The sequence below is a fragment of the Clarias gariepinus genome, chromosome 1, assembly GCF_024256425.1.
Source record: "Clarias gariepinus isolate MV-2021 ecotype Netherlands chromosome 1, CGAR_prim_01v2, whole genome shotgun sequence".
Classification (NCBI taxonomy): Eukaryota; Metazoa; Chordata; class Actinopteri; order Siluriformes; family Clariidae; genus Clarias; species Clarias gariepinus.
The window spans coordinates 8,191,596-8,256,069 of NC_071100.1; the positions used below are offsets into that span (position 1 = coordinate 8,191,596).

Here is a 64,474-nt window from a genome sequence, read left to right on the forward strand (position 1 = left end):
CTACACTCGCAGAGCTCATCACGTGCAAATCGTGCCGGCAAGCACTGTACATTCAAATGTACTTCAAAATATGTTCTTTAAAACATTCCTTTTCAACCAGCAAAATGATGAGAAAAACAAATAATTTTCACATTTGGCTCAACTAAGTTTAACAACAGCTCCAGTTTTACAGCACACACATTTTTCTCCAGATACAACAAAGTAAATAGCAATTCAAACAGTAAATAACTAGCAAAAGTGTTAAATGGTGTGTTTCACATGCCAACTACCTTAGTACATATCAACAACCCCATAAACATACAAAAATGCAGTGCCCCAAAGCAAAACAATATGTACTGTATATTAGCCCTTTCTTTTCTGGCGCTCAAGGCCTTTAAGGAACTCAAATGCCAATTCACCTCTGCCCCTATCCTCACCTTCCCTGACCCATGCCTCCAGGTCGTGGTCGAAGTGGACGCAACAGGTGAATTGCTCTAAAACGTCTTGGTGGATGGTTGCGCAGACCTTGGACCTGATGAAACATAGTGGACCAAAACAAGCAGATGTCAGGACTCCCTAAACCACCACTGACTGAGCAAACTTTACACTGGACCTCAAGCAACTTGGATTCTTTGGCACGACTCTCTTTTTCCAGACTCTGGGACCTGAATTTCCTAAAATGCAAAATTTACTTTTATCTGAAAAGAGGACTTTGGCCAACTGAGCAACAGTCCAGTCCTTTTAGTTCTTAGGCCAGGTAGGATGACTCTGGGCAATGTCTCTGTTTCAAAAGTGACTTGACACAAAAAAATGTATATGTGTCCTGGATACGTATGTGGGTGGTGGGTCTTGAAGCACTGAATCCAGCTGCAGCCCACTCCCTGTGAATCTCCCCCAAATTCCTAAATGAGCTTCATTTTACAATCATCTCAGGACTGTGGTTATTTCTGGTGCTACCACATTTTTTCCTTCCATTCAACTTTACATTACTGTGCTTGAATACAGCGCTTTGTAAACAGCCAGCTTCTTTAGCAATGACCTTTTGTGTCTTACCCTCCATGTGCAGGGTACCAATGATCAGGACAACTGTCAAGTCAGTCTTCCCCATGATTGTGTGGCCTACTGAACCAGACTGAGAGACTGTTTAAAGACAATATTCTGATTTTCTGATATACTGAATTTTGGGATTGAATTAACTGTGAGCTATAAACATCAAAATTAAAAGAAATAAACACTTGAAATTTTTCAATTTGTGTGTAATGAATCGATGTTTCACTTTTTGAACTGAATTACTGAAATAAATCAAAATTTTTGATCATTTTTTAATTTACTGAGATGCACCTGTAGAAGCATGTCTTAACCCATTAAAGCAACAATTTTTACAGGTCATATGCTTCTATAGGTGTATCTCAATAAATTTGAAAATAAGCAAAAAGCAAAATATCTGTAGTATCCATAAAAATGTCAAATTCATGTTAATTTTAACTGTTTTGCATTTTAAAATAATACACTTTTCTTTACTACTTTTTACTACACTTTTATAAATCTACATTGGCCAAGTTTCATTTAAATGACAATAACGATCATTGAAAGATTTTAATTTACATGGCATAGAAAATAAGCAGCATTAAGTATTATGAAAAATGCTATATGGTCTTAAAATGCTGTGCAAAAGTCCTAGGCACCATATTATATGCTGTACCAATTTTGTTATATATGTTTATCATGTCTGCATAATTATGTACAAAATAATTCAATATTTCCATATATAATTTAAAAATGTATAAATAAATACTATTAAAGGAGAATATATGCATGGCTATAAAGAAAAATATATAGTACAAGACAGACCTGTTTTCAGATGAAAAAAAAAAAACTCAATGTACGCATTTGCATAAAAAATAGAAAGAAGCGAGTGTAACAAAGTTACCAGGATAATTCATATTCTCTCTCTAATTCATATTCTACTGATCAAGCTCAGTAAAACCTAACAAGTATTTCACTTATAGTACTGTGCAAATGTCTTGGGGACATACAAAAATATGGCATAAGCAAAAGATGATTTTGAAAACATTTATGCATAAAAGAAACTTTTATAAAGAGTAATAAAATAAACAGTCAATATTTGGAGTGAATACCTATTGATTAAATTCAGAAGTTTTAGACACAGATTTGTACAGTTTTATAAGAAAACATAAGAAAACAAACAGCTGTTAGGTTTTACTGAACATGCTGGAGAATAAGAGTTATTCTGGTAACTTTGTCACACTCACTCCTTTCTATTTTTATGCATGTGGTGCCTAAGACTTTTCCACTGTACTGTATATAAAATTTCACTTTTTCACTTAAGTGAAACATTTTTAGCACCAATATCTAGTTTTGGCCATCACAAGAATTTTATTTTATTTGATATCAGAACTAATAGAATGACTTTTAATTAGCCTATTTCATAACGTGACTAATGCATTAAAATTGCCAATCACTTAATATTAAACAGGTAGCAAACAATTTGGCAGCAATACAGCGTGTTGTTGTGTTAAACTGAAGACAGTGCCGTCCGCGGAGCCGTGTGGTTCATATAAATTTTTTCTTTAGGCAAAACTTCAGCCCTTTTCATATTTTTCCTGAGGTCGCTATTTATTTATTTATTATTATTTTTTTAAGGTTTTGCCTTCCAAGACAACAGATTATAAAGCTTCTTAATGTAAGGGATAACCCCTAGAGGGCGCCAATGTGCCCAAAGACTATTTGGGTTTTGTAGTTTGTTTGTTCGGTTTAAGTGGGAACTGCATGTCCCAGGTTGCAACTCGGTCAGGTGACGTAGGCATTCACCTGAACCGAGGAAGGTAATTAGGTTTATTATAAATAGCCTGACTGAAGCTCAGTCAGGCGTCTAGCTTTTGTTCATATTATTATGGTTTATGTTGGTTGTGTTTTTTGTTAAGCTTCAGACATGCTCTAAAGAAAGAGCGTTACTATTGTGTCAAATAAAAAACATTATTAAACCGCCAGCTCGTCTCTGCAGTTATGCCGAAACACACACGGCGACTGAGGAACCGTGACAGAAAGCTAGACCATCAAAGTGGCATAGCGGAGGTCTCTCCCCTAGATGTTTTTGGGGAGAAGCTATTACCATCTTGCCCATGCTGGCGGAATGGCTGGACGGCAGCGAGGGGGAAGGAGAGAGAGAGCTGTGGCAGAGCTGGGAAGGCTGCAGGCTCGCCAAACCAGCGGACTTGCTGGAATACAGCGAGGAGCAAAGAGAGATAAAGGCGTGGAAGAGCTGGGAAGGCTGCAGGCTCGCCATTCGGCGGACGCCCTTTAAAGGTGAGCAGCGGGGAGATACAAGCTCCCAAGCACCGATGAAGAGGCACAGACCGAAGAGGTCTGGCATGACGGTGGCGAGGGACAAACGGGAGATGTCTACACGTTTTTGGCACAGCAAAACGAGGAGCGCATTTGTGACCTGCGGGAGCAGGTGGTGCAGCTCCAAAAGCTGCTTGTCCAGGTTCGGGAGAGCCACGCTGTAGTCCCGGATGTTCTCCCTCTCTCTGATCTGGACGACGCACTCCCGCTGCACTACGCGGAGGACTACGCGCCGCTGCTTCACGGGAACGAGGACGCGTTTCCTCCACCTCCACCGCCTCTGCCCGACATGGAGGACTACGCGCCGCTGCTGCATGGCAACGAGGACGCGTTTGCTCCACCTCCACCGCCTCCGCCCATTGTGGAGGACTACGCGCCGCTGCTGCATGGCGACGAGGACGCGTTTCCTCCACCACCGCCGCCTCTGCCGGACATGGAGGACTATGCGCCGCTGCGGCACGGCAACGAAGACGCATTTGCTCCACCGCCTCCGCCTGACGTGGAGGACGACGCGCTCCCTCCGCCTCAGCTCGAAAGCAAGGGTGGCGAGTCGTGGAGCGACTGGGAGAGCATTGTCCTTCCTCCACCTCAAAGCTTCGCGGACGTCGCTCCAGCTCCACCGCCGCCCAGCTTAGACCAGTCCAGAGTGGGACCACTGTGGTAGGAGTCCGGGACCAAAGACTATTTGGGTTTTGTAGTTTGTTTGTTCGGTTTAAGTGGGAACTGCATGTCCCAGGTTGCACCTCGGTCAGGTGATGTAGGCATTCACCTGAACTGAGGAAGGTAATTAGGTTTATTATAAAGCTTTTGTTCATATTATTATGGTTTATGTCGGTTGTGTTTTTTGTTAAGCTTCAGACATGCTCTAAAGAAAGAGCGTTATTGTGTTTGTGTCTCACGTCAAATAAAAAAACGTTATTAAATCGCCAGCTCGCCTCTGCAGTTATGCCGAAACACAAACGCCGACTAAGGAACCGTGACACTTAACCTGCTCAGACCTACGCTTGCCAGGCCAACGCTTCGTACTTACACTCCACGTCCCGATGTCCAGCTGCTTGCTGCTTTTTGTTCAAAATATGTTTCACTGATCATTAGCCATTATCCATAACTGGATGGGCTTTTGACACATTTTATTTTATAAAATTTTATTTAGTTTTTTTTTATATTTTATAGAGTTTCAAACCCCGTATCCATTCATTTTTCTGAGTGATTGTAATGCGTAATACCCCTATCTCACCTACGCGTGCAGTGGCTGTAATTAGGATTCATCATGATTCGCCGCGGGTTTTTGCGCTGTGATTACTTTTCCATCTTTCCGCGTGAAAGATTATACGTTTAATTTTTTTGCCGGTCCTCGCGAAAGCTTACAGACCTCGCAGAACTTCGTGGAACATTCACGGACGGGCAATCGCGGCAGCTTACGGTGCTTAATATCGCGTCTCACCATGAGTCAAACCGCATAGGTGAGATTGGGGTATTAGGCACCGTGAGCCGCCTCGAGTGCCCGTCCGACGTTCCGCAAAGATCTGCAAGGTCCGCGAGCTTCCGCATGTTAAACATGTTTAGTTTTTTTTGCGTGGTAAAATCGAAACATAACCACGGCACCAAAACTCGTGCTGAATCATGATGAACCGTACTTACGTATTACTGTAGGGGTATTAAACCTCTACTCCTTCATCTCATCGTATTCATTCCATTGCGTGCTATACAACCCCAAACAACTGACATGCTTCACATTGTTTCTGAAGCTGGTAAACAGTGTTGTCAGATGTTTGTCAATCAACTATTATTGTAATGTATACCTGATTTGTTTCACCGCCACTACAGGTTACATGAAAATATAAGCGTGTCATGCACACTCAATCGGCGACCAGCACTAGGTCCCGGAAGTTAAGCGGTCGCAAACCAGGAAGTATAAGAGGAGTAATCAAACCACGATTCAACGCTCAGTCATTGAGTTTCGCCCTTGTTGGTTTTGGCTGTCCGTCCAGCGATTTGTGAGTACTCACCTTCTTGGGTTTTGCTTTCTGATATTAAGTGTGTGTTTATAGGACGTGGGTTAAATTTGTGTTTTTCCCTTGCTTCCCTTTTGTGAGAGTCCTTAAACTAAATCGCGTGGTTATCCTGCCTACTCGCTTTCTTCCGCGTTTGGGTTCACCATCCACGCTACATTGGGCTAATTGCTAAAGCTAAGTCATGTGGTCTCCAAGGTTAGTTCATCCTGACAGAATGACTGAGCCAAACGCAGTAAATCCATTGGATTATGCGCATCTCTGTGACGTGGTTGACCAGCATGCCAAGCTAACAATAAGCTAACCGGGGAGCTCGCTACTCTATGCCAGACCGTCCAAGACGTCGCGGCTTCGCGCCGCGAGGTTGCGGAGCTCAGGCAGGAGAACGCAAATCTCTGGGCGGCTGTTGCTGGCGCGGCGAGCCAGCCACCCGCCGCAGCGGTCGCCGCGCCGCATCATCCCCCCCCCCTTTCTTCTGATGGTTTTCTCTCATTACCAGAGAAATGGAATGGCACGGTCGGGAAGTGTAGTGTGTTTCTAAAAGCGCTCAATCTGGTGTTTGAGTTTAATTCCACCAAATACTCCACCGATCGGCTACGCATTGCTCTACTCTTCTTGTTGCTATCTGGGCAGGCAGCAGAGTGGGCCACGGCAGTTCTTAAATCAGACTCGGACACTGCCCATTCGTACAATGAATTCACACGCCAACTCAGACTTACCTTCGAACACCCTGCAGGCGAGGTGGAGACCGACACCAAGCTTTATCACCTGTGGCTGGATGGATTGTCCGTAAGTCGCTACACCGCGGAGTTTAGAACCCTCGCCGTACAAACATCTTGGGGAGATGCCGCGCTCCGGAGGGGCTGGCGTCACGTATAAAAGACGAGCTTGCTGGACGAGAGCTTCCAGTCACGCTGGAGGGATTAATCCAGCTGGCCCTCCGCATCGATCAGCCCCTCCTCTCTTGTCCGAAGCCAGCCCTGAGGACCCTGCCGCCTGCTCCCACCTATCACCGTACTGCACCTCCACCACTGACCACTTTCACCGCTGTTACTACTGGACCTGTCGGATCTCCACCTCCTGCCGTGGTTGACCCGGAGCCGGGGAACCCATGCAATTAGGACGCGCCTCCCTGACCGCAGCAGAATGCGAGCGCCGGTATCGAGAGGGGTTGTGTGCCTACTGTGGGTCCGCGGCACACCACCGGGCGATCTGCCCTGTCCATCCGGAAAACGCGCAGCCCTGGTGAGCCAGAGGAGAGACTCACCGGGCTCCCTCCAAATCTCCACCACTACCGACACCACCACCTCTCGCCTTACTGTGCAGGTAATCCTCCAATTTGGCCACAAACGGGTCAGCTGACACCACCTACGTCACCCAGCATCGCCGTCGACACCCTCTGGGACGATTGTACCACGTAGGTGACAAGGTATGGCTTTCCACAAAAAATCTCCATCTTTACACAGAATCACACAACTATCTCCCAGGTTCATCGGCCCATACAAAAAAAGGAAATCCTGTCACCTACCGGCTCCAGCTGCCTGCGGCACTCCGGATCCATCCAGTTTTCCACACCTCCCAACTGAAACACTTCATCACCTCTTCAATGAATTCACCCACCCCCCCTGCTCCTCCTCCCAGGATCATCAACAGTGGTCCCGCCTACACTGTGTGCTGGATCCTCGACCTTTTCCCTTGCTCCCCTTTTGTGAGAGTCCTTGAACTAAATCACGTGGTTATCCTGCCTACTCGCTTTCTTCCGCGTTTTGGTTCACCATCCATGCTACATTGGGCTAATCGCTAAAGCTAAGTCATCTGGTCTTCAAGGTTAGTTCATCCTGACATAGCGACAGTTTGGTGATTTCACTTATATAATTGTCTATTATGGCATGCTATTGATAAGTTAACCCATTTAGAATTAACAACATCATGCAACAGTGAGGACTTCATGAACTTTTTCAATAATAAAATTGTAAATATTAGGCATAAAATTGAAGTTTTGAAACCGAACAATGTAATTGATACAGATGTTAATCTAGCCATGTCAGATCAGAACCTAGAATACTTTACTCCCCTTGAAGAGAATGAACTAATTTCACTCATCTCATCTGCAAATTCATCAACCTGTATATTAGATCCTGTACCGACACATTTTCTTAAACAGATAGTACCAGCAATAACAGAACCCCTGTTAAGAATAATGAATTCTTCACTCAGCATTGGTTATGTTCCAAAATCTTTTAAATTAGCAGTTATCAAACCAATAATTAAGAAACCTGACCTCGACCCCTGTTAGCTGTCCAGTTACAGACCAATATCAAACCTCTTCTTTATCTCTAGGATTTTTTTTTTCTTTTGAGAAAAAAGAAGGGACAATACATATTAATGAACATTTTCACAAATGTAAATATGTCAGATTATAGCCTAAGGCTAATTTCCATCTGCAGACCCCCTGGCAGGTTGATGTTACACACAAATTAATAAATACACACAGAACCATATATACAGACTATATACAAAGAGACAAAGACAAAAACAGTGATCACATCAAGTTAAAACAAACAATAACAACAAGAATAGACAACAAAGGACAAAATAGAAAACCAAAAAAACATCAACTGTATTACACACACCAATTTGGACATTCTGGAAAAGATAGTAGCGGAGCAGCTATGCTCATATCTACATAGAAATGGCATACATGAACTGTATCAGTCAGGATTTAGGCCTCATCACAGTACAGAGACAGCACTCGTTAAAGCAGTAAATGACATCCTATTGACCTCTGATCAGGGTTGTGTACCTATGCTTGTATTACTTGACCTCAGTGCAGCTTTTGACACCACTGATCACGCTATTCTTCTTCACTTCTTCAATATAAAGCCAACTTGCTTTGTTCAAGTTCATGTTTTGTTTTGTTTAATAAAAAGGACTGTAACTTGCTTCTCACCTCTGCACCTATGTCTCTTTACCCATAACCCAAAAGGCCACAGCTCAACACCACCAACATGGTGACAAGCACACTAAACTTTGAGCTGAATACACCATCAACATATGCAGCTAACCCTGCCCACAATCAAACTACTCTTGATAAATGATCTGAGAACAGCAGATTCACAACTACCTGTAAATACAATCGTCATGCACGTTTAGTTAGAAACAGAATATTCAGATTATTTGACACCATTCTTACCTCATCAATACACCTTAAATTAACACCTTAAAAAACTTTTTTTTTTACTTTTCTTTTTGCCTCACTCCAATTCTCACTTGTTGCTTACATGTTGTACAATATAGTAATCCATCTAATATATTCTATCTATCTATCTATCTATCTATCTATCTATCTATCATTGATACCTTTGACATCTTTTCTTCCAACACTTTACTGAACACACAACTTTGCTTAAATTTCCTTTAATGCTTATATATGAATATAATCAATGTTAAATTTAATTTTGGCCAAGAATAATTTTTATATATGTAAACAGCAAAGAAATAAACACCATATAAATAAACAATACATTTCACATTGATAAAACATTCAGTAGAACATATGATAAACATGAGTACCAGTGAAAGTATTTTCATTCATCATAGTTTCGAGTTGGTTATGACACATTCACACCTCCTGCTTTTCTTCATATCTTACGCAAGTTAATAAAAAAAGAAGAAAAAGCACCTCCGCCACAAGTTCTGCTCTCAGGCCTTCAACTACTTGACAAAATTAGTCCTTTATAAAATAAAATTAAATAAAATTGACTTGTGGTTTGTTTATTGATCAACAAAAATGTTCATAACATTATGCAAAATAAACATGAAGAAACATTGATATAAAAGTCATTGCTTAAACCAATAATTTTTCCCCTCTGAAACACTGTAAAAGTTTTTCATGACCATTGAACATGTTTTATAATTAATATAATATTTCTATAACATATATAATATAAATTTATATGTTTTATTATTTTATATTTCTTAATCCAAATGGTTTCCTGGAACCAATTATAGTAGTACTGTAACAAAAGTAGTTTATACACCATTATTTTTAGTCAGAAAACATTTACTTACAGAGTAACACAGAGTTTGTACTGAGCTCCATCCTGTTCTTCTCATGACTGACTGACTGAGAAGTGGGGTGTTTGGCTGTTTGTACACTTCCTGTGGCCTCTCAGAAAGAGAGACAGAGAGAGAGAGAGAAAAAGAGACAGAAGTTGGGGTGGAGATTTACGCTGCTGTTTTAGTAGACACAGAACTGCCAGCTTATACAAATTTAAGTTCTTTATTAATTTAATTTGAACTGTTTTAAGACTCACACTGCAATATTAACCTTTATTGAGTATTTCCTTACTCTGTCAGTGCCATTACAATGCACTAATATGTCTCCAGGAAGTGCAGTGTAACTAGGTTCAGTCAAGATATTTAGTTAATGCAGTGCAGGTTAGACCAGAATAATTACAGGCAACCAAGGTGAAGTGTGGGCCCCAGGCAAAATGAATAGATGAGGCCCTTTTAAAAGATTATTTCGTTAATATATCTTTGTTACCTAAATATACATTTATACAACATAAAAAAGTAGTTAAAACACATAATATAACAAATAGTTTTTTTTTTTCTTTAAACAAAGTGCATATTCTTTGGCAAAATATTAATTTAAAATCTTAAAGATACAGAACAATCTTCTTATTTACAGTAATAGATTGTCACCTTAAAAATGGTGCTTATGAGCCTAAGCTACAAAAATGCTGTCACTGTGTCCTCCATATTCAAAGATCTTCGTATTTTCCGTTCAATTTAAATTAGTGCCAGTGCTGATAACCTCTCTTGGTTCATTTTTGACCTGATGCATGTTTTTATCAGCTTTAAAGCTGAAAAGCTTCTCTCAGCAGAGGCAACGGTGATATATGTATTGATATAGCAACACTACATCTAACATCCTGAGCTTACCATTTTCACTGTTAGAAGGATGGACTGGGGTGGACAGAAGGATCTCCCTGAGGTGGTGGTGATGACAGGAACTTAAGTAATGCTCCTGAATGCAGAAATACTGTACATGATTAGCATTTTAATTTAATCGTTTTAGTTTAATTTACAGTTTATTAACTATTAGTTCATTGTTAGTTTACAATTAATTATGTTAACTATTTTTAATGTAGAAGAGCTAAATAAAAATGTAAACTAAGTAAATGTTATGATATTTATTTAAATTGTTTTGTGAGCTCTCCACTGGCAGCAAAACACAGTACCAAAACTTGTCAAGTGGGGATGTTCACCTCATTAACATTATCACCTATTGCAGCCTATTAATACCTGCATATGTAACCGGTCACTCCAGTTAGACTTTAATCTGCGTTGTGTGAATCAGACACGGGACACAGATGGCGGTTCACTGGATGCATTTAATCTGACACATAAAGGAACAAACAGCCTTCGAGTGAGAATAGCCCTTGTTCTCTCTTCCATACAGTTCCATCAGGAAAAGGGCAGAATTACAGCATAAATAATTGAACATATGTAAATAAACTTAAAAATTAAATATTAAGAAACATACCTGACACATAAAGGAACAAACAGCCTTCGAGTGAGAATAGCCCTTGTTCTCTATAAAATAAATGTGATGTACATCATGTGCTTGATTTCCACATGTTTAAGCCAAAATTGGTAATATAACCCAAAAAAAATGAAAAATGCCATAAAATAATCATGCAAATATATTTTATAACATTATACACACAAATTGGAGTAAAGATATAGAAATAAAAAGAATAATAAAAATAAAGATTTAATTGGATTACAGGAAGTCAGAAACAACATACCTCTTCCATACAGTTCCATCAGGAAAAGGGAAGAGGAGGGGACAAAACAGGAAATTGTATTGGCTTTAGATGACATCACAGGATTTAAAGGGGAAAGGGCCTACCTCGAACAGGCATCTACATCAGGTATATGAAATGAACAATTTTGTGTAAATTCTAACAATTTAACAGGTTAATTTCTATACCCGTTACACTCACCCCCCCAGAATTTATACAAAATTCACAGAGTATATAAACGCATGAAAAGCAACACACAAACAAAAAAAACAGGTCAGAAGGATCATTTGGTCCACATTCCAGAAAAAAAAACAGACCATCAGCATAGAAAGCTCCCCAACAAAGGGGTGCAAATATGAATGAAGTTGGCCAAACTTCAACACATGTTGCAGACACATACAAAGTGCCCATTACACTTAGAAATATCCAGACCTGATGTAAAGACAGAATTTATAAAGATACATGAGAAAACAAATAACTCAGCATGTCATACAGTGCATGTAAAAAAAGGTATACAATGTAATACAATGCACAGCTCTAAATATCAATAACTGGAGATCTAGGCTCACTACCTAGGAAGGACTCAAGTTGAACCATTGACTCAATTAGTCTACGGACAGGCCTAATTACTCTACCAAGCCTGGTGGTGTACCGATTTCTGGAATCACTGGTAACCACAGGGTCACATGAACAGTTAGAGACAGGTATAACCGGTAAAGGGGCGTCTGCACCGGCATCATGATCGACAACTGACAAATCATCATGTGCCTCAGAAAGAGTTTGAGAAGAATGGGATGAAACCCAAGAAGCAACAGGATCATCATCACAGACAGCCCTATGAGAAATGACGGACAGAGAATCTGCATGTGACGAATCATCTGTAACTGATACTGCAGATTCAGCTAGATCACGTGCAGATTGAGAAGGTGCGGAACAGTGATCAATATCACCACTTTCACGGTCAGAAAAGTCAGACCCATCTGTGGGCAAAGGGAGAAAGTTAACTGGCAACAATAGATTCCGATGCACTACTCTCTCGTGACCAGAGTTGCTGCGGATCTTATAAATGTGCAAAGATGGGTTAGAGGAAACAATGGAATACATGGTGGGCTCCCATTTATCGGCGAGCTTCCGTTTACCCCTACAGCCTTTGTTGGCAATGAGAACTTGATCACCAACTAACAAAGGTAGACCCTTAACCTTCTTGTTGTATTGGTCAGACTGATGCTTTTGTTCTGCAGTAGAGTTCATTTGAGCCAGCCCCATAGCAGACTGCAGGTCTCTGACAAGAGATTGGACATAGTCATTATAATTACAGATGGACTCATCACGAAGAACACTCTGAAACATCAGATCAATAGGCAATCTCGGAACCCTACCAAACATTAGATAAAACGGGGCAAACCCAGTTGTTTCATGGGCAGTGCAGTTATACACGAAAGTCATAGTCTGCACTAACTGTGGCCACTTTTGTTTAGATCTATGAGGAAGCGATCCTAGCATGTTACCCAATGTTCTGTTAAACCTTTCAGTTCCACCGTTCCCCATTGGATGGTATGGAGAAGTTCGCGATTTGTCAACACCGGTAAGAAGCAGCAGCTCCGCTATAAGCTCGCTCTCAAAACTAGCACCCTGGTCTGAATGGATACGTTTTGGGAAGCCATAAACGCAGAAGAAGCCATCCCAAAGTTTCTTTGCAACGGTCTTAGCAGATTGGTTTTGGCAAGGAAAAGCGTGTGCTAGCTTGGTGAAGTGATCTGTGATTACAAGAACGTCAACAGATTTATTGTGCCTATTTTCAGCAGCCCAGAAATCAATACAAACAAGCTCCAAGGGTGCAGTGGTCTTAATGCTCTCCAAAGGTGCTCTTGCTGCCGGTTCTGGAGTTTTACTCAGGACACAACGGGTACATCTCCTGACGTAATCACGCACATCCTGTTCCATTCCGGACCAATAGAACCTCTGGCGGGCTAAAGATAGGGTACGTGGTTGCCCTTGGTGACCAGCCAAATCATGAACACCAGAAAGAGCTCGCTGTTTTAGGGAATCAGGCAAGACAAACTGAAATTTCTTGTGTCTTGTGAGAGGATCTTTGATGGCTCTGTACAGGATACCATTAAGCAAAGAGAGTTTGTCCCACTGCCTCAACAATCTCAAAACATGCAAACCCTCATTTACACGCTCACGTCTGGAAGGTCTGCACTTCCTACTGACATAAAAAGTCACCCTTGAAACAACTGGATCTTCGTGTTGATGACTTTGCAGTTCAGACAATGAAAAGGTATGGATGACATCTTGGCAGTCGGGAACAACAGAGCTCATGTGATCAGCCAGAGATGTTGCTCTGGACACAGCACCCAAATCCCAATCACCGCAAGATGACAAAATGGATGACACATCCTCAGCAGTCATGGAAACATCTGTTTCACAGCTTTTTTCCACAGCATCAAGTGTTTGCGGCTGGCATGTCAGATGGAACGTCTTCTGCACAGAATCATCGTCCATACTGTTTACCTGCTCCAACAATGCAGAATAAGGCTCAGACAAGAGACGCTGGCTTACTGGTTTGGTGAACGGGTCGCGACTTAGTGCATCCGCCACAACATTGGATCTTCCAGGAACGTACTTTATCTTAAAATTGTACGGAGCAAGTTTTGAAACCCAACGCTGCTCACATGCGTCTAATTTAGGTTTTGTCATGATATATGTGAGCGGGTTGTTATCAGTCCACACAGTGAACTCATGGCCTTTAAGCCAGTGGCTGAACTTGTCACATATGGACCATTTGAGAGCCAAGAACTCCAGTCTGTGTGCAGGGTAATTGGCTTGGCTGCGGCTCAAGGACTTGCTGGCAAAGGCTATTGGACGTGCCTTATCCCCACCAGGAGGAACTTGAGAAAGCACCGCACCTAGGCCGTCCAATGACGCGTCAGTACAAAGAATAAAGGGACGCTCAAAGTCAGGGTGAGCAAGTACTACGCTCTCCAAAACGGCTCTTTTCAACCCCTCAAAGGCGACGTCACAGTCGGGGGTCCAGTCTTGGGGAGACAACTCACGGAAAGTTCCAGCTCGCTTTCGACTAAACGACCCTTTTACCAACCGTTTTTGGCCAGCTGTCAGATTAAACAGTGGCTTTGCGATTCGTAAACATCCAGGGATAAAGCTTTGGTAGTAAAGGGCCATGCCCAGAAATGATCTTATTTTCTTTGAAGAAGGCGTGGAGCCATCCTCTTTCATCAGGTCTTTCTTCTGAAAAGCAGAAATGACCGCTACCTTGTCTTCATCTACGGACACACCAGAACCGCTGATCACATGACCAAGAAATTTGATAGACTGCCTGAGAAAGTGACACTTTTTCGGAGCCAATTTCAAATTACTCGTCCGCAACCGTGAAAACACCACTTCCAAGCGTGTTAAGGCCTCCTGTTCAGAACGGGCGAAAATCAGTAAGTCATCAAGATAACAAAGAAGGCTGGAAAAGTTGAGATCACCAAATATGCTAAGCATCATGCGCATAAAGGATGCTGGACTATTACACAGGCCTTGTGGAAGACGATTATATTCATATAGGCCCATGGGTGTTGTGAATGCTGTGTAATGCCGATCAGCCACATGGAGAGGAATGTTGTAAAATCCAGATGTTAAATCCATAGAGCTGAACAGAAGATTGCCGCCAAGAGCAGCTAGGCAATCTGCCTGATGAGGCAAAGGATGAGCATCCTTGACAGTTTTTGCATTAAGCCAGCGAAAATCAGTACAAACCCTCAGAGAGCCATCTTTCTTCCAGGCCATTACCAAGGGAGACGCGTACTCACTGATGGACTTACTAATGATTCCCTTCTCCTCCATGTCAGAAATAACCTCTCTTAACTTGAGATAGTGGGCAGGGGGAATTCTGCGATAGGGCAGACGGAAAGGACGCTCATCGCACAGATGGATCCTGTGGACAAAGTCCTTCACCTCTCCACAGTCAAGCCTGTCTCTTGAGAAAATGTCACAATAGGACACAATAAGACTCGCTAACTCCTCCTTACATGACTTTGAGACCTCACACCCATCAATGTCAATATCCCCCAAACCATACTCATGCAGTAATTGCGTTGGGTCTACAGATGGAAAAGGCTTGGTGAAAGCTGAATCAGGGACATTGAGAGGTCTGCACAGACCTTGTGTGACAGTAACATCCTCCACCGCCAAGCAAGGGGACACGTCAGCCAGCTTTGTATTACGACGAAGAGTGATTGGAGACTGGGTGGGATTAAGTATTTTCACTGGCACCCACCGATCGCCCCACAAAGGAGATACCACACGCCCAACAAGAACATGACGGGGCGCTGAACGTGATGTAGTGGGCTCAACAATGACCGTGCTACCAGGGGAAATATGAGCATTCCCAGGCAATTTTCCCCAGACAAGGTGCTCACACCTGGGAAGTAAAGTGACTGCTTGACGAAGCTTAACTGAGCCAAGTTTTTCAGGTCGAGTTGACCCAGACCAACGAGAAGTACAGCTCAATAGCTCAAGAAACTCTTCACACTCAGCGTTGCCGCTTTGGCTGGAAATTAGCTTCCAGTATTTCTTCTCCTCCTTCATCTTCCGAAGCACATGTTTGATGACATTACTGCCAATAATAAACTCATCCTTCTGCCCAGGTACTACCAAAGTAGGCACAATAAACTTAGACCCGTATACCTCAATTTCCAGATCATACGTGCATTTAGGATGAACAGTAAGACCACCACAGCCAACTAGGACCATGTCACTGGGAATCACAGAGGGTTCTGGGAGAACGCCATCAGCACGTAACTTAGATTCGCCATCTGTACTCAGGGTGCAAGCCATACTGCCAGAATCAAGCAAACCATTAAGTACGGACCTGCCCCCGACAGTCAAAAGAGCATAAAACAGATCACTAGCTCCATCAATTTTCTGAGATCCCACATACAACACTGTTTTGTCAGGTGGCAACAATTTACAACTATTCACAAAAACTTCTTTTGGGTCGAACGCATCTTTAAGGGGAAGTTCGTCACCGCCCACGCTAACCCCCTCCACGCATGGGCTGTTTAGTTTAACTGCGTAAGAGGAGGAAGTGGGTTAGAGTCTGCTGCCCTTGTACAGTTACTCTTAAAGTGTCCAGGTTTGAAACAGTTACGACACAGCCTATGACGCATACAGTGAGTATACGTTGTATGCTCCTTTGACTGACATACTCTACACGCCGGACTAACGTCGGGCTTAAAACCTGAGGCCCTGCTAGGACACGCCGAGTTGGACGTTGACAATGAGGCAGTACATAGCGCTAAAACTTTACCCATCATATCAACCAGCTGTTGCGTATCGGTATTTGAGACAAAAGGGGCGGCGTTGGGGTTTAACAGAACATTAGAACTTGGTGACTGACCTGACGGGAGTTCAGGTTGTTTCGGAAGACTGCATACTGAATCATCACAAACCGTCACTGTATTCTGATGGCAAGCGGACACAGATGGGTAACGTGGGGTTCTAATTGAAGCTCTTTTCGTGTCCCTATGGTGACAATCCAGCCGCTCTTGAACCTCGGCCGCACTCCACTGTTCAGCAGGTTTGAACTGAAAAGACAACGCAAGTCCAGGATCTGGACAGTGAGAGACAAACATCATGACAGCTTCAGCTGCTGGGTCTTCAACGCATTTGTTCCGCCCACGCAAACACTCGTCAGCCACATCAATTGCCTTATTTAGCCTTATCCAATAATCCATTGGACCCTCATCTACCTTGGGAAGTGTGTTATAAAAGTCAGCCATAGGCATGTTAGAATATGTTGACTCGCTGAAATTACGCTTTAAAATATCAAACACTCTGCTAGGGGGCACTGCAGCAGTTGGTCCAGAAAAGCTGCGCAGAGATACTTTGACTACATCCCTTGCTTTTCCTGCTAACCTAGCTAAAATGAACTCACAGACCTCAGCATCGTCAGTGCATTTCCTACTGTTCAAATAAGTGCGCATCATGTCTTCCCATTCATGCACGGTAAATGAATCACTCTTATCACCTCTGAAGAATGGTGGAGGCGTAACATCATGTTGCACAATAACTTTCAGCTTGGAACCATCAACACATCCACTAGAGTGCTGCACATTTGACATGGACTGCATGAGGGCTGGCTGTTGTGTTAAATTGAGACTGGTTGAAATGCTTTCACCAATTTTCTGTGCCAAATCAGAGATAATACCACCTAAAGACTCAGTGATAACACGATCAGTATTTGGACACGTATAAGGAGTGGAACAAGCAGCTGGGCCCACTGAGGCACCAATACCTGAATCAGATGCATGTGTATGGTCAGTTTCAGCATTAAAGAAGAATCTACCCCTACCAACACATCGAGGTGAAATTTCAGATAAGTTCTCAGTATGATTAACTATATTCCCTCTACCCCTACCTACTGAGAACACAGCACTGGGCTGTCGCAGAGGGCTAACGTTATCCTGACTAATAGTGTCCTCAAACATGACTTAAGTAAAGTAGAGATCACAAAAAGAAACGTAATAACTATCTCGAAGGCAATAAGAAAAAGAATTAAAAAATGAAATCACAACCTTACATAGATGAGCGTATATGCACTTGCAGAAACAACCATGTACTAGCACTTTTACAAAGTAATCAGAAGTTCAGTATAATGCTGTACAGGGTAGGAAAAAGAGAAGAAGAAAAAAAGTTCCACACGCGACAATCACTAAAACAGCAGCGTGAGTACAGTACAAAACTTTTTTTTTTTTTTTTTTAATTAATAATGAGCGTGCAGCAGCGCGAAAACTCAGTCACGTTAAATGTGCTGCTAACAGTTCAATGCCTTTCGAAGACAAACAAGATGCCGAATAATCTTTGATAAAAGCCTAAACAGTTTTTCACCATACCTCACCAAGTGCAAGCGTTTGGGTGAAACCATCCAACGGTGAGCAACGGACAAGATGAAATCGGGAGACGAGACCAAAACGCGAGGCGGCTTCTCCAATCGGCGAAACACTCCTCCGGCGTCCCTGAAGCAACGCGCAGCGCATGCGCAGTTTATCCGAAGCAGCACTCCCGGTGAGCGGCGAGCAGCCAATCACGTAAAATCCAAAGGGTCACGGCACCACGTGTAACCGGTCACTCCAGTTAGACTTTATTCTGCGTTGTGTGAATCAGACACGGGACACAGATGGCGGTTCACTGGAAGCATTTAATCTGACACATAAAGGAACAAACAGCCTTCGAGTAAGAATTGCCCTTGTTCTCTCTTCCATACAGTTCCATCAGGAAAAGGGCAGAATTACAGCATAAATAATTGAACATATGTAAATAAACTTAAAAATTAAATATTAAGAAACATACCTGACACATAAAGGAACAAACAGCCTTCGAGTGAGAATAGCCCTTGTTCTCTATAAAATAAATGTGATGTACATCATGTGCTTGATTTCCACATGTTTAAGCCAAAATTGGTAATATAACCCAAAAAAATGAAAAATGCCATAAAATAATCATGCAAATATATTTTATAACATTATACACACAAATTGGAGTAAAGATATAGAAATAAAAAGAATAATAAAAATAAAGATTTAATTGGATTACAGGGAGTCAGAAACAACATACCTCTTCCATACAGTTCCATCAGGAAAAGGGAAGAGGAGGGGACAAAACAGGAAATTGTATTGGCTTTAGATGACATCACAGGATTTAAAGGGGAAAGGGCCTACCTCGAACAGGCATCTACATCAGGTATATGAAATGAACAATTTTGTGTAAATTCTAACAATTTAACAGGTTAATTTCTATACCCGTTACACATAAAATACATGCTGCTGCTACAGTACGTGTAACCCTAGCTAGTAACCCTATTAGAAATTAGACAATCTAGAAAATTATTAAACGAAAATAAGCTGAAACAACAAAAAACAGACTGGTTAGTCATAAAATTTCTTATTAAGTCATCAATGATCTCCATCACTTAACTTACCGCTGTCATGTTTTCTCTTTTCCTCCTCCTCTTGTTTTTTTTTTTTCACTTTTGGCTGCCTAGTAATAAGTGCTGCTGTGCCAGTTTGAAAACCGCGGCTAAGGCATCATGAAGAAAAAGCAAGCACATCCAGCGTAACGCTAGAGGGAGCCCTCTAGGGGATGTGTATATATTGCTCCATGTTACGTGTATGTTTTTGATAATGACATTTTAGATTGTTCAAAATGCAGGGCCCCAGGCAATTGCCTGTCTTGCCCGCCCTATTGCTACGCCTCTGAATACAGGTGATACTCTGCTCCACCTCCCCCCATCAATGTACAATAATAAAGATCACATCAATAAAACATTAAGTAGCTTACACTCTAAAAATGATTCTGTGGCCTTGTAAATTTCACAGCTATAAAAAGGTTATGTTACCCTAAAGGGGTCATACAGGCCTACATGCACTTTTTTAAGCTGTTTGGACTGAACTGTGTGTTAGGAGAGTGCGTACACAACCACTCTACGATGATAAAGAGCCGCCCAGTGGTTTTCTTTTCATTTATTACAATAACACGCCCCTTCTGAAATCAGGCCAATCTCAAATGCCTTGCCGTGTGACGCCACACCAAAAGAGGCCGCTCCTACACTAGTTGATTGACACTGGTGTTTTAGCAAAGACCCGCCCCGTGTGAGAAGAAGCTGTCGGCCATTGTTTTTCGCCACTGGAGCAAAATGCCGCCTAAGCGATTGTGGTGTACAGTTGTTGAGTGTAATAGTGAACACAGCAGTCGTCATTCACTACCGACATCTGAGCCTCTGAGGACGCAGTGGCTGAATTTAGTTTTTAAAGCTAACGTCCCTGTCGATCTACCTAAATGCGTTCATGTTTGCGCTAATCATTTTTCACCAGACTGCTTTATAAACACGGGTCAATATAAAGCAGGTTTTACTAGGAAGCAGCTCCTAAAAAATGGATCTGTACTAACGCTTCGTATTCCTGCTTCATCTTCACCAGGCTCAGTGAGTAATTTCTTTTTCTATGAATCTTTGCAGATCGCCTTTTCTAATAATCACGATGAATGCGTAGTGTAAGTTAACTTGTCTTTATGTGTTATGTCGTCTTCTCTTATGTACATCCGTCTCTATATAATTCCTAATCGCCCGTTTATAATAAACAATGCATTAAGGTGATTGTCTAGTTGCAAACTGTGTACGTAGTCGGAAAACTATATTATGCTTACCTTTGTAACGTTAGATGGTTTATAACGATGTCTGTCGAAGATTAAGAAGTCATGTAAACACATCAGTAAACACATCGTGTCCGTATCTCTCTCAGTAAGCTTCTCCGCTTTATGTTGTTGTTGCTTGCGGCAGCATAACAGCTTGTTAATTCATGCCCATGCAGTGATGAGAGACAAATCGAGTCGATGCATGTCCATTCTTTTAATTTCTGCGTTGTCAGGCGATATTACAAACTTCCGCGTGGGTTCCGTACTTAAATCAAACCAAAAACGACTGAAGAAAACAGGCTCAGGCTCCATATTCCAGCGTTTTCCAGTTTGGACTGCATCACCCACAAAGCACTGTGTTGCGGGCAATGCTTTGTGGGTAATGCAGTCCAAAGCATTGCCCGCACTGGACTACACTCCCGGGGCTATACCCCACGTGTGTTGTAAAGACACTCCCCACAGAACTGAGGGGCGGGCTCAGCAGAGATCATAAGCATTTAAAGGAATAAAATAATAAAATAAGGATAAAATAATTATTTTACTCATTTTCACTTTGCATTAACTTCTGATTTTCATTACATTTACTTAATTTTGTACATCATTGTACTAAATATAGTTATTCAGGTCTACTTATTTTTTTTACTGACTTGTACTCAACTCATGAAGTATATTTTACATGATTTTTATATTTTTTTATATTTACTCAATATTTTTAAGGGTAAAAATGTTTCACCAAAAAAATTGAGTACAGCACAGTTTTATTTTTTAGAGTGTATAAGATAAGCATAAGTAGTAGTGAAGTTATTTTTATTCAGCATAGTTTCAAGTTGCTTATGATACACTTCCTTCTTTCTTTACATATCATGTCATTAACAAAAATAAAAATTAGCAGAAGAAGAAGAACCAAAACCACCACAGCCACAAGCTCTTCTCTCAGGTCTCTAACTAATAAACAAATAAAAATTCCTAAAAATAAAATAAAAAATATAAAATAAAAAAAATAGTATGATACTTTGGTAGCTATTAATACAGGATAAAGTGGTATAAATGTGTAAGTAAGTGAGAATATATTGGTTTGGTAGTTATAAGTGTGTTAGAGTTGTTCTGGTTTATTGTTTATGTTGTGTCATGGCGAGTGCCCGTGATGGGTGTGCATCTAAATCCTTTGTCACTTCTTGCTCACTCCATAGACTCACTATGTAGTACACAGATTGGGCACAGCTGGGGAATCAGCATCTTTAATGTATCTTGAGCTTTCTCTGTGCTATAAAAACAAGACAGGGAGTTTAGCTCGAAGTCCAGTGGTTTAAAGCTAAGTGTCTCGCGGCAGGTGCTAAATGTGTAGGGTGGCATGTGAGAGGGGTGATGTCGTGCACCCCAGGGATTTCCAGACTAGTACTAAATGAAGCCATTTAATCATTTTAAAGACTGCATGATCACTTTCACTCTGCTTAAAGCCAGCCGTCGTGATCCTGAAGCCGTAGAGGAAAAGCTGTGCTCCACATTAAGGCCCGTAATTCCAGCCAGGAAAAGCCTCCCAGCTTCTGGATGTCACGTTGGACCCCCATCTGTGGCTTCACCCAAGGAGAACTGAAAGGAGTCTACTGACCAAGACAGCGAGAGGAGCCACTCTATAAGGAGCATACAGGAGCCGATAACCACACGGGCCTACTCTGCCTGCCAGCCTCGTGCCCACATGGCAACTGGGCACTGCCTCCAGACCCGGAGATGCACACCCTCATGACTTCCCTATCCTTTTATACTTTTTTCCTCCTTAAAACCCTTTCTTTCCCCCATTTTTCCAAATACATTCTTGCATTCTTACAGTTATTTCTATTTGTTAAAATAAAATATATAGTTAAATGGACACATTGGGTTCTAATGAAATCAGGATTTGGAAACCTTCATCTTCAGTCAGGATGAGCCTTTGCTTGTGTGTGTAGTCGCACCACGCTGCAATGTGTAGCAGACAACAGATGTTCTATACTTTTGTCTTACAAAATTGGTTTTGTCTTACCAATCACTTTCTATTACCCACATATACCATGCATGTGCAGAACAGTATGTCAGGGAATGTTGCCTCCTTTAACAAAACATAATTTTGCAGGGCTACAACGAATCAAAACTATGGGTATAATATATTGAGAAAGTATCGATACTGATACTATAAATTTCTTCTACTAGTAGGGAATTCTGTCAGAGTAGTTAAAATGTCAAAAATAACACCACCACAACTCAAGGTTTACTGTGGTCTACTGTACAGTATGTCTTTTTGATGCCAGAGCCTCAGAACGCTTTAACAGAATGACAGCAACAATAAGTAACGCTAGCTAACTACTAAGCATTTTGCAGTGTGATAACATATATTTAGTAAACGACTGTAACATTAATATATCACATATTTAGATACACATACCTGATGTTAACAATTAGCTCCATTGTATCTGTACAATATGTTTCCAAATATATCTTTAAAAGCAGACTAATATCACTATACTAAGTGCTAGCTTACTAAAATATCTTAGATAGCAGACTAGTAAATATTGACCCTGCTCCTATTATTGATTTGATTGATTCTATGTTGTTTTATTTAATTATTTGAGGCTTACTAGTGTTAATGTACCCTTACAAAAAATACCAAAGGTTTTTGAGATCAAAAAAATAATAATAACTTTTATAGTGCAGTTTTGTGAAGTTCAATGCTTTGCAATGTAGTTGGAACCGTAGTTGAATTAAAATTTGATTATTATCCTGCACTGAAGTCCTGCAGTTCTGTACTGTACTGCAGAGCTGTTATCCTAACTAGGTTATTCTATTGTTATTATTATTATTATTATTATTATTATTATTATTATTATTTACTGTTTTAAGTTACATTTTATTTAAATTTCTGAATATTTTTTTATATTAATTTATAGTAAATTGTTATTGTTTGTTCCAGACAAAAACCATAAACATCCTGTGCTAGGGATGCATAGTATGCTGGTTAATTAGTACAGGTTAGATGTTAAACATAATTTTTCTCGTCTTCATTTTCATTTACTTCAATTTTTTTTAGTTTTTTTTAAGTTTGTGACAATGTTTTTAGTCCTTCAGATTTGCCTAGGTGCTTTAAACAATTTGTTTTTGGGAGTGTGTGGTTCTTAGAACATATTTATATTTTTGCTTTGCTTGTCGGTCTTAACCCTTTATGTCTTCAGGTGTCAGCAGAATGATTCCAGTTTAATTATTCAAATGTTTTCTACACAACTCTTAATGAATATTTGTCTCACTGTTTGCTTTGATTTGTTTCAGCACATGTCAAAAACATCTTTTAAGTGAAAGAAGGGAATATTTGAACAAAGTTGAAGCATGATGCAAAATGTGGAGGAGACATTAAACCTCTCCAGGCTTCCGGCTGCAGACCTCAATTTTGTAATGTATCCACATACCTTTGTTGCTAATGTTTTATTTATTTTTTTATTTTTTATTTTTTTTTATTTAAGAACTGTAACAAGCTAAAAGAAAAATAACACTATGGGTGTGTTTAGTCATACACTGATTGACAGCACTGTCTTCTAGCAGCAGCACTGTTAAATCGTAATATTGTTAAGTGTCAAAGTGATTTAATGGTCACTTTAGAATTGTTTTTAGTGTTGCGTTTTGCTTTATTGATTCGTTTTACATAATTTATAAAATTAATTGCAATAATTTTGTTGTAGTGTAGTTATTAGTAGTATTAGACTACATCACACATTCAGATTGAAGAAATACTGTAAGTAATTTTCCATGTACATTTAAATCGTGTATATCTGTATGTTTTATTTGCAGTACAACTACTTTATTAGAGACGTTCCCTTTTAAAGGCTACCCTCGATGCTGCGTGAAAATGCTATGGGAACAAGAGTACCAACGTCACCGCACTGCAAGTGTCTGGACACCAAGGTTGTGTAGCGTGTGCGCACAAGGCCGAGAAGTCTGCAGGGGAATACCTCTTGCTAGTGCAATAGATGAGGCGATCCCCTTGGTTAAATGAGCCCTGATTCCTAGAGGCGAAGTGAGCCCACGCGCCTCATAGGAGAGGGCAATAGCATCTCTCACCCAGTGCAGTGGCGGCCGCCCCCCGGTTGCGGCCCCAAAACATGTAAAAGCTGCTCTGACTTACACCACTGGCTGATGCGGTGGATGTAAATCTGAAGAGCACATACTGGACAGTAAGTGAAGTCTCTCCTGCTCCGAAGCTGTAAAGGCGGAGGACAGAAGGCTTCAAAAATAATAGGGTGCATGTTGTTAATGGAACTTTCGGAAGATAGTTCAGTGAGGATGCAAAATGGCCCTGACTAGCCCAGGGGCAAGTCTAGGCAGGATGGGGAGACTGACAGATCTCCAATCCTCTTAGAGAGGTAAAGGCCATTAGAAAAACCATCTTAAGGGTCAGAAACCTGAGGCGCTGACTCTAGTGGTTCAACAAAAAGAAGGGGAGTGTTTCACAATAACCCCATCATTCAGGACGTGACAGGCTGAAATAGCGGTTACGTAAGTCCTGAGAGTACTAGGGCACAAGCCCGAGGCAACTTTTCCTGCAGAAACTCCAGCACTGAAACAATTCGGCAGTGGACTGGGTCTACCTGCTTCGTCATGCACCAACTTTCAAATACATTCCATTTAAGGGCATAAGCTCATCTAGGGGAGGGAGCCCTAGCACTTAGAATAGTCTTAATTATGCTGGCTGGGAGACCAGCTTGACTTAGTTGGTCCCGTTCAGGGACTAAACGTGAAGGTTCCAAAAAACTCGGGCCGGGGGTGAAATATTGTCCCCTGCGCCTGAGACAGAAGATCCCACCTCATTGGAATCACCCATGGTGAGCCGTTGAAGAGGGATACTAGATCCGAGAACCACACTCTTCTCGTGCACTAACATATCTTTGAATATCGGTGTCGTCCGAAACACCAGAGGCAGCGGAAACTGAACACCAACCCACTGGTGGTGCCCGGGAGGGCATGCTCTTAAGGGAAAGAGTGCTGAGTGCTGATCCCCCGGTCCTGATCGCGTAGGCTATCAGGACTTATTTTTAGCAAAGAAGACAGTGCGGCGATCTGATCTTTTGGAGGCTGTTTCCCAAAGAAATCCTTGATGCCTGTTAGATTTAGCTATGGGTGTCTTTCAGTAGTCACCAAAGAGGCTATAGAACGGCCGATAGCACGGGCTGTCTGTTTAGTCGCACGCAGGGATAAATCAGCAGCCCGGCGTAATTCAGTGAATGCTTCTTGATTCACCGTGCTGCTCGTGCTCAGATCTTTCATCAGATCGGCCTGGTATGCCTGCAAAACCGCCATGGTGTGCAAGGAAGCGCCGGCCTGACCTGCTGCTTGAAACTCTTTTCCTACAAGGTTAAAAGAAGTTCTATACGGCTTGAAGGGAAGTGTTGGTTTCTTTAATGAAGATGATGCCGCAGGCAAGAGATATCCCGCAAGCGTCTCTTCTATCTGGGGCATCATGGTGTAGCCTCGTGCTTTTGCGTCCACGATATTCGAATACAACAAAACCGATGAAACAAAAATACGTTAAGAAAAAGGATTCTTGGATGAAATATTTCGAAGAATGGGAGAGAGCGGCGTTTTGGCTCCATCTCCTGGCCACCCAACAGGAACCTGCGTGTAATTTTGAGTGTTTTGGGTGAGCTTGCTCCTGTGGCCAATCAATATGCAGTCGTTCAACTGCACGCGTTATAACCTCAAGCAGCTGCTCATATTCTCTCTCATCTTTAGAGGAGCGTTCTGAGGAAGCTACTTCCATTTCCACAGAAGCAGGGGAGTGAGTCTCTTCAACGCACCCACGAGCGGCACCGGAGTGCGCTCGTAAAGTGGAAGGAGAGAGTTCGGGATCGGGGGAGAGTGCGAGAGAAAGGAGGGGCTCCATCTCTCGTGCCTCGGCCAAGTCAGCCTGTGATCCCCATAAGTGCAGCGCGGCTCGTGGCTCCCTAAAGAACGCGAGGCACACGTGTAGCAGCTTCATGGGGAGAAGATCACAGTGCTTGCACTCTCCATTAAGCCCTTCGTAAGCGTGCTTCTCACCCAAACATTCAAAGCAGAAAGTGTGCATATCGCCCTCCGAAAGGAAAATATCGCACAGAGGGGGACATCTAGCTCTAAACTTCGCCATTTTTGTCTGGTGAGTTTTATAAGCTTTAAATTCTGCTGTTAGATTTTTAGTATGCTTGTTGACACACACACGCACACAAAGCGGTGAAGACAAAAGATCTGAGGAATGTCTCCGGTTCACCTGTATTTATAACCTGCAGGTGCGTCTAATCAGATGACGTCACCCTACCGAGGTTATATAAGCCAAAATTTGGCGTGTTTGATACACACATGCTTCACAACTAGCAAAACGAAAAGATGTTCCCATAGCGTTTTCACACAGCATCGAGTGTAGTCTTTGAAAGGGAACATAAAACCATAGCTGCCCAACTCAATACAGAATTAAATGTGTAATATTAGCCAAACCTTTGTTGACTCGTGGGAATGCCAAAAGTTGTTTTTAACCATGTGGAGAAGCCCTGAATGAGCGTACCACACAGACTGTTGCATGCCCAGAGTGATGTATCAAAGTGAATCACACATGACAGGATGTTGAAGGTTTGCAAATACATTGTAGTGTGAAAAATTGCCTGACGAGTGTTCGCCTCAAAAAGCTTTGTATTCCAGAGCTGCAAGAAAGGTGTATGACGACTGAAAAAAATGTTGCAATTTTGTTTTTTAACAGGTGTAGTAAAAATTATGTTCTCGTTAGGTTCCCATGTGGGTTGCCATGGAACCCAGAAAAGGGCTTAAACAGTATGTTTGTGTGTGTGTGTTCATGCACGTGTGTGTCTGCTTAAAGACACCTGAATGTTTAGGTGTGAAATAGGAGTGTTAGGCATGTGCCTGTTTTATGCACTGTTGATAGTCTTAGTCATTCATTTCCAATAACCAGTCATTTTGACCGGGAACACCATAACTTTTAAACATGGAACTTTTAAGCACTATGAGTGTATAAAAGTTCCATAAAACTTCAAATGTATTTTAAGTGTTCAAATATTATGTACAAACAAAGTCATTGAACCTCGTGAGAAATGGATAAAATTTACTGCAGTTTTTTAGAGTGTAAACTTGTAAATCAGTCAGATTTGACCAGAACACAGCATGAGGGTTAAAGTGTTCCATCAAAGCTGTGTGAAAGTTGCTGTTAGATAATTGCTCCCTGAGGACTAATATACCTCTGGACATTTCTTTTTTCTGGGATATTAATTTTAGTGAGTTCTTTTTTTAGTCTTGTTATTCATATTTCCTTATACAGAGGTGTTTTGTGTTTTGGTTTAATTACCCGTATGATTTAAGCTGCATTTTTTATTTCCCATATTACAGATATGCTGCACTTGGCGTAGTGTCTATTCAAGAGCACTGATACCTGAGAGAGAGCGACACATCAGCAGTCAGGTGCAGCAGGCACTCTCAGTTCAAGTTAAAGAGTAAAAACCACATGTAATAACACATAAACCCTTAGTAAGAATGGACTTATCCAGTGATGGCGGCAAAATAAAAAAAAAAAAACATGGCAGAGAAATATTTATTTAAAAAGTATCATTTAAAAAGTAAAATATTTATTTAAAAAGTAGAGTGCATCCGGAAAGTATTTACAGCTCATCACTTTTTCCACATTTTGTTATGTCATATGTATGGACATGATTTGGAAAGACAAACACCTGTCTATATAGGGTCCCACAGGTGAGTTGGTTCCTGCTCCAAAAGATGTCAAATCAACGGAATTTACCACAGGTGGACAATTAAGCTGCAGAAACATCTCAAAGATAATCAAAGATAATTAAAACATTCTGCAAAATAGAACTTATTTATCATTTCAATGTGTGTTACACAACATGACCTCACAATGCTAAAAATAGGCGTACAAATATGGCCTTTGTAAAAAAGTATAACATTGCAGTATACACTGTGATATGGAGTGTACCTATATACATTATACATACTTTTAAATTGTAAGCTATATGATGATAAAATAAAAATAAATAATGGGCTTTATTACTATCAAATCAAAATATGATTTTGCTAGTGCTAAAGACACACCAGGACAGATTGCAATATTTAAATCTAGGCTTTCTGGTGGCATTAACTAGAATATTTAAAAATAAAAAAATCATCACAGTTAATCAGTCATTTGATTAATTTCATTTAATTAAGTTATTAATAGCTATGCTTCTAGACAGACATTTCTTTTTAACATGTTTCCTTTTTCTCCAAGTTTTTGTATAAAATAATTGACCATCACTTCATCATCATCCACAGACACATGGCTCACTGCAGAGAGAGAAAGAAATCACATAAATACAGATCACATAAATATAGATCAGTAAAGCAGGTGTGCAACGTCTTTGTCCCAGCCACCACAATAAACCATTCCCCCTTGTTCAATCATTATATTGGAATCACTGTTTAGGCTCTCTTCTGATTAAAGTTTGGTTCCTTACCTATAGGGAGTGAATAAGCTTAACTACACATTTATATCTGCATTAAATTACTTCAAGTTATTTTTTTTTTTTCTATATCAAATGTTCTGTATACAGGGGGGCTTGGAGCCTCTCCCAGGAGATTTAGGGCACAAGGCAGGGTACAACCTAGATAGGGTGCCAAGCCATCACAGGACACACACACACACACACACACACACACACACACACACACACACACACACACACACACACACACACACACACACACACACACACACACACCCACACCCATGGGGAATTTCAATTGAACTAATCTGCATGCCTTTAACCTGGAGAGTAATGCACATCTGGGAGGTGCATTACTGTTAGGATGGAAGGAAACCCACCAAGCACAGAGAGAACATGCAAATTCCATGCACATAGATCCAAGGCAGGAATTGAATATGTGAGGCTGCACTGTGCCACCACATTAAATTAATTCCGTTATTTAAGTAAAATGTGAACAGGATCAAATATGCTATTTATTTTTAGAACTGCTCTTAGTGGAATTATATAAACTTAAATAATTATTTTGATTGTATAAAGCTGCTTTGCGTTATACAAATAAAATTGAATTGAATTTAACTATATGAGAATGTGATACAATTCTAATTTATGCAGCAACGTAAATTGGGGGTAACTCAGACACTCAGACACTAGATGAGGTCTTGACCAAAAATTAAGTGTTTTAATTTAATAATAAAAAAGAAATATATAATGGGGAAATGGGGAATTAAAGAATGAAGTATGAAGAAAGTAAGATGTGTGGAGGTGGGCATGAAATGGAGACAGCAGTTGCAAGTTTGCTGGCGGCAAGTTGCTTGTAGGCCAAAGAGGCCAAGCAAAGATTGGTGGCTGCAGCAATTTGGAGTGCAGCAGCCAGCATGGCATGGCAAGGCAGCTTTTGTAGCCAATCAGTGGCTGATCCTCGGCAATATGCCAAGCAGCAAAGAACACTCCCCAGCATTAAAGCATGCAAACACACCATGGCAGTCACTATATGCCATCGCTAGCCCTGATTTCTCAGATTTCTCTTGACACATTTTATCCAGGGGGAGAGAGTCCAAGGCCTTCAATCAAGATGTGCCATCAGTCCTGTCATATTTGGTGGCCCTGCTCCTTTGTTCCCTCTGAGGGATTCGCTGAAGTGCTGAATGAGCTCCTTAGTTTTAATTTCTCTTTTGAGTGAGGAGGAATCTGTATTTTGCATGTTTATAGCTATCTATGTTTAATTTTAAAGTAAACATAGATTATAGAGCATTCTCTAGCTAGCACCTTACCTAGGAAGGAAGGGCTTTCTGTATAGAGAGTGAACTCAATCTCTTTAAAGTTTTTTTTGTAGTCCAGATTTAACCTATAGAGCTTAAATTCTACCCAACACACATTTATTACTTTAAATTGTTTGGTTTATCTTTTAAATTGTATAACATGTGGTTGTCATCATTCTTACCTCTGGGTTCAATTTCACCTCTGAGTATACAGGATTAGAATCCACACCCAATTTTTCTAATTGGAAAAATAAATCCTGAATGAATTTCTAGAAAACATATACATTGATGTAAACAAGATATAATCACGATTTTCTGCACCTATTTCTCCTACAGATTTTTTCTTTGGTTTTATTTCAAGTTCAGCATAAGTCACATCACTACCACTGGGTTCAGCATCTGTAGTAAGAGGGAACAAAACCATAACACTGATTAGACAGTCATAAAATCTATTAGTCATTACATCATATTAGTCATGAAATCTCAATTCTCATTCATATAGTACGAGTAATTCCTTTATCTTTCAGTTTGTGGTGTACAGAGTAACTACAGGGATGATCAGTTTAAAAGATAACTAAAAATATTGGAGAATGTTTAACTTGTTGTCATGTTTATAAAAAATACCATTCTTTCTCTTTTTCTTTGTGACCTCTGCATAAGTGACTTCACTGCTCTCAGCTGCAGCTTCGCCTGAACATAGTGCAGTGTGTTAATCACTACAAGACCCTTTTGTACATAATTGAGTTTATCTATATTCCATTTATTTAATGCCAGATAAAATATTTGTTACTATATAAAGCTACCTGTTCCACGGATAGCTGTCTGATCAACTGTGTCACAAATATTTGCGCCCACTAAAGAAAGCAGAACAGAGATTCAAAAAAATAAAAAATAATAATAAATCTTTTTTAAATCTTTTATTAATACATGTTAAAATAAACAGTGATTAAAACAGAGTCTGACCAGCATGAAGTGGTGTGTGTCCTGACTGAGAGTCTTCAGCTCCTGACCGGCTCAATTTCTGATCTGATGTGTGATTGGGTTTCTGATGCTTTTCTACAGAGAGAAACAGATCTACATATAAATATTAATATAATATAAATATTTACAGGGGAAAAAAACTCCTGATTATATAATTGCATACTGTATGGCCGAGTTTTGTTAAAAAGCACATGAAGAGTACATGCAAATACTAAATATAGATAAAATATAGTTAGATATGGACTGCTCCAATCTGTTCTATAATCAGGAAACAGACCATATTATTTTAAACTTGTAACATATTCTACCAAAAACCTTTTGATGAATTTAATACTTCCATATAAATCAACAATTATTTCATCCTCTATGCTTTATAAGTAAATTAAGTCATATACTCTATATACATTTTCAAAGGTTATCTGACCTTTCTTTATTTTGTAGCACCACAGCAATAATATTATAAAAGCAATAAAGGAAATGGCCAAACTCAGTCCCACAGTCACTCCTTTTGTCCCACCATGTCTGGCTACTGAGGAAATAATGAGAAATAATTTAGGATTTTAACATAGTATATCTGAATTGTGTTAGAAAAATCAAGTGAGAAAAAAAACTAATTTCTCACCTCTGACCGAGACCCAGCTTTTCGGTGACTCTCCTCTCTCTGGGTGTTTACAGTGGTAGAAACCTTCATTTGACTTTGAGACCTTATGGATGATCATCTCTCCTGTAGTCTGGTTCTGGAGAACTGATCCATCTTTATAGAAATCAGCTAGGGGGTTTGAGGTCTTTGTGCTGCGATATAAACAGCGTAGAGTCAGAGGACGTCCCTCAGTCACAGGATGGACAGGACTCTCCAGGATCACATTACCATCTAGAACAGAGAATTTACACTACTGTTTGATTTCACAGTGAAACTCATTAGTGTGTTTGTGTATTCTGGTGTTGAATTAAAAGAAAACTTTTTAGAAAAGGATTGTAAAACTAGAGCCTTATAGCCGCTCTACTGCAGCTGATTCAGTTAAAGAGAGAAACCTGTCTGCTGTTCTGTTGCTGTCTTCAAGTTATAAAGAAAAAAAAAACAGTGATGTGATCTGTTTTTCCAGCTAAAAACCCTTTTGAGGTCTAAATATTCTGCAAATAAACATTTCACTTTTAACAATAAACACACTAGATGGAGACTCACCATGCACTGTGATGTTGACAGGATTACTGTTTTCTCCAGATTCAGACTCACACCAGTAAACTCCAGTGTAGGATGTGGAGAGGGAGCTGATTTCACATGTAGATCCTGTAACTGATCCCCACTGTGAACAATTTGATCCTGTGTTATTCTGTTTGTATCGTCTCACTGTCCATCCAGTAGAGTTACACTGGTCCTCACAGCTCAGTGAGAGAGAGTCATTAGTAAAGTGTTGAGTTCTGTTGGGATTGATGATCAGAGAGACTGGAGGAGATTTACCTTAAACACACAACACTATAGTTAATGTGTTGTTATCGCATTTCATGGCATAGAGCTAGTCTTCCTAAACTGTTTTAAACATTCTTTACTCAGCAGGCTAAACATAAATATTTTACACAAAAAAATATTAATTCTCCATATTTCAAACCAGTGCTATGTTAATTTACACGTGTATATTTGACACTCCGAAACACCAGTGTTATTATTTTTTCCTCACCAGTGATCAATAGTGCCCGTTGATTGCTGTATTTAGTTTGAAAGGGTTGTTCTTTTCTCTTTCCTTTGCACCTATAAACTCCTGCGTGATTAAGAACAACAGGACTGAGAGTGTAGGAGCCTCCAGATCCTCTGCTGTTGTTGAAAAATAGTTCTTTTTTATCCTTTTTATTGGTATCATTGTGTTTAATGGGAATGAGCATGTGCCAGCTGAATGTCCAGCCTGTAGAGGAGTCTGTAACCTCACAGCTTAGAGTCACTGAGTCTCCTTCAGTCAGCCAGCTCTGTGGAGATACACTCAGTACTGCCTCTGGTCTCTCTGTTACACAGGAAATACAAAACTATACTTTAAATCTGTACATTTAATTTATATACAATAATAATTTTGCTATTGATTTCTGATGTCACACTAAATACAGAATAAGAAATCAAACACTAAATATGCTAAATACAGAAAAAAAATACAAATATGTAAAATTAATATTCAACTAATTACACGATGATGTTCACAACACCACTGCAATAAAGTCATAATATTATAAGGAAAAGGAAAAAAAATCCTTAAATGGAAAATTACAATTAAAATTAGTTTTAGAAAGCAATTAAAAAAATTATTAAATATATTGTATTTTTCACTAAAGGAAATGTGTGCTTAATTCACATTATCTCTATAAGCTCATTTTATAAAAGATTTAAATTTAGCATTAAATATGACTTTACATATGATTATGGTTATGAGATTGAGGTGTGTTAGTTCCTCACACATTACCAAAGGGTATAACAATACTATGCAAAAGCTTATCTGCTGTTGATTTGTAGTATAATCTACATAATACAGCTGTGTCTAACCTTTCAAAGAGGGCTAAGAGTAGACCTAACTAACATACCTAAGTTTTGCCATGTAAACAATCATAAATATGTCTAATATATATTTTACTTGGATTTGCAATGAAATCTTAAATATGAGTTTGCAAGTATAAAACTATAAAATCATAATCTTGTTGCTACAGACTCACCTGATACAGTCAGTGTAACAGCATCACTGATCTCTGAGCTCTGAGAGTCACGTCTCTGTCCTCTGCAGGTGTAGTCACCACTGTCAAAATCATTAATAAACCTAATTGTGGCCCACTTTATTGTGCTGTTGGTAAAGACTTTGTTTTTTCTCTCACTGTGGAAAGTGTTGTTATCCTTATACCAGCTGTATGTCCACTCAGTGTCTCCTCCTCCCTGTATGTCACATGTGAGAGTAACATTCTCTCCTCTGTACACGTGTTTATCAGGCTTTATAGTCACCACAGCTTTAGCACTTCCTATAAAACAACCTACTGTTAATAAAGTAGCTCCTACGTGTACAGATGTGAGCCGAGTTACATAACACTATGAATAATTTAAGTTTAATGCTTTAAATAAAGAATTAATGTGTAAAACTAAAGAATCACAATGATACTTAAGTAAAATTATTAATTCTTTGTGGGGTATAGTTTCACTGAACATTTATAATTCTTAATTTTTATAATAACATATTATAATATGTCAAAATATTTTTTTTTATATATTTTACCAAGGAAATAGTCAAGAGCCAGACAGCGTGAGGGAATTCACCAAGAGCACAAAGGCAAATTTAATAAAACTAATAATAATAATAATAATAATATTAATAATAATAATAATAATAATAATAATAATAATAATAATTTATCACAGTGTTCCCCCGTACATTGCACCACTTACATTGTTTTTACCTATAATATTTTGACCCTATCATTACAAGCCCTGTCCTAATACAGCTTCCACTTAGGTTGAATACAATACCCGTACAAGCCCATGTAGTCCCCAAAATGATTGCTTATGGTTCTCATTAGTTTATCATTGTGTTTGTGTCTCTACTAAAGCTTGGAATATTATATTGAATGTGAATATTAAATAAAGTCCCACCTGCACGAGTGTCCTGACTTCTTTTCTCTTACATAACTGAGTTAATGTAGCTTATTCTCTTTACAGATATGAGATAATATTAACAAACTCAGAAACTCTGCAGGGTAATGCACAAAACACAACCTTCTCTGCTCCAATTCAAATTAAATATGCACAAACAAACAACATACAATGTACAGTACACTCACCTTGAGCAGGTGTCAGTGGTATAAGTGAAATCAGCACTGAATAAGAATAAAAACAGAACATGTGCTTTATACATCTAAAAGATTCAGTACATCATTAAACACTACACATTATAGACACAATGATGCACTGATGTGATCTCAAACAAAGTTCTACTGATTCCTCAGGAAGACCAAGTGTAGGACATTTTCATAAAAAAAAAATAACATCAAGGTGTTAATGAAAAATTTTGTCACACTTAAATTATCCAGGTCAAACTAATTTCAAACATGTATAATTTTATTTAATATATATTTGTTTAATTATCCCACAGTCCAAAGATATGCAGGTTAGGTGAATTGGTGTTCCCAAATTCCCGTAGTGTGTGAGTGTATGTGTGTGTGTGTGTGTGTGTGTGTGTGTGTATGTGTGTGTGTGCCCTGCGATGGATTGGCACCCTGTCCAGGGTGTACCCTGCCTCATGCCCTAAGCCTCCTGGGATAGGCTCCAGGCCCCCATGACCCTGAATACAGGATAAAGTGTTATAGAAGATGAGTGAGTGAGAATAATATTTTATTTTTAAGGTCACGGGCAGTCGTTTAAGCATTTTATTGCATATTGTACTGTGTGTGACTGTGTATGTGACAAATAAATTTAGAATTTGAACTTGTATTTGCTGTATGTCCTGCAGACCTCATTTACCTGAGCTCATACCACTATTTTTTTTTTTTAGGGGAAAAACATTAAATAGATATTATTCTGACCATAACAAATACTAAGATGAAACCTATTATACTATTTATCACAGGGTAATTTTGTAGCTTTGATTACCAAAGTCACTTTTTTAAAACTGTAGAGTTCTGAACAGGCAGAGGCCCGGTCAGGTAAACACAAAATAACAAAATTCACAAAATTCACCCCTACAGCTTTGTCATTTTTATTGTATGTTAATTGTATGTCAATGGTTACAACGAAGTCTGTAGAAAAAGTTGAAAATTGGACTTAATATCTTCTACTCAGGATGTGGAATATCAGGTTAGTGTTACGGTTTGGTTCCATTTTTGGATGAATGGAGACCACAACTTAAGCTGGGTCTTCTTCCTCATCAATGTCAACGTCTCCCTCCTCGAATTATACTTTGTATTATCTTCCTCCTCTTAACCCTCCTCATTGTCAACCTGACTTCTCTCCTCCTGATCACTGTCATCATCAAATATAATTCTACAGCTACACATGCAGTCCATCTCTTGGCCATCGAGCTGTTAAAGACTTAACTATAAGTAAGACATCAAAAAACTTTGAGCTGCAAGAAAGTTCTATGACTGAAACTATGTTGCAAGTTTGTTTTTCAACAGGTGTGGTAAAAATGATGTTGTCGATAGGTTCCTGTGCAGGTTGCCATAGTAGTCAATAAGGGGTAGAAGATCCTTTAAGTCCTTAAACTCTGTTTTCTACACTAATTGTAGTGTTACCCATTTATTTCCAATGATCTGTCATTTTTGACTGAGAACACCATGAGTGTATATAAGTTCCATAAAACACATATTTTTATGTAAATATTTCTAATCTATTTTATGTGTTAAATGTAAACCTCATGAAATATTGATAAAATGTACTGCAGTTGTTAGTGAAGAAAATTGTAAATCAGTCAGATTTGACCGAAACACAACATAATGATTTCATTTATTAAACTGTCAAAACATACAGTACCAGGAATTCATGGTTTCATCAGTTATGGCAAACAGCCCCAGACCATCACACTACCACCACCATGTTTTACTGATGGCATGATGTCCTTTTTATGAGATGTTGTGTTAACACACACAGGACACACACCTTAAAAACTTTTGTCTCAACCTGCCACATAATATTTGCCCAAAAGTAATAAAGATGATTTTGGCAAATGTGAAATGAGCCTTTGGTTTGTTTTGGTCAGCAGTGACTTTTGCCTTTGAACTCTCCCACGGCTGCCATTTTTGCCCATTTTCTCTTTCTTATTGTTGGATCATGAACACTGACTTTAATTTAGACAAGTCGTAACTGAATTTAATTTAGATGTTGTTCTGGGCTCTTTTTTAAGCTCCTGAATGAGTCATCGTTGAGCTCATGAAGTAATTTTAGAAATGATTTGTAACCCTTTCCAATTACTTTTTAGCACAGGCCCTGGTAAGTTTGAACAGCTTGTTTGCTTAATAAATAAAATAATCATTTAAATCATTTTTGTTTTTATAATACCAACATTTGTTTGAAGATCTCAATCATGTAATGTAACAAATGTGCAAAAAAAACAAAAACAAAAGGGGGAAATCCTTTTTATGGCATCGTAGATACATGGGTGAGAATGAGAAAAACACACGACTCCAAGTCTACTGTGCACACCTTGTCTTAAACACTCTCTACTGTACACACTATGCCCAACAGTCTCTAATGCACATGAACCATGGGCCAACTCTGGCCTGCATCTCTATTTTATTTCGTACACATGAACTTGGAAGAGAATAACACTGAAATGGCCCGGAGTACACTACTGCATAGCATTTTCAACAGTGGCAAGACCACATAGTAAACGGTTTGAACGGATCAACATATAAGTACTAGATCATCCAGTATTATCAGCTCTGTTCTCAATATGGCATAACATTGCATAAACTAACTTAAGAATTAATACGCAATTGAATAAATTGTGAACTTTTATCATTCAGTAACAGCGAATTAACACTGAACTTAATTATCGTTAACATCAGCCAAGTTACGCCTTGAGTTTACACACTGGATGTGTTATAGTCACAAGCACATTGCTGGTGGAGACATGTGACATGAGGTGAATGAGGTTCATGTTAAAAGTGACCAATCATATGTTGAGTTATACATGAGTTATACATGTTGTCCATATTTAGGTAAAACTCTGTTTAGTTAAAGCCTGTTATCAGTCTCATACATCATTTCACACCTCCTCCTGCTAAAACCACACTGCTGAATAGCCAAAAAAAACAAACTAACAAAAATAACTTTTCTATTTTAGGGCCTCTGCTTGTGTCTGCATAAGTTTTGCTCAAGTTTTTGACTCTAATGTATAAAAAAACATTCCTAACACTCGAATATTTTGCTTGACTGCCCTTAACTGTGATTAATGTGTGAATTCACCATGGCATTATTATAACAACCCTATGTAATGTAGTAATGACGTAGAAATCGTTGTTTAAACCAGTAATTTGATCTGAAACCAAGTGCAAGATTTTCCATGACAATAGAACATGTCTTCTGACAACATTGTTTATGAGAAGCTACTAAATATAGCTGCATTAAATACGTGCTTTAAAAAACAAACAAACAAAAAAAGTTTGCAGTAAAATTAGATTATTTTTTATTCTAATGCAGACACACTTGCCTACACAAATAGTTACATCAAGAAGGTTGGGGCATTTTGTCAATAAGTCAAAGAGAACATTTACTCACAGAGCATCACAGAGAGTGGACGGAACTCCATCATGGTCCTGTAAAGACGGACTGACTGGCAGAGAAGTGATGTGTTTCAATGTCTAAACTTCCTGTGGTCTCACAGACTATGTCTGCGTGTGTGTGTGTGTGTGTAATTATCGCATTGTGGGGACATCACTATGGCTACACACAAACATTATGGGTGCTGAAACCGTTATGGAGACAAAAAAATGTGCCCACAATGGTGAAGCATTGTAACGTGTTGGGGAGGGTATAAATAAGTGCCCCACCGATTTTTAGCCTTGGCACATAAGTGACCCTCTGGGTAGGTGTATTTGTGTGACCATTTGCTCCACGTCCCCCCTTTAGTCTTGAACCATTTCTTTTTTATATGTGTGTGTGTGTGTGTGGGGGGGGGGGGGGGGGGGGGTAATAGAAAATGAACTACATCATGTGGGAATTAGAAGTTAGATACATTTACCATCTATCCCAGATGTTCCCGCCCACCTATCCAACGCGCTTCCGGCTGTGAGCGCTTAGGAAAGTGTTTGTGTCAGTATTTACATGTTTTAAAGTTTGTTTTTGTGTTTTAGTGTTATTTATAAAAGTAATCACGATGTTAGAGTGACTTATGCTAGCGGACATGCTGAGACAGTTTAGGATTCGCTTGTAACAGGGTGAGTTAAAGTTCAGTAAACTGTTAAAACTGATTAAATCTATTAAATTGTCTCCTGTAGTTGGCATTAATTACTGTTTAATGTAACACCTGTCTATTTAACAGGATATTCCTCGTCATACAGTTAATGTAAGGTGATAAACAGCAGCAGCCTGTTTGTGAAATGAGTCTCTAGTGGAGGATTTGAGCTGTGAGTTGAGTTTAAAGTGTGTGAGATGGAGCTCAGGGCTGGAGAGGAGCACCACAGCTCAGTAGTGCAGCTCATACTGACCTTTTATTACCTGGTGGGAAACTTAAACTGAGATACACCGTGTTTAAAATCATGCTCAGCTGTTTTCTGTCTGTCAAAATATTCTCAAGGAACCTCAACTGAACATTAAAATTAATATCTGAACAATTTCTTGTGAAGGTAAAATGCCACGAATGATCCTCCGTTTAACAGACGCGTGAGGAGACATCACAGCTTGAACACATCAGTCCAGATAAAGGTGTGTGTGATCAGTGTGTGTTGATTCATGGGTCCTTCTAAATTGCCCCCTATACGTGGCCGATTGAAAATGAATGGGTGTCCCAAGTAGAGGGAGAAGTACAGTATTTTGAAAAAAAAAAAATACTCAATACTACCGACGCTTTTTATCTCTCACCAAACCTCCTTCATTTTTGCATACACCACTCTAACCTGTGTTATAATAGAGAGGTCTCCTAACTTCTAGAAAATAAGAATAGAGCTGATTGGTTAGATTGTTTTGGTTTGTTCTGGAGTATTTTTCTAAAGCCAAAATTTTAGGAGTACACACAGAAAGCTTAATATCTATTAAGATTAAACATTCCCCTTGATGAGAAAAAAAAGCTAAGCTCCAGGACAAACAGTTCCCAAGACAGAATGCCTGGATTGACACAGTGCATCATATGTATTTTAATAGCAAGGGTAAGCTAAGGTGTCCATTCCACCTGGGTCAGAACACACACATCCCCCACACACACTCAGAATCACAGCCTGACTTGCATGGCCTGATCTTAGGCAAAAGCCTTAAACCTCTGTAACCACAGACAGCTTGACCAGGGACCAACAAACATTGCAGCCTAGCATAATGCCTAAGCCAGGGGATAACGGCACCACACCAACGTCTCACTATCTAGAACTCGCTGCTCCTTCAAAGGCACCTGTGTCTAACCTGGAAATGATACATCCATTCTTATAGTCAATGTTTATTCTTATAAGGAATTGCACATTCTTGTGCTGCATGTTTCTTCTTTATGTGCTTTACACAGTTTTTTTTTTTTTAATGTTTGAGATGCTTCGTTTGTAATTTTGCATAAATTATAAAGGTTAAATGCACGGTTTGATGTTTGTTAAACCAATGTCCCCTTGATCTTGTGTAATATGCCTTATAAGTGTTTATCTAAGTTAGATATTTAATGATGTATGCAAATTAGGTCACTAGCGAAGTCCCCACAACATTATGAAAACCAGTTAATTTTCTGTTTATGCAAATTTGGTCCCCACTAATGACTGATTCTTGTTATGTCCTCATAACTTGTTTAAAAACCAAGCACATTTTCTTTTACTGTGAAACTGTAATATAAAGTGATATTTGTGTTTAAAGAATTTAATTGTACATGCCTGATTTTTTTTACACCCAGAGGATCAATGGGACACGGTGTCCCCAAAACTGATGGGTGGGACTACTGTCCATATAATGCCCTAATTACAAGAACGTGTGTGTGTGTGAGAGAAAGACGGAGAGAAAGGAGTTGGAGGGAAGTCACTTTTTTATTTTAATGAACATTTGCCAACTAACCAGATTATACTCCTTTATTTGTATCTATGTATTTATTTTATTTAACATTTTAATAATCACACTGGCATAAATAAATTGTATAGAGTATCCACTCATTTTGTGACTCCCTTACAATTTACAAAACATTTGGAGTGAAGTAAATCAGCAAGGCTGAAGAACACTGATCACCTACCATCCAGTGGATAACTGGTTACTATAAAATGATGCCACCACCACTCACGTCAACAGCAACAGGAAAGAAAAAAAATTAAACCGATTGAGACCCTCAAGCTTTATCACTTCTTTCCAGCAGTTGGCAGTAATGCACCTAAAAAACTGCTTGCAATAATAATAACAATAATAAAACAAAATAACAATGACAATAACATTAACAATAAAAATATTAACAAGTATAATTGTTCTTGTTGTTATTATGAGTATTATTATTGTTACTTTCATGTCGTGATTTATTTTCCGTCTCCACTTTTTTTCACTTTTCTGTTTTTTTATTTTACATCCCATTATCCATTTTTTTACCTTCAAAAAATTTCTCCACCGATTTTTGTGCAAATCTTCAAAACTTGTTTAAACTTTCATGAATATTCAATTGCATTTAAACACAAGTGAGGTTAAAACAATTTAACATGGTTGGTCATAAAAGAACCTGAAATGACATTAGAATTGCACCTTCGAGAAAAGACCTGGCTTTTATCAGACTCGTGGATCAAGAGGTCTGCAAGAATAAAGTCATTAGCTGAGTATCACCCTTAATATTTAAAGTTTCCAGACCTTGTTTAACACATAACAAGGAAAATCTACTTAAATTACTTACATCACAATGTACAGATCATAACACATAGGTAAAGGAACAGTTCTTTAAATACATGCAAAATATATTTGACAATAAGGATTTGCACTGAAATTTACCCAGGAATACTCATAACACCCAAAATTTTAATCTACCTTCCAAATAAGCCAAGCCCAATCTGGACCGTCCTACAGTTTTGTGCACAATACCAAGGCGAGGATGTTTTGTTAACAACATATTAATGACAGGAAACTAATAACAACATGATATGTGTCTTGGTGTGGTTTACATAAGGATGGGGAATGTGGTGTTCCTGATGATGACCAGAAATACCATGGATTCCTTTGGTACTGTGAAAAGGACTCTAAAAACTCTCAGGATCTAATTTACAACATGACTACTCAAGGTCATTTTCGATAGTATAACAATCCTAAAGGTCTCTCCACAATGCAATTGGAATTAAGGATGGAAATACACTAAACACAACAGGGTCTGGGCTTGATGTAGACATTTGCCTTATGTGGCAGTAAAAAACAAATGGTTTGTTAATTATTTTAACAGAAGTTAATATGATATGCATTTTAGTTAAAGATATTCTAATCTGCACACCTACCTTCACAACTACACTACATGTTTACGTTTACATCCTGGACCAGTGCACAAAGACACTTTAATAACCTCTGCACAAAGACACTTTGTTCTATGCGTATTTGCACACACAGTACAGTATATTTCAATTTGTACAGTATATTTCTATTTTTGTACATCATATTTCTATTTTTATTTTTAGTTCTATTTTTCCTAGCACATTTCTATTTTTATTTTTAGTTCTATTTTTCCTAGCTTAATTTAATTTTTTTATTTAATTTCTATCGTATTTCTTTTATTCATATTTATTTCTTATTTGTAAACTTTAATTCTCTTTTAGGGTCAATGGTAGTCGTAAAATGCATTTCACTACATTTCGTACTGTGTATGTTTGTGTATGTGACAAATAAAATTTGAATTTGAATTTGAATTTAATGTTGATTTATAGTCAGGCCAATCTAATTTAGCAGTCTGATGAAGACTCGTTTCAGTGACACTTGATGGTTGACTGGGGATTCAGCATATTTGTAATCAACATTGTTTACACTTTCACTTGTGTACCTTCTCTAAGCATAAAGAGCCAGAATATCAATAATAACGAGAAGCTTTTATTTGTCTCATATAATTCACAGATTATATATCTCAGCTTGTTAGGAATCAATGACACATCCCACTGAACTGCCCTCACTATTAAATGATACACACTGTTGTGTTACATTTACATAAAGGTGTAAGGAAATATAGGGTTCTACTGTCCTGCTTTCTACAAGTAACATCTCTGAACATTACTAAATCCACAAATCTCCTTGCACAGTTACAGTTAAAGTCAATTAATATAGAAAATATACACTGTGAGGCTGCTGTTGACAATGAAAACCTATTTACATAAGTATTTTTCTCATTTTCTATTGAACCTTACAAAGATTGCGTTCAAAGCAAAACATCACAGCAAAAAAAAAACCTATCATACAATCCATCCAGTAATCCAAAAAAATAAAATAAAAACACATCATTGCATTCTCTCTTTATACAGTGACTCTGCTCACTCCTTTATGACTGCACTCATGGTTCTCTCTCCATCAGTTTGAGCTGGTAGGGAAAAAAAACAAGGTTACTTTTGTAGCAGGTTTATAAACGTTGTTTGTATCATGAAGCCAGTTAAACTGCATTTGAACTAATTATTTATACAGTTTAAAGGGTGAAGTGAAGTGAAAACCTGACAGTGCTTTAGAAAAAGAAGTGTTAGAAAATAAACATCACATATTCAGACATTTTCAATAGCTCATGAGGGGTTGGCTCATGAAAACAGAATAAAAAAAAACTTTCATGAATAGATTTTATTGTCATTATAAGATGTACATGAAATTAGAATTGCAAGATCTAAAATGGTGCAATTAGAAAAACTATAAACATTGGACAGGTTTACATTAATTAATTGATAATTAGAGAGACTTGCACAAGCCAAACTTCTAAACTTGTAGCTTATTTGACGTACGTAGAGGTAGATTAGTGTCAGTGTTGGCTTTAGAGACACATTATTTCACCAGCCATAACATATTGCACTCATCATGTAGTGAAATTATGATTGCACTGGCCCATGTAATGATAAAGTACCAAGGTAATAAGAATAATAGTAATAAATAGACAGACAGATTTTTATTCTAGTCATATAGTATATAGTTAGTGTCATTAATTATGTCACATGTGTACTAATATAATGTAATTATGTCATTATGTGTACAGAGATGTTCTGAAAGAGTTCTCACCTCGAGCTCTGTAACATTTGATCAGCAGAATGATGGTGACCAGCAGATATGGAGTGGCTGTCACTGCACTACTGATCAGCATGAGCACTGAGAATGGAGCTTCTACATGTGATGGATCTGATGCAGAGGAGAATAATAATTATAATAATAATAATAATAATAATAATAATAATAATAATAATAAACTGTAGGTATTGGCCTAAAATGCAGAACAAACAAATGCATTTACACTAGTAGACTTTAAAGCATGTGAACACACTGCATATTGTATACAGATTACCAAGTGTCCTGTTATATTATGTGAAGATACAGAGGTTATGTTAGAGACTGAGACAGTGTTAGAAACCTTCATCTGACTTTGAGATCTTATGGATTATTATATTTTCTGCAGTCTTTGTCTGGAGAACTGATTCATCTTTATAGAAATTCCTTGGAGGAATGTGTGTAGTGATATAAACAGTGTAGAGTCAGAGGATGGCCCTCAGTCACTGGATGGACAGAACAGAAAATTTGGACTTCTCCTTTATTTCACAGTGAAACACATTAGTGTGATTGTTTTGTATTGTTGAATTGGATACAAACTCTTTAGATAAGAACTGTAGCACTAAAGTTTTTTTTAAAGCTGCATTACAGCATTATTCAGTGTTTTACCTGCACTACTGTAGATGAATCAGCTCAGGAGATAAACTTGACATACTATTACTATTAAATAACATATAACTTCTTACACTCTAAAAAATAAAACTGTGCTGTACTCAATTTTTTTGGTGAAACATTTTTACACTTAAAAATATTGAGTAAATATAAAAAAATATAAAAATCATGTAAAATATACTTCATGAATTGAGTACAAGTCAGTGAAAAAATTAAGTAGACCTGAATAACTATATTTAGTACAATGATGTACAAAATTGAGTAAATGTAATGAAAATTAGAAGTTAATGAAAAGTGAAAATGAGTAAAATAATTAAGTAGATATAATTGAAATGGAAGGTAGAAGATACTGAAAATTAAACTATTATTTAATAAACAAATGTGCTACATTTACTAAATATTTTAACTGAATGAAAGAAACAATACACACATTTTCATTTTAATTAAACATTTATTTGCCAAATTTGACAAGACATGAAGTCTAAACTCAACCTGGTTTACTTTGCAAATGACATGTAACAAGATCATAAACAAAGAGCTGGATTTATCTTATTAGTAAACAGTTTCAGAAACAATACTCCTGCCACAAGTATTATACAGTTAACATGTGGAAAGTAGACTTTTGTATTAGAATCTAATGAGATTTTACATCTGAAAGATTGCACACCTTCACACTTCAGTTTCCTGCAAACTGTGGGATCCATACAAATGTGTGTGCAGACCTTCTCAGGTCTTAAAGAAGCAATGACAGTCTAAATGAAGACAGGACACTAAATATCCATGACCAACAGTACCATGCTTCACTCGATAATGATCGAAATTCCTTTTGATGATACGACAAATGTGCAGAGCTTACACCGCCATCCCATAAACTGGCACCTGAAAAAGGAACAATAGTATACAAGTAAGTACAAGTGTGACTGTTACTATAAAGTCTACCAGACTGGTAAAATAGTACTTCCGTTCAAATACATACTTTTTGGACTAATAGTCTATTTCTATCTTTGATTCAATGGTTACAGATTTAATACTTCTGTAACATTTAAAAAAGTTGACATTTACCTCCTGTTTTATCTCCATTCAACTTCTCTTCATTAGTGGTGTTGGTGCTGTGAAAGAGATATAGAAAATATATAACATGTTTCACACAAAACACACAAAATCAATCAGTTTTAGTTTCTTTTACTTACATATCAGAACATACATAATGTTTCACTTCAATATTTAAATTTCATATTACTTTCTCCCAAATCTAATTCTGAGAGAAATGTTGTATTTTCACTAAATCTTTATATTTCATAGCTTTAGTTACTAGTACAGAACTTAGCACTTTTATTTTATAACATCTGCTGCTGCGTGCTCAGTGTTTAATCATGTTAAAAATACTCATATACAGTAACGGATAAAACAGTACCAGAGTCCGGACACTGCACCTCATTTCTGCTGTTTAAACCGGATTTGTTCTGTGTTTCCTCCTTAAAGTGTCGGAATGACCGAGCAGACTCGCGGTTCAGTGTGTGAGGTGGACCGGTACACATGCGGTAATTATTTGAACATGTTAGTTTTATATCCTCACCACAGTGGCGGTTGGCTGCGCAAAATCACCGCATTTGGCGGGAGAAATTCAAATATTGCGGCACAACCGCCGCCGTTTACACCGAGAAACCCGGAAAAAACCCGGACATGCACGCGCTGCTGCTCGGTGTTAAATCTCTCCTTTTACACCAGAGTTTAAGTGTCTGTATTAACGCCGCTTTAGCTGAGCAGTTTGGTGGTTGGAACAAACAAGCTAAATCACACTGAACCCCAGGACTGGCCTGTTGCTAGCTATCGTTAGCTCTGGAGCTCGGCTGTGACAGGATTCAGAACAGTAACTCACACCCTATAAAGTTGTGTGTGCAGGCAGACAGAGTCATTATTACAGTAACTTGTGTTAGCTGTTTACTCACCAGGATTTGTAAGGAATGTTCCAGAATGTTCCAGGTGCTTCATGTCCATTTTCACATCTTCACAGCCTTCTTGTCTCTGATGTTACACCAGACTTCCCATGAGCACTTGCACAGGGCAATTTACTCAATTATTTAAGTTTTTGTTGTTAAAAATAAAGAATATTGAGTTGGAATAATTTATAATTGTAGTTCTTGAAACTAATCAGTACAATTACTCCATTAACAGATATTTTGATTGAAATGTATAAAAAATATTAAGTGCATGTTAAAAATATAATTAAGTTAGTCAAATACTGATTTTTACTAGTGAAGTAAACTTAAATTATAGTGTAAATTTAAGACAAAATGAATAATTGTTTTTTTAGGCATTTATTTTGATTTGTCTAACTCAAACAATCATGTATGTGACTTTTAGAGATTTTATTAAGGTAACTAACTTTTTTATAACTGTGAAATATACAAGGCCACAGAATCATTTTTTAGAGTGTATAATGTTCTGAGTAGTACTGAGTGAAATATATAAATATTTATATAGTAATATTGTGTCACAGTTAAGTTTATCTCATGAGCTGATTCATTTACAGTAGAGCAGGCAAAACACTGAATAATGCTGTAATGCAGCTCTAAACAACTATAGTTTCACACTCATTTATCTAAAGAGTTTGTATCCAATTCAACAATACAAAACAATCACACTAATGTGTTTCACTGTGAAATGAAGAAGTAGTCCAAATTTTCTGTTCTGTCCACGGTGGTGAGTCTTTTTTTTTTTTTTACTTTATATATTGTAATGGAAAACCATATGTATATATAATAAAAAAAGACTCACCAGGCACTGTGATGTTGACAGGATTACTGTTTTCTCCAGATTCAGACTCACACCAGTAAACTCCAGTGTGTGATGGGTAGAGGGGGCTGATTTTACATGTAGATCCTGTAACTGATCCCCACTGTGTACAATCTGACACTCTCTCACTGTGTGTGTATCGTCTCACTGTCCATCCAGTAGAGTTACTCTGGTCCTCACAGCTCAGTGAGAGAGAGTCACCAGTAAAGTGTTGAGTTCTGTTGGGATTCATGATCAGAGAGACTGGAGGAGATTCACCTTAAACACACAACATTCTAATTATGCGTATAATGCACTTGTAAATAAAATATATAATAATAATAATAATAATAATAATAATAATAATAATAATTAATGTGTTATTATGATTGTGTTTTTATGGTCAATTTAAATTTATATATAAATGAAAATAATCCTCTACCAGTGCTTAGGGCTTTTCAACTGCCTTAAACATCCATCACGGACTAGTGGGAATATTTTTACAGGTTATGTAACTGTATTCCTTCATTATATTTCAAATCAGTTTTGTGTTACTTTGCACATTTGTTTATTAATTTTTGCTACTTCAACTCATGTTTGTATTTTTATTTATCAGTTAGTAACCTTACCTACATGTCTTTGTGAATGTGGGAGGAAACCGGAGTACCCAGAGGAAACCCACCAAGCACAGGGAGAACATGCAAACTCTATGCACACAGAAATGGGAACCGAGCCTGGCCGGGAATCGAACCCAGACCCTGGAGGTGCAAGGCGACAGTGCTAACCACTACACCACCGTGCCACCTGGTTTGTAACAATATTCAATTATTCAATGTTGTGTGTTCAGTATACCTGGCCATTCTCCTCTGACCTTTGGCATCAACAGCACATTCTCGCCCAGGTAGCTGATCACTTAAAATTTTCTTTTTTTTTCAGACCTTTTCTGTAAACCCTAGAGATGGTTGTCCATAACAATACCAGTAGACAAACAATTTAAAAAATACTCAGACCAGCCCATCTGGCACCAACAACCAGGCCATATTTAAAGTCACTCAAATCTCCTTTCTTTAGCAGATCATCTTGACCGTGTCTACATGCCGAAATGTGTTACTGCCATGTGATTGGCTGATGAGATATTTGTGTTAACAAGCAATTTAACTGTTGCACCTAATGAGATAGCTGGTGAGTGTATTCCTCCATTATATTTTAAATCAATGCTGCATTTATTTTCACAAGTGTACGCCTATATTTGATACTCCAACACATCACTGTTGATAATTTTCCTCACCAGTGATCCATACTGGCTGTGGTTTGCTGAACTTTGTAAAGAATTGTTCTCTCTCTCCTCTGCACCTATAAACTCCTGTGTGATTAAGAGCAGCAGGACTGAGAGTGTAGTTGCCTCCAGATCCTCTGCTGCTGTCTGAGAGGAGCTCCACATAGCTATGATTATTTTTTAATTGAAGTAGGCCATCTCTGTAGGGAACCTGTCTGTACCAGCTGAATGTCCAGTCTGTAGAGGAGTCTGTAACCTCACAGCTGAGAGTCACTGAGTCTCCTTCAGTCAGCCAGCTCTGTGGAGATACAGTCAGTACTGGCTTTGCTTTCTCTGTCACACAACAAATAGAAAACTATACATTAAACTGTACATTTAATTTATATACAATAATAATTTTGCCATTAATTTCTGATGTCACACTAAATACAGAATAAGGAATCGAACACTTAATATGCTAAATACAGAAAAAATACAAATATGAAAAATTTATATTGAACTAATTACACAATGATGTTCACAACACCACTACAATGAAGTCATAATATTATAACCAAAACAGTCTTATTTTATTATCCTTTTTATGACTCAATGGACTCCACAGACACAATAATGTAGGTGTTAAGAAGGAAAAAAATCCTCAAATGGAAAATTACAATTCAAATTTGTTTTATAAAACAGGCAATTAAAAAAATATTAAATATATTGTATTTTTCACTACAGGAAATGTGTGCTTAATTCATATTATCCCTATGAGCTCATTTAATAAAAGATGTAAATTTAGCATTAAATATGACTTTACATACGATTATGGTTATGAGATTGAGGTGTGTTAGTTCCTCACACATTACCAAAGGGTATAACAATACTATGCATAAGCTTAGCTGCTGTTGATTTGTAGTATAATCTACATAATACAGCTGTGTCCAAACTTTCAAAGAGTAGACCTTACTAACATACCTGAGGTCTAGCCATGTAAACAATCATAAATATGTCTAATATATAATTTACTTGGATTTGCAATGAAATCTTAAATATGAGTTTGCAAGTATAAAACTATAAAATCATAATCTTGTTGCTACAGACTCACCTGATACAGTCAGTGTAACAGCATCACTGATCACTGAGCTCTGAGAGTCACGTCTCTGTCCTCTGCAGGTGTAGTTACCACTGTCAAAATCATTAATAAACCTAATTGTGGCCCACTTTATTGTGCTGTTGGTAAAGACTTTGTTTTTTTTTCCACTGTGGAAAGTGTTGTTATCCTTATACCAGCTGTATGTCCACTCAGTGTCTCCTCCTCCCTGTATGTCACATGTGAGAGTAACATTCTCTCCTCTGTACACGTGTTTATCAGGCTTTATAGTCACCACAGCTTTAGCACTTCCTATAAAACAACCTGCTGTTAATAAATGAAGTAGCTCCTACGTTTGCAGAGGTGAGCCGAGTCAAACAACACTATGAAGAATTTACGTAATAGTAAATATACTGCTTTAAATACAGAATTAATGTGTAAAACTAAAGAATCACAATAAGACTTAAGTAAAATTATCAGTTCTTTGTGTAGTATAGTTTCACTGAACATTTATAATTCTTAATTTTTATAATAACATATTATAATATGTCAAAATATTTTTTAAACATTTTACCAAGAAAATAGTCAAGAGCCAGACAGCGTGAGGGAATTCACCAAGAGCACAAAGGCAAATTTAATGAAACAAATAATAATAATAATAATAATAATAATAATAATAATAATAATTTATCACATTGTTCCCCCGTACTTTGCACCACTTACATTGTTTTTACCTATGATGTTTTGCCTCTATCATTACAAGCCCTGTCCTAATACAGCTTCCACTTAGGTTGAATACAATACCCGTACAAGCCCATGTGGGCCCAAAAAGATTGCTTATGGTTCTAATGAGTTTATCATTGTGTTTGTGTTTCTACTAAAGCTTGGCAGTTTCTAGTTTCTAATCCTGTAAATATTAAATAAAGTCCCACCTGCACGAGTGTCCTGACTTCTTTTCTCTTACACAACTGAGTTAAAGTAGCTGATTCTCTTTACAGATATGAGATAATATTAACAAACTCAGAAACTCTGCAGGGTAATGCACAAAACACAACCTTCTCTGCTCCAATTCAAATTAAATATGCACAAACAAACAACATACAATGTACAGTACACTCACCTTGAGCAGGTTTCAATGGTATAAGTGAAATCAGCACTGAATAGGAATAAAAACAGAACATGTGCTTTATACATCTAAAAGATTCAGTACATCATTAAACACTACACATTATAGACACAATGATGCACTGATGTGATCTCAAACAAAGTACTACTGATTCCTCAGATGGCCAAGTGTAGGACATTTTCATAAAAAAAATTAAAATAACATCAAGGAGTTAATGAAAAATTTTGTCACACTTAAATGATCCAGGTCAAACTAATTTCAAACTGGTATAATTTTATTCAATTATAAATCCACAATACTATAAAAAAATAAAAAGGTTGTATTAGATCTTTATATTAACATTATATGTTTTAAACGTTTTTTTTTTTTATTTTAGTTCTTTTTATTTATATTTATTTCCTATTAATAATCTTTTAAGGGTGGCACCATGGTGTAGTGGTTAGCACTGTCGCCTTGCACTTCCAGGGTCCGGGTTCGATTTCCGGCCAGGGTCGATTCCCGTCTCTGTGTGCATGGAGTTTGCATGTTCTCCCCGTGCTTTGTGGGATTCCTGCAGGTACTCCGGTTTCCTCCCACAGTCCAAAGATATGCAGGTCAGGTGAATTGGTGAATTGGTGTTCCCAAATTGCTCATAGTGTGTAAGTGTATATGTGTGTGCCCTGTGATGGATTGGCACCCTGTCCAGGGTGTACCCTGCCTCGTGCCCTAAGCCTCCTGGAATAGGCTCCAGGTCCACGCGACCATGAATACAGCATAAGCGGTATAGAAGATGAGTGAGTGAGTGAGAATAATCTTTTATTTTTAAGGTCACGGGCAGTCGTTTAAGCATTTTATTGCATATTGTACTGTATGAGATGGTGTATGTGACAAATAAATTTAAAATTTGAACTTGTATTTGCTGTATGTCCTGCAGACCTCATTTATCTGAGTTCATACCACTCTATTGTTTTAGAAAAAAAAAAAAATTAAATAGATATTATTCTGACCATAACAAATGCTAAGATGAAACGTATTATACTATTTATTACAGAGTACTTTTGTAGTTTTGTTTACCAAAGTCACTTTTTTTAAACTGTGTAACAAAAAAACTTGTGTTTCTGGTCAAAACGGACAGATAAGATATATTAATTGAAAACAAAAGCTCAAATATACACAGGGAAAATGTCTCGGATTACTTTGCTGGAACCCTGTTCCCTAAAAAGGCGGGAACGAGATGCTGCATGAAAACGATGATGGGAACATCTTTCTGTGTTGCCGGTTGTGAAGCATGTGTGTATCAAACACACAAAATTTTGGCCTATATAACCTCGGTCAGGTGAGGTCATCTGATGAGACGCACCTTCAGGTTATAAATAGGAGTAAACCGGAAACATTCCTCAGATCGATTTTGTCTGAAGAGACGTCCGGTCACGTAGGCAGTGCGGATGTGGAGCGCGGCATCTCGTTCCCGCCTTTTCAGGGAACAGGGTTACAGCAAAGTAACCCGAGACATTGCCTTTCAAAGGCTTCACTCGATGCTGCGTGAAAACGCTATGGGAACGAAAAGTGTCTGTGTAATGGCTACAAGATGTTTATGTATGGATGGATATATTAGTGGTTTGGATTTTATGAGACCAATGTGTGAATGTAAATGGTGTGGATGTGAAGGGAGGAGTACACGGGAGAAGCAAAGAGAATGTGCTAAAAATGTGTGTATATGTATACTAATAGAGGCAGTGTTAAAAACATGTGTCTTTTTCGCTTTGTTCTGCCTGAACTAAGAAGTCAACTATAGGTAGTTGATTACACTTCCCTGGGAGCATTCACCTGTGGGGGGGCAGGGGCACGCTGCTCAGAAATACACAGACTCTCGTTGTGAAGCAGCAGCTCCGTGTGTTGTGTGTTGTTTTTAACAATAATATCTCCCCTCATCAGGTATGGACTAAAAAAATATCACATTAACCCATTTCTGAGATGTTAGAGAATGAGGTAAAAAAGAGTTATTGCTATATTGTGATTAATTTATTGTTGTTAACCTGTTCAACCTGTATATTGTCTATGCTCAACATGTGCTCTGGGCTAATGAATGATGTCACACAGTCTCAGAAGTTACATGTATATGTACATAAATGTTGTGGTGTTTAACTGTGTAAGTTACGGATTTCACTGGTCACTTTATGTTCAAGAGAAATTCATAGTAAAGTTGCAAGTACGACCACAAGAGTCGAATATGCACCGTAAGTATGTGTATCTGTCTGTGCTACATTTTCAGTGGTTATTCTTGGCTAACATCCTGTTAAGCATGATGAAGACAGTTATGTTTACATGTAGCGTAATATGTTTCCTGGAGATGTAGGTGATTATCATTTAATGTAATGTAATTATGTAAGTTAACTTTTTTTTTCTTTCTTTGCAATATAAGTTGACCGATGACGCTAAACCAATGTTTTGTCACTTCAAGTTGAGTTCGATTAATCTGTGTGCCATATGTACATATATACATATGACATTATTTGAACTGTTTACATTGATGTCCGTTTTATTGATTCAAAAAAGAAATACACAGACTCTCGTTGTGAAGCAGCAGCTCCGTGTGTTGTGTGTTGTTTTTAACAATAATATCTCCCCTCATCAGCTCAGGTGGTGAGGGTGCTACATTTTGGAGGCACCGCTGGGATTCTTTTCACTTCTTGATTCAATAAAGGTTGGCGTCCATAGATGATGGTCTACCTCCAGTGCTATTCATTCTAAATTTGGTCTTGGACAAAGAGCGTAGTGGGAACGGCTGGCGTCAGCATCGAGTCAGGAGACAAAGTGCATGCTGTCCGGGATTAATCTTCGAGTTCCAGAGCATTGCCATCTTCCAGCAAGCTAAGCACGCTTTTGCATATCACACTGCACATACCTAGAGCCAAAGTGAACAATGGATCAGCTAGAGGACTTGAAACTCGAAGTGATAGGATCATTGTATTCGCTGTCAAGAGAAATACTTGTTAAATTGTGTGAGTTTATAAATATTGATGAGTGTGAAAATGTCATCAGTAAAACGCGCTCAGTTGTCATCTCTGTGCTTGTGAAACATATTGAGAGGGAGGAGTTAAGTGAACTAGTAGATGAGGGTATGTCTGACTTTTTGCATTTGAGGGACAAGATATATGAACTACAGAGGGATAATGAACAAACCCCAGAGCCACAAATCACAGCTCAGGTGGTGACTGCAGATGCAGAGCAGGAAAGTCTACAAAAGGAGATTGACAAATTACAGCTAGCCCTGCAAAAGTTGATTGAACAAAAGCAGAACATTGTTACAAACACACAGCAAATTACTGCTCCAACCCACATAAACACACAGTTAAGGGCAGGTACACCAAGAAACACCAGTTTAAATGAACCCCGAGCATTGGCACGGCCAGTTGTAGCGACCTGGAACCGAGAGTTCAAGATATCTGGTCAAATAGGTGAACCTGGACAAAAAGATAAACTCACCTTCTCGAGTCTTGCTCACCAAATCGAACATGTGCTGAGCAGGGGTTTTTCCGAACTTGAAATTGTGGATGCTGTGATAAGATCAATTGCACCAGGCATGCAGCTTCGCAGCTACCTGGAGGGAAAGATAAGCCTTACACTGCCCACACTGAGGCGCATACTCAGGGCCCATTTTCAAGAAAGGGGCGCAACGGAATTGTATAAACAACTCACATCAGAGGTCCAAAGCCACAAAGAGACTCCCCAAATCTTTCTTGTCCGCTGTTTAGACCTAAGGCAAAAAATCTTATTTGCCTCACAAGAAGCTGACTCCAGTTTAAAGTATGACCCGAACCTGGTCCAGAGTATGTTTCTTCATACTATCCTGACTGGCCTGCAGAATGACAGCATCAGGGGTGACCTGCGACCCTATTTAACACAACCTGATGTGAGTGATGAACTGCTCTTTGATAAAGTCAATCTAGCTTGCGCCCATGAGGCTGAACGGCAAAATAAAAAGAAATTTGTTCAATTAAATGTTACAAAGGTGCACACTGTCCAATCCAATGACCCCAACATTGAAAAGAAAGGAAAAGCACTATGTCAGAAAAACACTGAGAAGACGGAATTTGATATTCTAAATGAGTTGAGGGAAATGCGCTCGGAAATGGAGCGCATTTACTGAAAGATCTTAGCGTAGAGGTTTCTCAGATTAAAACGTCAATAAAACAGCCGCAGATCATGTCTGCCCAGAGTTCCACCCTAGTAACAGACGTAACTAGTGCGCTACCACCACAAGCTCAGTATTACCAGCAGCCTTATATGCAGAGAAGAGAGACAGGACAGCGTCCACAGTGGTTTCCAGCACAGCGGTATTACCCCCCTACAACTCAAATAAGAAAATGTGTTGCCTGTCAGCAAAGTGGCTTAGACCTCTATTGTACTCATTGTTACAAGTGTGGTGGCGGTGACCATTTTTCAGCTGGCTGTCGGGCGCGGATGACCATGGTTCACAGGAATGGCCCTTTAAACGAGAATGGGTCACGACCGCGGGACAGGGAGTGACCAGTTCTGTACAAGAGTCCCCTCAGCGCTGTACATACTGTGGTGTCGTCAGTCCAGGCATCATATTAAGGCACTGTGCAAACTGTAAACAGACATTGTATTGTTCAAAAGCATGCCAAGCAAATCATTGGGCCAGTCATCAGAAGCAGTGTAAACAGTATTCAAAATCAAACGTGAGTACAAAAATTATGACGTCAAGCAAACCTACTTATGCTGCATTGGTAGGAAAACAGTGTCTTGTGCAATGCTACCTTCAAGACTTATTAGTGGAAGTGTTATGGGATACTGGTTCTCAAGTCTGTATTGTCGATGAATGGTGGAAAAATTAATACTTGCCAGATGTGAAATTGAGGGACGTATCAGAGGCAGTGGATGCACCAGACGAACTTCGCCTGGTAGCGGCAAATGGTCATGACATACCCTACATAGAATGGATGGAAGTCACCTTTGGACTAGAGCTGGACAGAAAGAAAGACAGTGGACTTACCATACCAGTGCTAGTGATGAGGGGCAGACACTTGTGCCATCCTATCATTGGGTATAATGTAATTGAGCAGATATCAACTAAGAACAGGTTAATCCAGGCACACGATAGTGATGTAGGAAAGGAGAAAAACCAAAAGATTCAAGCATTTATCAGGCAAGTCTACGCAGAAAGGCCACAGGAGTACACCATCAAAACCACAAGGGAACGAGTCAGTGTGGCTAAACATACTTCAGTTCAAATTGAGTGTAAAATACAGACATCTCCACTGAATGAGGATACAGTACTAATTTTTGAACCTGATGTGAACCCTACATGGACTGAGGGGTTGGAGTTTTGCGAAACCCTTGTGAAACTGCGGAGAAAGACCTCACCATATGTCATCGTTTCTGTTCAAAACCCTACTGATCATGATATAATGCTGGATGGCAAAACAATTATCGGCACAGTGCACCCAGTCCAGGTCGTATACCCATGTGCTGTATTTGAGAAGCCCCACCCCAAATCTGTGAGAGTAGGTCAAGTCACCAATATGTCTGAACTAGACTCTGATTCAACATGGGACCCACCCTTGGACTTAAGTCACCTCAGTGAGGGTAAAAGGCAACTTGTAAAACAGATGTTAAGAGAGGAAGCAGCTTCCTTCTCAAAGTCTGATGATGACATTGGCTGCATAGACGGACTACAATTGACCATCTCGCTAAAAGACACTACCCCCGTCACCCGCACTTACCAGTCAGTTCCTAGACCTCTGTACAAAGAGATGAAGGACTACCTCCACGACCTAATAGCTCATGGTTGGGTGCGAAAGTCAAACTCTGCATATTCCTCGCCTGTAGTTTGCGTTCGGAAAAAAGATGGAAGTTTACGTTTGTGTATATAGGGAACTAAATCGAAAGACAAACCCTGACAGACAGCCCATCCCGCGGGTTCAAGACATCATGGACAGTCTAGGAGGGAATACCTGGTTCTCATTACTTGACCAAGGGAAAGCATATCATCAGGGCTTTATGGCCAAAGAGAGTCGACCCTTAACAGCATTTGTAACACCATGGGGGTTGTATGAATGGATTCGTATCCCATTTGGTCTGATGAATGCCCCCGCAGCTTTCCAACGCTGCATGGAAGAGTGCCTGGAAGAGCTCAGGGATGACTGCTGTGTCCCTTACCTTGATGACACCCTGGTGTTCAGCAAATCGTTTGAAGACCATGTTAATGATGTGAGGAGGGTCTTGCAGCATTTAAGGCGATGTGGAATTAAGCTTAAGCCAAAAAAATGTGAAGTGTTTAAGCGAGAAGTACGTTACCTGGGGAGGATTGTTTCTGCAGAAGGGAGTAGAATGTACCCTGCCGACACTGCAGCAGTAAGAGCGTTGAAGGAAAAAAGACCTGCCACAGTGGGACAGTTGCGAGCAGTACTTGGCCTGTTGAGTTATTACAGGCAATATATCCAAAGTTTTTCCAAGATCGCTGGACCGCTGTATGATCTGCTAAAGAGAACAGATGAGACGAAAGGGGAGGAAAGTAATGGCCTTACTACTAGGGCCACGATCAGCAAGAAAAAAGGAGTGCCTTCTCAAAAACCCATCGCATGGACAGAACATCATCAGCAGATATTAGAGAAATTGATAGACTGCCTGGCAGAACCTCCAGTCCTTGGATTTCCTGATTTTACGCAACCCTTCGTACTTCATACAGATGCCTCAAACCAGGGGCTTGGTGCTGTCTTATACCAACAACAAAGTGGGAAACTTGTGTGGAAAGAGTGATTGCGTACGGATCCCGCACGTTGACAGCCTCCGAACGAAATTATCATATGCACTCAGGGAAACTGGAGTTTTTGGCGTTGAAGTGGTCAATCACTGAGAAGTTCCGTGATTATTTGTATTACGCACCCACCTTTACTGTCTACAGCGACAACAATCCGCTTACCTATGTAATGACAAGTGCCAAGCTCAATGCAACAGGATGCAGATGGGTAGCAGAACTGGCGGACTTTCATTTTACCATTAAATACCGCCCTGGGAAAGAAAACGTCGATGCAGACAGTTTATCCCGAATGCCACTGGATATGGAAGGTATAATGGAGCAATGTACAGAGGAACTCTCATCAGACTGTGTAAAAGCAACCATACAGGCTATAGAAGTTCAAGGTCTGGCCATGTCATGGATGGCCACAGCTTCATTTTTTGACTCAAAGGGTACAGTGAACCAGACTGAGATTTATCCTGCCGAACAGATTCGCCAAGCACAGAGAGATAATACTCACATTGGACCAATAGTACAATTTAAATTAGCTGACATGAAACCCACCAAACAGTCATTAAAATTACTCAGTGCAAAGAGTAAAAGTCTGCTGCGCCACTGGGACAAGTTGTACATGGAAGAGGATGGAATCCTCCGCAGGAGGACAGCTAACCGGAAACAGCTAGTGTTACCAGAAAAATACAAACAACGTGTTATGGAAGAGCTGCATAGTAAAATGGGACATCAAGGGGTGGAAAGAACGGCATCATTGATTGGAGACAGATTTTTCTGGCCAAAAATGCAGTGTGAAATTGAACATTTTGTGACAAAGAGATGCAACTGTCTAAAACAAAAGAAACCAAGTAGAGAGACCAAAGCACCCCTCATGAATATTGTAACCACTCATCCCTTTGAACTTGTGTCCATTGATTTTCTGCACCTTGATAAAAGTAAAGGGGGATACGAATATATATTAGTAATAGTTGATCATTTCACAAGGTTCGCACAAACTTATGCAACAACATCGAAATCTGCCAAAACAGTCGCTGAGCGAATTTTTAATGACTATGCACTTAGATTCGGATTTCCCCAAAAGATTCATCATGACCAGGGAGCGGAATTCGAAAACCAATTATTCTCCCTTTTGAAAAAGAATTGCGGGATGGCAGGGTCACGAACAACCCCATATCACCCTCAAGGAAACGGACAGGTTGAACGCTTCAATCGGACGTTGCTTCAGATGCTAAAGACGTTAACAGAGGCCCAGAAGGCCAACTGGAAGGAATCATTGAACAAGCTGACCTTTGCTTACAACAGTACACGATGCGAGGTTACTGGATTTTCCCCATTCTACCTTCTGTTTGGGAGGCCACCAAGACTACTTGTTGATTTCCTTTTTGGATTAGCACCCGAAGGAGGGGCTGATGACCATAAGGAGTATGTAAAAAGATGGAGGCAAGGAATGCGGGAGGCATATGAAATTGTTGAGGAAAATACCAGAAAGTCAGCTGGAAGGAATAAGAGAAACCATGAGAGGAAAGTAAGGAGTTCAGTCCTGCACCCTGGTGACCGTGTTCTGGTGCGAAATCTCACACCCAGGGGAGGCACAGGGAAACTGCGCAATCATTGGGAAGATCTTATACACAGCGTTGTCCGCAGAATGGGAGAGGGCCCTGTTTACGAAATAAAACCAGAACTGGGAAAGGGCAGATCGAGGGTCCTGCACCGGAATCTCTTGTTGCCGTGCGATTACTTACCGCTGGAAATGGAATCAAGTACACAACCAACGACCAAGAAAAAAATTGATAAGTCAGCGGCTGTAGTCAACAAGGATTTTGGGTCAGAAGATGAGGATGAAGGGTATGCATATTACTATGACCTCCCTGAGCCCCATCAATTTGCAGAAGGAAACAATGAGTTAAGGGAGACAAACCTCCCTGAGATACAGACCCATCAACCGGCGGAAGAAAACAGTGAGGGAGAGGATGCAAACATACTTGAATCCCAACTCCATCAATCTGGGAGAAGAAATAGCGAGTCAGAAAATGCAAGCATGCCAGCTAGCCAGCCCAGTAAACCTGCACAAGAAAGAGACAGAGTTAGTCAAGACGTAGTAGTGAGTGGTGAGTGGATGAACATACAGACAGAAAATGAAGTATCTCAACAGCAAAAAGGCATTGCAGATAATGGACAGGTTGAACCTGACAGTACTGGGGATATGGGTAAAGCACCAAGTGAAAGGGGCAGTGGAGAAGAACAGAGGCTCAGGTGGCCTAGAAGAGAAAGAAGACAACCAAAAACATTTACATATGACTACCTGGGTACTCCTACATGCTACAGTACAAAGCAAACAACACCCGTGACATCTCAATCAGTGCCATATGGAATGTGGAGTTTAAATCAATGGACTAGCTCAGTACCTCAGTATGCACCAGTTTTGTTCTATCCCTAAAAGAGAAATACATGTATTTACCTGAACAGGGGAGGGAGACTTCAAGGCAGACAGAAAGAAACCCGTTAAACAAAGAAAAAAATGCAGACCACACACAGCCCATCCATTAGTTGGAGCACTTGTCCAGTACAATCATATTTCATCTAATGATATGTCTTTTGTTTGGTGATGTCGGGACGACATTTGTTTTCGAAGGGGAGAGTGTAATGGCTACAAGATGTTTATGTATGGATGGATATATTAGTGGTTTGGATTTCATGAGACCAATGTGTGAATGTAAATGGTGTGGATGTGAAGGGAGAAGTACACGGGAGAAGCAAAGAGAATGTGCTAAAAATGTGTGTATATGTATACTAATAAAGGCAGTGTTAAAAACATGTGTCTTTTTCGCTTTGTTCTGCCTGAACTAAGAAGTCAACTATAGGTAGTTGATTACTCTTCCCTGGGAGCATTCACCTGTGGGGGGGCAGGGGCACGCTGCTCAGAAATACACAGACTCTCGTTGTGAAGCAGCAGCTCCGTGTGTTGTGTGTTGTTTTTAACAATAATATCTCCCCTCATCAGGTATGGACTAAAAAAATATCACATTAACCCATTTCTGAGATGTTAGAGAATGAGGTAAAAAAGAGTTATTGCTATATTGTGATTAATTTATTGTTGTTAAGTAATTGAAAGTTTAACCTGTTCAACCTGTATATTGTCTATGCTCAACATGTGCTCTGGGCTAATGAATGATGTCACACAGTCTCAGAAGTAACATGTATATGTACATAAATGTTGTGGTGTTTAACTGTGTAAGTTACAGATTTCACTGGTCACTTTATGTTCAAGAGAAATTCATAGTAAAGTTGCAAGTACGACCACAAGAGTCGAATATGCACCGTAAGTATGTGTATTTGTCTGTGCTACATTTTCAGTGGTTATTCTTGGCTAACATCCTGTTAAGCATGATGAAGACAGTTATGTTTGCATGTAGCGTAATATGTTTCCTGGAGATGTAGGTGATTATCATTTAATGTAATGTAATTATGTAAGTTAACTTTTTTTTTCTTTCTTTGCAATATAAGTTGACCGATGACGCTAAACCAATGTTTTGTCACTTCAAGTTGAGTTCGATTAATCTGTGTGCCATATGTACATATATACATATGACATTATTTGAACTGTTTACATTGATGTCCGTTTTATTGATTCAAAAAAGAAATACACAGACTCTCGTTGTGAAGCAGCAGCTCCGTGTGTTGTGTGTTGTTTTATAACAATAATATCTCCCCTCATCAGCTCAGGTGGTGAGGGTGCTACATCTGGACCCCATGGTTGTGTAGCGTGTGCGCACAAAGCCGCGGAGGTCTCACAACTGTATCTGGGAGGCTGACTCGAAGGACCCGTGAGCCCGGAGTAGCATGAACATTCAGCATATTTCAGCAGGAATAACTCTTGCCAGCGCAATAGATGAGGCGATCCCCCTGGTTGAATGAGCCCTAATTCCTAAAGGCGAAGTGAGCCCACGCGCCTCATAGGAGAGGGCAATATCATCTCTCACCCGGTGTGAGAGCCCTAGCACTTTGAATAGCACTTTAAATAGTGTCAACTACGCTGGCTGAAAGACCAGCTTGACTTAGTTGGTCCCATTCAGGGGCCAAATGTGAAGGTTCCAAAGCTCGGGACAGGGATGAAATATTGTCCTCTGCACCTGAGACAGAAGATCCCTCCTCACTGGAATCACCCATGGTGAGCCATCGAGGAGAAATATTAGGTCCGAGAACCACACTCTGGTCGGCCAACAGGGCGCTATCAATAACAGGCGCAAACGCTGCTGACGGACCCTCACCAGGACTTCCAGGAGCAGAGCTGTTGAAGGAAACGCATAAAGGCATAATCTGGACCCAGGGGAACTGGAAGACTCAGAGAGTAGTAAAGGGAACATTTGCTGATTCTTGCAAGGCAAAGAGGTCCACCTCTGCTACATGAAATCTCTCCCAGATTGACTGACTACTTCGGGGTGGGGTTTCCATTCCCTGTGTGTCACAGCTTGACTGGACAGTACATCTGCTCCCACATTCATATGCCCTGGAATGTAAATCGCCCTAAGGGACAGCAACTTGTCCTGTGCCCAAAGCAGAACCTGGTGCGCTAGCTTATTCAAGTGGCGCGAGAGCAGTCTGCCCTGGCGATTAATATATGAGACTACCATAGTGTTGTCCACCTGCACTAAGACATGGTACTGTAGCTTCTCAACTGCTAGAGGAAGTGCTTTAGGGCCATGAATAGAGCCATCATTTCGAGGCAATTGATGTGCCGTGCGAGAAGATGACCTCTCCAGCTCCCCTGGGCTAGACGGCCATCTAAGATGGCACCCCAGCCCGTGAGGGAAGCGTCTGTCGTTAGCATCCTGCGACGACAAGACGAACTTAGAGTGACACCCAGAGTCAGAAACCGGGGTCAGAACCACATAGAAAGGGTACGAAGCCCCTGGCGCGTAACCCTTATTGTGGATTGGCCCTCAACTGAAATCCCCTGGTTCTTAGCCACAACTGAGATGCTCTCATGTGCAGAAGGTCCAGAGGTATCAGTGGATGCAGCTGCCCTAAGAGCTAAAGATCTCTGAACGTGATGAGCAGTTACTTTCTGGTCTAGCTTGATTTCCTTGAAGGTGTTGAGAATGGATTCGACACGAGCAGGAGATGGCAGTGCCCGCATTTTGATCGAATCCCATGTGACACCCAAATAAGTTGTCCTCTGAACAGGAAAGAGCACGCTTTTCGTGGCATTGGGTCTCAATCCTAAGAAACAAAGATGAGCTAGGATGACATCCTGATGTCGAAGCGCTAGCTACTGAGACTGGGCCAGCCAGTCATGCGGGTGAGAGAGCTAGATCAAATGGATGACCGGATACTGGTAAGCTTCGCCCCCGAAAGCGAACCTCAGGAACCTCCTGTGTTGTGACAATATTTCTATATGAAAGTATGCGTCCTTCACATCGATTGTCACAAATCAATCGCTTGGTAGGATTTGAGAACAATTACTTTGACAGTCAGCATTTTGAAGCCGTATTTATTTATTTTTAGATAGCAGTTCAGCCCGCGAAAATCAAAAAGTTGGACGCAGCCACCAGTTCCTCTTGGGAACCAAGAAATACTGACTGTAGTAGCCTGACTCTTTGTCTGGTAGGGGAACATGTTCTATGGCCCCTTTTCCCAGCAACTTCTGTCAGCAGATGCGCCTCTTCCGGTTTCACCGAAATGGAGACCACGCCATTGAAACGCGGAGGGTGATGTATGAATGAATCCTGTAGCTTCCTTCTACAGTGCTGAGTACCCAAGGAGATATACTTGGCAGTAGCTTCCACGCTGCCAGTTTTTCCGAAAGGGGCAAAAGTCTCGCCGGCTTGGTTAAACTGGGGGTGGGGGTGGGGGGTGGGGGGGGGGGTGATGTTAGATGTTCGGCATCCTGAAACATGGCAGGGAAAAACCGAAGAGCTAACACTTTATTGGAGAAAGGAATTCTACGTGCCTCTCCCCATTGGGGGGGAACGCCCCCATGGTCCTGGGCCTCAGGACTTCCTTGTGAAGAAGACAGTATGCCGATCCGACTTCTTTTAGGCGGATTGTGCCACACCACAATCTTTACGAGGGGGTGCCTGGCTCAAAACACTCTCCTTGTGTGCTCCATGCCTCGCGAGAGTCAGACCCGGTCGAGACTGCTGCATGCCGTTTCCTGCCTTTTCCAACCTTCTCATTTCTCTGTCATGATGTGCAGTGGAGCACCAACCTGACCTGCTGCCTGAAAAGCTTATTTCCTCCAGGGAAGATGAAAGTCTACACAGCTGGGAAGGAAGTGTTAGCTTTCCAGGGAGGATGATGTCCCAGGAGAGAGATAGCCTGGAAGCATCTCTTCTATCTGGGGCATCATCAAATAACCCCCGCTTCCACATCAACTATATTTAAATAAATAAATAAGTTGAATGGCACGAAAAAGGGCAATACATCCGTATGCGCGGTAACATAAAACACACGCTCTTTGTCGGCGGTGCCTGTGCGATCGACACAATTACTCATATGTGTAGAAAAGAGATGCAATATTATGGTTTCCCTCATTTTTATATATTTGAGTACTGACTGAGCCTAACCACATTGACCAGCGGCCCACCGAGAAAAAAAACGGTGCTCCAGATTGCCAGTCCGCCACTGCCAACTGCTCAAGTAACTACATATGAAATGCGCATACACCTATGAGATGCGCGCACATATACACCCGAGGTATCCGAGGTACTTATGTTACCTTAACGGAAAAGTGAGGTTGTTCAGCTGTTTAGCGTTACACTCCGTGTAGTTACCGAAATATTTGGTTTAGTTCTCATTGAGTCACACATCACTTCCACATTTTCACATTACCGAATAGGC

At 39.6% G+C, this 64,474-nt stretch overlaps 1 protein-coding gene and 1 long non-coding RNA gene across 2 annotated transcripts; both read right to left on the reverse strand.

The window, feature by feature from the left end:
• Positions 1–31,104: 31,104 nt before the first annotated feature.
• LOC128512428 (Fc receptor-like protein 5) lies at positions 31,105–48,999 on the reverse strand. The gene is made up of 8 exons (XM_053485739.1): positions 47,414–48,999; positions 38,374–38,428; positions 34,941–34,976; positions 33,831–34,160; positions 32,816–33,133; positions 32,323–32,598; positions 31,762–32,010; positions 31,105–31,214 (listed from the first exon to the last, which is right to left on the reverse strand). The coding sequence occupies exons 1-8, from the start codon at positions 47,654–47,656 to the stop codon at positions 31,105–31,107; spliced, it is 1,617 nt and encodes a 538-aa protein (XP_053341714.1). The 5' UTR covers positions 47,657–48,999.
• On the reverse strand, positions 45,286–46,784 carry LOC128524433 (uncharacterized). The gene is made up of 3 exons (XR_008360519.1): positions 46,578–46,784; positions 45,691–45,737; positions 45,286–45,507 (listed from the first exon to the last, which is right to left on the reverse strand). It is a non-coding gene; the product is annotated as an uncharacterized LOC128524433 (long non-coding RNA).
• Positions 49,000–64,474: the final 15,475 nt, after the last annotated feature.

Bases quoted from the DNA above. Each gene is read 5' to 3' on its own strand.
- LOC128512428 (XM_053485739.1), bottom strand. From the start codon at position 47,656: ATGAATCCCAACAGAACTCAACACTTTACTGGTGACTCTCTCTCACTG. The intron at 34,161-34,940 runs GTGAGTGTACTG...CTGTACACGTAG, and splicing joins ACCACTGACACCTGCTCAAG to GAGCTACTTTATTAACAGTA. The intron at 32,011-32,322 runs GTGAGTCTCCAT...TCTCTGTTCTAG, and splicing joins TGTCAACATCACAGTGCATG to ATGGTAATGTGATCCTGGAG.